The sequence below is a fragment of the Dreissena polymorpha genome, chromosome 16 (assembly GCF_020536995.1).
Source record: "Dreissena polymorpha isolate Duluth1 chromosome 16, UMN_Dpol_1.0, whole genome shotgun sequence".
In the NCBI taxonomy this organism is placed as follows: Eukaryota; Metazoa; Mollusca; class Bivalvia; order Myida; family Dreissenidae; genus Dreissena; species Dreissena polymorpha.
This window is the reverse complement of record NC_068370.1, coordinates 27,768,813-27,840,901: the sequence shown is the minus strand read 5'-3', so window position 1 is coordinate 27,840,901 and position 72,089 is coordinate 27,768,813. Positions and strand designations below refer to the sequence as shown.

The following is a 72,089-nucleotide window of genomic DNA, read 5'->3' as shown; positions in this document are numbered from 1 at the left end:
TGTTTGTGGTGGATGTAGGCCGAGATGTTGTAAGCATTAATACTTCACTGTACAGTAGTGAGGTGTTGATGCAGTGCCGCTCAGGAGATGACGGTGTGGCTTCTGAAGCACGGGGGCTGTAGACAGCATCGTACATATTGCGGCACACCTTCTCGGTGCCGTCAAAACTGAGGTGAAGCCCATCCCGGCTGAGGAGGCGTCAGTTTGGACCTGATAAAGAAAACAAAAATGTGCATTTCTTCCTTTTGTGCATGCATGTAAAAGCGGTACGATCATAATGACATCTTACAAAAACTTACTATTTTGTTTTATATTACCTTTGTCACAGAAAAGACATTGTATTTACACGAGTACACGTCTTGCGATGAACACATGAACAATTTAGACGATCGATTAAATTAAATAGTATCAAAGAAGAGGTACGCACAATCATTTGAGGCATTTGTTCAAGTAACTGTCTTGAATATAGAAGCGTACTTTTAGACGCCAACTTTGATCATGGCAAATAAACGCAAAATTTATAATCCAAGCACAAACAATCATTAACAAAAAGTATCATTTTAATTTATTGTTCGGCTGCTTACCAGTCAAATCATAAAATCGCGGATGTCGCACTGGCTGTAACCAGGAGCATGACAACGCTTCTATCTCCTGACTGACGGCCTCCGCATCTCTGTTCAAGCGACAGATGAAGTCTTGCGTGAGGGACCCGTCAAACCGATTCTCGCACCGAGGCAACACATGCGAAACAAAAACTGTGGCACTCGGTGACAGGTCCCGGACGTGACGGCACAATGAGCAAATAACACGACCTATGTCGCCGGGACTTTACCTGCGGATGTCATTTGCCCCAGTCATAATAATTACGCTCTGAAAATATATATATTAAAACTTTAATGAACTGGTGCGTAGCCTTAAACCACCACATGTGGAAGGCATTTGAACGATAGTATTAAAACTATAGAGCCTATTGATCCAAAAAAATACGTTCAATGAACATTTGCTTGCAAGTTAAGGATTCATTTTGATTGTATTGGAAAATATTTAAGCGAGTTATAAAGAGTCAGTGTTACAGTGCCTTTATCAGCCCACCTTTTAAAATTTAAGATGCGTGGTTGTGAACTTGTAGATCGGAAGCACTGGTAAATCTGCCGACTCAACAATAAGCTTTATTTTTTGTTAATTCAGCGGTTCATTGTCTCTCATGTTTATATTGCATGTGTAGAGTTCTGAAATTGATGCCATTCTTTGGTAACGAGGCTTTATAAACGATGTGATAATAGTTGATTCATTCAATGCGACGTGCCTTTTGTTATTAATTTGCATTGTTGTTTATTGAAATTTTAAAATTAAAAAGTGTTCACTAACAACATAAATATGAACAGTTTAGCTATTAATTTGCTGTGCTACGTATCTTGAACATAAAAAAGTGTTTACTAACAATATAGGTGTACTCGTGAACATGCTGACTCGAGTGTATCATGGACATAATTCTAGGCCTCTAGCGACCACCCCGTCATAACAACCAACTCGCAACGGCGACCACTGTTATTCAGTCCCGAGTATTTTCCTCTAAATTTCCGACCAAACCGCTTACGGAATAACGACCGCTTTCATAAGTACCGATCAAGAAATGTGCTATAAATTGACAACCGCCAAACGACCAGTAACTTTTACACCTTGCTTGATTGGGGGTTGTGGTTCGAATTAGTTTGAGACAACGAAATTTATATCGATTGCGAGGTTTTTAGTCTTTCTTTTTAACCCCTGATTCTTGATTGATACTTAGACTAGGATGATCGAGTCTTTGATGGGTAAATTAGTTTTCGTTTGGGACACAATTTAATGATTAAAGGCGGCGAATAATTTAACAGTCACAGTTAAATCGCACTGTCACTCCGATAGAAAGTCGCATTGTAAGTCAATCACTCACTCATTCCTACAGTATGTCAATCTCTCACATGTTATACTGTCAGTCCATCCATCACACTTGTCACTCACTCACAGCTTCTTTCGCATATTCAGTCCATCAATCCCATTCTTACAGTAAGTCAATCAGTGAGTTCCCTCCGGCTCAATATTTTCATTACCCGAATTTACGGTAGAACACATAAATTCTTTACATTCTATCAGTTTTATGGCGTTTTACAGTCAGTCACTCGCTTACATAAACAGTCGCGCAGTCAGTCGATCACACCTTCAAAAAGTAAATCGCATAGTTAGTCAATCACTCACTGTGAAACTCAAAGAGGAGGCAAAAATCTAAATATTCATACTTAAAGAGGATGCAAAAATCCTAAAGCGTGCTACAAATGTCCTTCTTCAGACAACATATCGCAAAATCATGAATTGGCAATAGTAATTGTATAAGTGTATATAGAATGTGATAATATTGTATATGTAGTATACATGTTCTTAAACAACAAAGAACTACTTATTTTTTTATAATATAAAATTATATCTGAAACCCCAAAATCATTTAGAAGTTACAGTACAGGCAACGTGTACTTTGACAAACGCCACTGGTCGCGGTGTTCATTTTACGGTGTTCACTTACCAAACGACCCCCAGCGATGGGTGTTCAGATCAAATATTCGCGGGGGCCGTTTTCCATAAGGTGGACACCGCGAATCACCGCGGACCCATAATATCTACCGCAGTGTTCATCGTGTTCGCTAGAAATAAAATAATTGAACATAAACATAGGTCGGTACCAATTTGCAGAAAAAATCTACCGTGCGTTTGAATGTTATAGGTGTCATTTGGTGTCTGAAAAATTAACAACGATTACAAACAATCACAATCGATTACCGCATACATGCAAAAATTCCCGTCTCTGTCCATTACCCGATAATCCCAAGATTTCCGATTTCATGCAAATTCTGGTCAATGTTGACAATAAAAGTGTGATAGAAATTCAAAAATCACAAACGTTCGCCACATCTATAAACTATCAAATGAATTTCGGTATATGTTTCTATTTAAAGATTTGATGAAATAAGCGCCCAATCAGAACAGGTGTATTCCAACATTTGTGAATCACCTGATGCCAAGTGTGCGCGTTGTGTAGAGTTCATGTTCTGTTAAAAATTGTAGCCACAAATAAATACATGTATATATGCCCATGATATTTTCATTTTCGTTGTTCAGAACCATAAAAAGCGCGCGAAAATTGGCGTGGGTGTATTTATTGTTTACACAAAATCTTGGTAGCGCAGACAACATTAGGATCTTTTTAATTTCGATTTAAAGTTTCGTAGTGAATTTCTTCTCAAGTACCGGGGAAGCTCGCGGATGATTTGGAATTGACATTTCATCTGAATAAAATAAAAATCAAACACGCTGTAACACGCCATATTTAGATTTCATGCAACATGTACAAGTCATTTTCTGGAAATCGGGAGAAATAAAACCCAATTTTGTGAAAACAAAAAGGGCAATTGCATTGATTAACACCATAAAAGTTAATCGAATTGATCATCTAAACGCTTAGTTTTAGTTTCCGACTTAACGTACTACCTGAGTTTAAGTACGCATAAATGTGCACATAATATTTACATGTACATGAAGTATATGATTTTATTTTGTACATGTACATGTACATTTAAAATGCGTGAATGACCCTCGCAAACAGGTGTTTACGGTGGCTGCGCAGCATCACGGTGATCACGGGTGTTCCCGTTAACAATAGCGTGCAATCGCGGCGATTTCGGGTGTTCGCCGAACACCGCGGTCAGTAGCGTGTCCGCCCCCGCGAAATGTCACCCATCGGGAAAATTGACCACCGCTGACACGCGGTTTTTGTCAAAGTACACGTTGCCTGTACTGTACCTTATAGTAAAATACACATGAATACCAGTTCGAAAGACCTATTTTGCAATCGTCAATAGCTCTGCAGTACATAGTTACAACAATAATGTACTTTATTGGGTTCACTATTGGCCCCGTTCATTGATATCCTGCTGTGGTCACAGAGCAGCGATAATTATCAGCGGTGATCAAAACTAACAGGTGCACAGGAAAAAAATGCATTAACCCAGTGGTAGGTCCATTGAGAGCTTATGAGGATTATACGCATAATGCGGATATGCTGGGGTCTGTCATTTATTGACGCTGTATTTTTAATAAATTGATACTTTATTAATTAACTCTTTTTGCTGATATATATATATATATATATTATATAGGCAAATAAAAGCATTTGTAAAGTATATCAACTGACAGGAATATGTTATACATCTTCATTCTGATTTAAATCACACAGCTTTACATAAATTTCTTTAATATTTTCATAAAATATTTGATGATATGTAAATCACTTAAGAATGCATTCAAGAATCGATATTACCATTCACTTGCGGCGTCTGATCTTCAAATGGTATTTTTGAAAACTGATTAACACGATAAGTTAATAAAGTATGTCCGTCTCTCTTATATTAAATACATTGTAAACAAGTGGTTTTATAACAACAACAACAACCACAACATCATAAGTGGATTATATAAATGGAGAATGAAATATCTTTACCAAATATACAATTATAATTACATTTCTATATTTCTTTATTTGCTCATTTTAAAATGAATAGTATAATGAGAATTTTATTCCGTGTATTTAAAAAATAGAATTTGGCATGTAAACGCTTATACAAAAATCTACCAATTTTATTTTAATAGTTTGCTGACTCCTTTATCAAATAATAAATACAATCAACTGAACCAGAGGTATATTTATAGAACAGAACAGAATATATTTTTAATTTGTTTCACAGGCCACATAAAACAGTACATAAATTGTAACAGCATTTAGTTCACAAAATGTTGTTTCTCAAAACAGAAGTTCGAATTAACAACAATTACAGAATTATTTAGGGAAGGCGATCAGTGAGTTTACTTTTTGATTTTTGTAGCAGTATCAATCAGTATTTTTTTTCCATTATGGAATATATCTAAAAACAGACATTTACTATTGTATGCTAGAAGCTTTATTGTAAGCTTTATTGCTGAAATAAATGTTGTTGTTGAATTTGATAGATCTCATGCTTATTTATCTGTCTTCTTTAAAAACGCTGTGTGTATTTTAAATACATTATCGGGTATTAAAATAGTATTAAAATAATACAAGACACTAGATACATATCATTTAAGGTTGTATCAAAATAAGGTACATGAAAATTACTTTTGCCACAATTACTGGTAATTTCTTTTACTATTACACACTACAACTTTATATACATATATCAAATGGTAACATTTATGTTTATAATAAGTTTAATACACATAAAGTATTACATTTGCAAATTAGACAGATAAAACATTATTTCTAGTGAACCCTAAAAAACATCAATTATCACTAATTTTACGAGGAGTATAAGGGGTTAACAAGTTATTGGTTCCCCAACGAACCCCAAACTTTATTTTGGTATTCCATGTTAAGTTTTCATCATTTTTGCTGAATACACGTAATTAACTAGCTGTATATTTTGCGATCATATTATCTAAATTTAATAATTGTAAGTGACGAAAGAGATTATACAGAGATTTGAAAGTTGAATTCATGTCATTTGTATATTAATAAATAATTCTTATTCAATTGAATAGTAAAAACAAGTTAACGACCTATCTCTCCTACTTTTTGTCTATGTAAGTGGAAATTAATAACATTGTTTGGCCTAAAGACCCATCAGAATTTCTACGAATTGTCGGAATAGTTCTATAATATAGATGTTTGTTTAATTTTATAAAACTTTTTCTATCATAAAGAGTTGTACACATTAGCGTTTAGCAATTTTTTGAACTGAAATCGATAAAAACGTATAATCGTACTATTTAATCGCGTAAGTTTCCCTACGGTTTCCTTCCCAAACTTTCGATGGGCGAGTACCCTATTTATAGTAGGGGGACCTACGTACGTTCAATCATGATACAATTTTGAAACGGATATTGCAATAGTTTTAAATCACTACACAAGTGCATGTGCATGTATGTATTATACATAGGAAATGCCATAGCGTGTAAAATAAACTGAATTTGTAGACTTATGACTTAGGCACCACGCCTAATGTTCAGTGTTATCGTACTATTTGCCCTTCCTAGCTGTATAATCATCACTTTCATTATCACCGTGATTGATATAATCATCATTATTAGTATTATCATTATCACTATCACTTTTATTATCATTGTTGTTGTTACTATATTTAGAAGTATTACTTGATTAATGTTGTTGTTGTCAATTATTAATCCTACTTTTGTATGGAGCGTATTCACATAAGTACTTAATTATTAATTACTTTTTAACTATTAATTGTTGTTGTTATTGTTACCTTACTTGAAGTATTGTTATAATTAATGATGTTGTTAATCATAAATCCCACCTTTATGTTAATGACCCTTTACTGGAGATTTTTCATGTAACAACACTTTTTCACATTATCTACTATGATTTATCGTATAGACTACTGTTTGTTTGATATTTGTGTCATTCTCTTATAAGTAAGCTCACATGTTATTACAAAATGTTATTGTTTTGTAAACTGTGAACACTAATAAGGTACTGTTCTATCAAGTTATTATTTAATTATCTCATTTTTACATAAAAGTTTACACCAAATGCTTTACGTTTTAAAGTAGATACATGAAGATATTTTTTACCATTTCAAGTATGCCCTTATTCAATTAGTTACCATGTTTTGCTTGCCGATATACTTTGAAAACTTTGAATTATATTTATTATTCCATATGAGCAACAGGAAAATGCACATTCGTAACATTTGAAATAAATATTAGAAAATACATAATGAGCCCCGCTCTGTGAAAAGGAGTTTAAATGCATGTGCGTACAGATTCGTCCCAGATTAGCCTGTGGAGTCCGCACAGTCTAATCAGGGAGGACACTTTCCGCTTTTATGACATTTTTTTTTCGTTTAACGAAAGTCATTTTTCGTTTAACGAAAGTCTCTTCTAAGCAAAAATCGAGTTTATGTGGAAAGTGTCGTCCCTAATTAGCCTGTGCGGACAGCACAAGCTGATCTGGGACGACACTTTACGCACATGTAGATTAAACCCCTTTTCACAGATCGAGTCTCTAGTATTTTATTAACCCGTGTATCATCATTCCAACGTTCTAATATAGATTTATTAAATAAATATATATCGACTGTCGTTTTAAACGTGCGGGGTAAGAACTATACTGCTAAAAATGTTATATTATATTATACATATATCTTATAACATAAAGCAAATTATGCTCTAACTGGAGTTTAAATTTGCGTAGCTGTTCTGCTGTATTATATTCCTAGGTGCTCAGATTCTTACCACATATCTTATTTATTAAACAAATATATCATATTGTACGGTCATTAAACACTACGAACAGACCGCACTTCTCTTTTTGTGTTAAGATTTTATTTTTAGTGGCTGTAAATCTAACCCCAATTATTTTGTTGACAGATAAATGTTATTGTGTGTGTATAAATAATGAGAAGATGTATAAGCAATGTACGTCTAACTTATTCCCGTCGGCGAGTTATATACAAAATTAATTTATGTTCTTATTTAAATAATAAATACAATGATTTACAGTTATATATAAATTTAAAATCTGTTCTTAGATACAAATCGAGTTGTAAAATAATGACAGCATTTGTAACACATTCTAGATAATCGTCACATCAAACTGATAAACGTTGCGGAAATTGATGGATATTAATTAGCATGGGGTCTCTTAACTGGAATACTACTACTAATTATTATATCTTGAATGTTTGTAGTAGGCCGATTGGCTTATATTTAAGTTAATATAGTTCAACAATATATGGGGAAAAAACACTCAATAGCAAAAAGTGCTCGGTTCTTAATACCATTTACAATCTCATAACATATTTGTTAATGGTTATTTAATAAAATTGGGCCGGTGAACTCTTTGTACTGTACACATTCCCGCGCCTTTTTTTTGTTAAATATTATAGCGCAGTAATTTACGTTGCTTAATCTCATTTATGTATTTCGAGGTTTCAATTCACAAATAAAAGCACATTTAGTCGCTAGGTGTGCGATAACTTTTCTATATTTTATTTTATTTTAAACGGAATTGTATATAGTATACATTCGCGATATATAATTACTGTGTATTTCCAATTATATGTAAATTACAAATGCCATATATATATATATATATATAATAACAGAGTTTTTAAGAAGATTCTGTATAAACTGTGACACTAATTCAGTTAAAAAAAATACTTACGGAAAAGAAGGGAAGCACCTCTTGGATGGCATCTTCTTTCACTAACTCATGAGTCTTGTATCCCGTATAGGCGAATACACTGAATTCACTCTTATTGAGATAGTCGGACAAATTCTTTGCCTGACTATGACCTATTACCAAAGGCATTCTTAAAGCACACAATGTATCAACAATATATTTACTAATAAAAACTCAAATAAATTTACAAAAAGGCAATATTGCTGACAATTGCAACGCAATTTTTGACGATGCTGGAACAGCAGCGTCCAAGGTTTGATAACCAGTAAAAAAATTCTTCACAATGGCGACCTATGTAAAAGACCGAGCCAGTCCGATTGAGATAACTTGATTTTTCAGTTACTTCCCTTGGCAATCGCCACTGCGTAGGAGATTGCTCGTTTATTTTCATTGATAACATTCTCCTAGCAGAGTAATGTCGTTCATGTTGATAAAGATAAATATTAATAGAACAGCATATCCTGGGGAAACAGATTCAATAAGTGTATCAGAACGTTAATTTCAAATTAGTAATTTTACATCCATTTTATTTTTATGGACCAGTGAAACAACTATATATTTTCTCTATTTTGTTTGATATTTGTTCTCGATTTAGTAAATAAATTGCTAATAAAAACATGTAAAATTAACTTTTTACGTGATCACAAAACTAAAGAATGCGAACGATTTCGAACCTGCAAATTGTAAATGCTGCACTGCTATGATATATATAGATAAAACAACATTTCTTTGCGTAATTGTCCGTCCCGCTAGCGCAGTGGTAAGGACGTCCGCTTTTTCACCTTTACGACACCGGTTCAATTACCGCTCCCGGCGCAATGTTATATTTTGTATGTTTTGTGGTCACCATTCCGGACAGGTGTTTTTTTCCGGATAATCTCACCCCCCCACAGCATTTGACCATATAAAAAATAAATAAAGTATTTCAGTACAAAACAAATAGCTTGAAATTGCAGCTATCATTCAAAATTCATCCCAACGGTCGTCAATCTAATCTTATTAGGTAGGAGTGCTGGACACACTCCCGGTCCCAACATTATGCAGCCTCAGCGCGGAGGTAACTCATTACCTTGGAAAAACACAAATACACACACTGAGTGCAGCCTAGGCGCGTATAGACTCAAACAAGGCAACAAACTCAAGTGCGGGCACAATCATTTAAAATTTACATATTGAATACGATATTCTAACGGAAATTACACAGCCACCTAAGTGTACATACCATGTTTGATATTTCGTTCGATTGTTAGATTTCAGCATATACATGTATAAGGTCATTTCGCTATTAGTTAACTTATCCATATGTTCGTGGGCGAACTTGGATAGTCAAGTGCTCATACGATTGAGCTCACATGGTCCGGCTATGTGCTCATACCTACTTTCGAGAATCATCATGAAGGTATTGCCATACTTAATGAACAAGAATGTGACCCGCCTCCCAGTTTCGCTTAATGGGTCAAGTTACCCACAGGTACTACTTCCCTGTACCCCTAAACTTTTTTTCGTACCAAAAATGTTTCGTACGCAAATTTTTTTCATACCAAATTTTTTTTCGTACCCAAATTTTTTATCGTACCCAAATGTTCGTATCAACATACACAATTGTGGTGATATAGATAAACTTAAATTGATGTTTTATATCCATCCTCTTCAAAAGCATCGTCACACCAGTACTGCCAGTACTTTGATTTAACAGTAGAGCTTTATGGGATGTTCTGAACACAATGTACAGAATGGTTGTAATTGTACAAGTTTTGAACTGTCATGGTGTCCACCTGCCAGCTCTGCTGACACTTAACTTGTGTATAAAGGGCAAAAAGTGGAACAATTTTTTTTTGCTATAAAAACACAAGTACTGCAGAGTAAGTATATTCTACACTTCTGCTATGGTGTCGCGCAGGGGGATTGTGGGTATTTTTCGAGACCAGTATAGGAAATGTTGACACCTGTTGAAGCCATATGACACGTGTGACTGGATATTAATCATTAACTTGATTAAGCTAGATGTTTTGTGTTGTTTTTCTTAGAACATGGATTGTGTGCGTTAATTCTTAAAAAACAGTGGAAATATATATTAAACTGATAATTTAACATATCCTATCCTTCGGTAAGACCACTGTTCAATTAATGATTAAATCCATGTTATTTAACCAGTATATTTAATAAAATATCAGATTTTTAAGTGTTGCGCATCTTAGTGACGTGTAAATAATGATTTAAATCCATTTTTTTAAAGCGATATCCCGTCTGCATTTTCCTTCTTTGTCCATATCGTATGCAGTTTTCAACGTTATCTATATTGTATGCAGTTTTCAACGTTATCTATATTGTATGCAGTTTTCAACGTTATCTATATTGTATGCATAATCCGTAAGCGTTTTAGTGACCGCGCTTGTTGGGTCGGGTCGTTGGGTCTTGGAATCAATATGGCGACTCGTGAGGGTGATGGTCGTTTTGTCCCACTACCAGTTCAAGCCACTGATATTTGTGTAGGGAGGGATTGGTCGTTTCGTCCCACTGATAAGATATGGCCAGGATGGTGTGAATAATAGCCAGGATTGTGTGAATACCGTATAGGTGTGAATCATAATGGGGTGTATATTGATGTAGCAAATTAAAATAGTGTTAACATTTATAATAATATTTTCTTGTTTATTTTACCGTTTTTGTGTAGTTTCAGTTATTTACATTCATCCGTGTATATGTATTTATGATTTTTTTTTGCCAAAAAGCATGTTTTGCCGATTATGTGATTATTATTATTATAATATGTTTGCATAGTGCATTGTTCAATAAATTAATAACATAAAACGCTGTCGTTGTTATTTTATGCGCCATGTGCATTACATGTATGTTCAATAAATTTAAAACAGAAAGTCTACATCTACACTGTGTTGTTGGGTGGGCACACTCATCCCGCGAATCCTGGCATGTCCAAGGGAGTCAAGGAGCGTGCAGAAGTTTGGGAACGTTTGAAGAAGGATGTGTTCGCACCTGCGGCACTCATTGTGGAGGACGTCCTCAAGGAAGTAATCACGGCAAACGACGTCAACCTGCCGAAACCGGCGAACCTGGTCAGGATTGCCAGCAGATGGTTCATCGACGGAACGTTCAAGCTAGTAAAATCTCCCTTTTACCAGCTGTTCAGCAACCACGCCTTGGTGAAAAAGGGCGACGACACCAAGCAAGTACCGTTGGTATACGTTTTAATGTCAAGGCGCTCGAAGGAAGACTATGTGACGGTGCTGTCAGCCATGCACCAATGCCTGGAGAATCCACTAGTCGATTGGGTCATGCTGGATTTTGAAGCAGGTAATTGAATTAATATTATATCAATTAAATAATTATTTGAACTGACATTATTAAGTGCTTAGATTTTAACACCCAGGTGATGTAATAACTATAACTATACTATTTGTGTTGTTGTTTTCAGCTGCATGGCAGGCGCTTCGCCAGCTGTACCCCACAGCGACACTGAAGGGCTGTGTGTTCCACTGGAACCAGCGCGTCTATCGGAAGGTGGTGAACGAAGGCCTCGCATAGGCATATGTGGCAAAGGGCGATAAGTTCCTCTTCTTGAGGAAACTGATGTCCTTGCCATATTTGCCGTGCGAACACATTGTTCCTGCCTTCGAACAGTTGAAGACCCAGGCTGAAGAGGTATATACATTTGTGTTTATTATTATTAATAATATTATCGTTTAAGTAATCCCCGATAACAATTCACAAAAAACTCATAATAATTAATTTTTATTATAAATTAAAATAAATTAATTAAATTAATTAAACATATTAAATAATAATAATAATAACAAAAATATATTACATGATGTGCGAATGTTGTTACTAGCTTATAACACTAAATAATTATTTTAGGTTGGCTGTCCTCTTCTAAATGTAGTCCTGTACCTGGAAAGAACGTGGGTCAGACGATCAATGTGGACTCCAGCAAATTGGAGTGTGTATCGTCAAACAGTGAGAACCAACAACGACGTCGAAGGTATCATTTTTTTTGAAATTATAATAACATAGCAATTTATAATAATTTAATTAAATAAATAAAAATATATACTTTATATAATATATATATATATATATTATTGTATCATAGTACAAAATATATTTCTTTCTTTCAGGGTGGCATCGCAGGATCAACACTCGGGCGTGCCGACCTAGGGTTCTACTTGCTCGTCCCCCTGTTACGCCGTGAGGCAGATACGGTGGATATGACGATCCGCCTAGTGTCTGAGCACGCCCTGACACGCGTGCATCGGAAGAAATACCAAGAAGTCCATTGGAAACTCTTCCTCATATGGGAGCAGTATGAGGACCACGAGACAACGACTACCCAGCTTCTGCGGGCATGCAGTTGCATTGCAGGTCTGGGACCTGATACATCCCATGACCAGGTTCATGACGAAGACGAGGTCTGAAGAAAAAGAACTGAAAAAAAAAACGTGTAGTGTATAAGAGGCTCTGTTTCATTGTTTGCATATATTTGTGCTATGTGTATAAAAGGCTGTTTTTATTGCTTGTTAATATGTATTTGTGTAATTTTTTTTATAAGAAATCTTGTGAAATCTGATTTAAAAAACAACGTGTAGTGTACTGTATTTGCTAAGAGTCTGTTTTATTGTGTGTATATATGTGTACAAAATGTGAAATATATCTTGTGGCGTGATGTTTTATTTTATTTATGTATTCCATATCAACATTGTTAATGTACTATATATAATATATATGACAACTTTAAAATAAATCTTTGACTGAAATACATTTAATTAAATTTTTTATATTTAAATTCAATCTTCAATTATGAAAAATCGCATGCAGAATACCTTTAACCTGAATAAATAATCTTGAAATTAAACAATGTTGTTTTTACATGGCACAGAGGTGACCATCACAGGTGCAAAAGTTTCCCGTTTTCATTCACACCTATATGGTATTATTCACACCTACCCGGCTATATATTATCAGTGGGACGAAATGCTACCCCTTTTCAACAGTAATATCAGTGGCTTGAACTGGTAGTGGGACGAAACGACCATAACTCACTCGTGATACACGTCTATGTTGATAAGACCCTTCGGCTCCTTTTAAAGCTTAAAAATGTGAACGGGACATGGCTCGGAAAAAACCAAGTCCTCATGACTGCTTTAGGGATCAGTTCTACCAAAGAGAACAATGAAACCTTTAGGATTGCAAGAGAAGATTTCCTGGAAGCTCTGACAGGTAATATAGAGCCAAGATTTGAAGATTCCGCCATCCTCGAGGCCCTTTCCACTCTGGACCTTTCAACACTTTCTGAGATTCCAGCCTTCTATGGGACACACGAAATGGAGCAGCTAGCATCTCAATATGGGATGGATTGTGAAGATCTACAGGTCCAGTAGCAGGATTTCACTGAACTAGCATCTTCATTTGCCTGTCATAAAAGATCGTTAGTTAACCTTGGGCGTCTATTTCATGGCAGGGCCCACATGGACAAAAGTTTTAATATTTTGCCTACTCGTTTATGTCCCGTCTTGTGAGCATTGCTCTGGTTCTACAGCTTAATACTGCAACTGTTGAGAGAGTCTTTTCCCAGCTGAAACTTATAACGACAGATCACAGGTGTTCACTGGGAGCAGACACAATTAACAAACTGCTTATGGTAAAATTCAATGGGAGCAAGGAGAAATTTGATTGCCTAAGATCTGTTGTGACTGCGGACATTTTATAAAATTAAAAATCAACGTCTTTCTAAGGCCATTTAGTAATGCTAAGCATTTTTATGCCCCCGAAGGAGGGCATATAGTGATCAGACTGTCCATCCATCTGTCTGTCCGTCCCACTTTGCGTTTAGGTTTCGAAAAATGCTCATAACTTCTATGTTGCTTCAGAAAACAATTTCATATTTGACATGCATGTGTATATGGACAAGGCCTTTCCATACGCACAAATGTGGACCCCTGTGACCTTGACCTTGAACTTAGGGTCCGCGTTTAGGTTTCAAAATCTGCATTCAGGTTTCGAAAAAAGTTCATAACTTCTATCAAGCATTTATAGGGGGCATAAGTCATCCTATGGTGACAGCTCTTGTTTTTCTGTTTTTTTAGCTGGGCTGTTTTGGGAGAATGCCCGAGGTATTGTCATAGCCAGCTCGTCGTCCCTCGTCCAGCGTCCACCGTGCTTAAACCTAAACATTGACTCTAATCTAAGTGCTTCCACCTACAACATTGAAACTTCAAATGTAGCTGCACCTTGATGAGTTCTACACGCCACACCCATTATTGGGTCACTAGGTCAAAAGTCAAGGTCACTGTTACCTCTAATATTCTTCTGACAAGCTTTCATTTATTCAAAACTGCACTCGCAGCCAAGTGTTGGCACCCGCTATGCGGTGCTCTTGTTTATTGCAGCTAGCATAGTTGTTATTGTCAAAGGTAAATTAAATAGTGATGCTTAAAAGATTTGACAGATGATAAAATGTTTACATTCGTTTCAGGTTGAAGCGCTTATATTTGTATTCTAATAAATTGTAATATAGTTAATCAAGAGATGTGTTTGTCAGAAACACAATGCCCCCTTTTGCGCCTCTTTGAAGCCATATATTTGACATTTGACCTTGAAGGATGACCTTGACCTTTCAACACTCAAAATGATCATCTTCTCGAGATACACATGCATGCCAAATATCAAGTTTGTGATCAGGTGAGTTAAACAGTGCATGCACAGTCTATGGAGATAAAGTAACTGAAAGGCAAGATTTGTGCACTGAAGAATCGAGTGTCTTCATTGAAGAGCACACAGTCTATACTGACAGGCTGCTGAGGACCGACGGAGATACAAGCTTTTTGACAGGATTGAAAACAAAAAGTATGTTAAATAAACTCCATGCTATAGTTGCACGATATGTGACAATGAAGTGGCGGGGATTTGTTTCAGTGCCAAAGATATTAAGAACATTAAAATCAGCCAAAAATGACTCAAAACTCAGTTCAAAAAGCCAACTTCTAATGACTCTGATGGAATTACAATTAGGACTTCTAAATAAGGACTTGGCAATTAGGTTTTACATTTCAAAAACTCTGTGTTCTTGAATATTTATACATGGTTGAGAACATTGAGACTTGTGTTGGAAAAAAAGGTGTACATTCCTAATGAAGAAACTTTAATTGCAACTAAACCCCTGCGCTTTAGGAAACTCTCTGCAGCCAATTGTATAAACAGTGGTTTAAATTAACTGTGGTAATTTGATTACCAAAGTTATTTACATGGTAAGGTTACCACCGTTTATTTTCCTTTGTATAAACGATGGTTACGACGCGTTACCTAACCATTGATATTTGTAAACTTACCACAGTAAAATTACCAACAATGCAATACTAAACAGGACATCATTTTCCTTCAAATTGTCAATTTGACAGACGACGTTTTACAAAATAGACAATTCCAAAAGAGCAAATTTGCTCTTAGCGAGCAAGAAATTGACATTATAACAGAATATATGAAATTAAATCTCCACAAACTTCGAGCGAACCATGGCTGGTCTTGGGCGGAAACCGTTTAACACAGTAAGTACATTATGTGACACTTTAAAACTCCATGCTTTAACTTTCAAGCACCGAAATATGACTGTCCACTTCGACATCCACAGACTGAATGACGTTGACTTTACACAGCGACTGTTTGGGTGAACTCAAGGTTTATGCTTTTGAAATGTGCATTGTGTAAATTACAAAATAGTTATTTCTTGGTTATAATTATATCAAAGATGCACAAATATTCGCCACTTATACGTTTGATGCACACATGTTTGTAACTGCAGTTTTGAGCAGTACCATGCTATTTAAATGAATAGGTGTATTTTATTCTTCACAAAATTTACCCGTGTTATTAATGAGCGATTCCATAAAGAGACCGTGTTGGTGCAATTTGTAGAGGTCCAATGAGGGGAAATTATTGCCTTTATTTTTTTTTATAGATAAAGATTTGTTTAATTTAATTTCCGGATACGTAGAACAAGAAATGTGTTTTGTCAGAAACACAATGCCCCCTACCGCGCGGCTTTGAAATGAAATTTCTATTTATCATTTGGCAGGTATAGAAATCATCTCCCTTTAAAGCTTATTACTCTCCTTGAGGGGGGGGGGGGGGGGGGGGGGGGGTCTGTAGACAGTCAAAAATTACCAAGTCAGACATCACTGACAACCAAGACCTGTGGTTTATCAAAGAGATCATAGCCAGAGTTCATCATGTATCTATGGACATAAGTCCACAGGTATGTAATGAACCCTACCATTCACAAATTAGTTCAGGAAAGAAATGATAATTATATCATTTAAAAAAACCTTTTACAAATCAATCATTTGAGTTATAAATAATCAAAATAAAAAATATGTACAGTAACTGTGAAAAGAACTTAAATTCTTGGTAAGGAAATATATAATCTGAGATTTATAATTAAATAAATTACTTCCCTTGAAAATAATTGTCTCTAACAAATCTCTATTTTTAGTAACAAATAATTAAAAGCCACTATTGGGACTGTAGATTCACCACTCAAAATGTGCAGCTCCATGAGATACACATGCATGCAAAATATCAAGTTGCTATGTTCAATATTGAATAATTATCTCCCTTTAAAGCTTATTACTTCCCTTGGATGTGTATTTTTGACCTTAGACCTTGAAGGATGACCTTGACCTTTTACCAATATGTGTTTGTCAGAAACACAATGCTGCCTACTGTGCCTCTTTGATTTATTTAACAAAAATATATAATTTGGCAGGTCAGATAATTATGTCCATTTAAAGCTTATTACTTCCCTTGGATTTGTTTTTTTGACCCTGTGACCTAGTTTTTGACCGGGCATGGCCCATATTTGATCTTGACCTCGATATTGTCAAGATACAACTTCTGACCAAGTTTTGTAAAGATCGGATGAAAACTATTTGAAATAGAGAGCAGACACGAAAAGTGTGACAGACAGACTGACAGACAGATGGACAGTTGGAAAACTATATACCCCCTTTTGTTCGAAAGGGGGCATAAAAACCTACTGGTAAGTTCTTTCATCAAAATTACTAAAAGTCTATAAAGTAATATGTACAATATAGTTATTTTTGTATTTGTAAATTTTAACTTTATTATTTATTGAAATGAATTGTATATACATCATAAAATGTAATGCTACTTTTACAAATACTTCTAGTAGTACCAATTACAGTACAAGTGCTACCACTACTACAACTATGCTACTACTACAACTACTTCTTGTGCTACTACTCCTACTACACTGTAACTCCAATATAGTGCGGTCCGTTATAACGCTGTGTCCAATATAACGCGGGGGGTCCTTGGATCCCGTTTTTTCTCCAACCTTCCATTTCTGATTCAAACCAATGTTATGCATCTTCATGTATTTTCAGAAAATTCAAAGATGGCGGCGATCACAGCCTGCTTGCTTTATCCGTCCGTTTAACCGATTTTAATCGATTTGAATCGATTAGAAGTTAAACGACACGAGAAAGCTAACTGGTGTTAATCTCTTGTGTAATGTCAATAAAGGTCAATAAAGGTGTGAAAACTTGCGAGTCAGTGTTTATTACATGTATTCTCTATCAGAGCGGCTCAGTGCGCTATTTTCAATAATGTAGTGTTGTGTGTAAATGAATAGTTGAATGTAACCTGTGGTGTTTTGTACGACTAGGAGTTTTGGTAATGAACGCTTTCTGAGTAGCATGGTCTTGTTGTTTTTAAACCCGTAATTGGCCATTTATAACGTGCTTGTACGAGCTACAACACTAAACTGGCGACGAGGATGGCCAACCTTCCTCCATTTCCTTCGTTCAACATCCATGACAGCGGCGACACGTCAAATTCTTCGTCAAATTCAGCCGGCGTACGGTGGCGTAAGTGGACGGAAAAATTAGACAATTTAATCTGTGCACTGGACATTGATATTGACAAGCGCAAAAAGGCTCTCCTTCTGCATTACTGTGGCGAAGAGTGTTTCGACATATATGACTCGTTCACTGATGAACAAAAAGGGGTAGGTTCTACTAAAACTGTACAGAATGAAAACGGTGATAACATAGAAACCCCTGACGAATATGGAAAATTGTGTTCCTCATTCAAAAACTATTTCACTCCGAAACAGAATCTTACCTACGAAATCTATAAGTTTAGGCAGTCGAAACAAGAATCTGGTGAGTCGATCGACACCTTTTACACAAGGCTAAGAACCCTTGCAGCGACATGTGAATTTCACAACAAGGACACTGAGATCCTTAACCAAGTTATACAAGGATGCACGTCTACACGCATCAGACGTCGAGCTCTGCGAGATAACTTTACTCTTGACAGACTTATTGAAGAGGCTCGCGCATTGGAGGTTTCCGAGGTTAGAGCGTCTGACATGGAGGGACGGCAAGCAGCTGACGCTAACGCTATCCACACTATCCTTGGTGGTTCGCGTGGTCGTGGTGTATCTTCGCGTGGTCGTGGTGTGTCTTCGCGTGGTCGTGGTGTGTCTTCGCGTGGTCGTGGTGTGTCTTCGAGTGGTCGTAGTGTATCTTCACGAGGTCGTGGTTCCTACAACAACCCATCCCAGGCATCAAGAACTGGCACTGACTGTCGTAACTGTGGTGGCAAACATGTAGACCGGAAGTGTCCGGCATTTGGGAAGAAGTGTCATCATTGTGGCAAATTAAATCATTTTCAAACAGTTTGCAGATCAAGATTACAACATGTGAACTATACAGAAGCCAGTACTTCAGAAGCTACACAAAATAGTTCTAGTGATGAATCTGTATTTAACCTTTGTTGTACAAATTCTAGCATACCCTCTGTTTGTGTTAATATTTTTAACAGTGATGTTAAATTTTTGATTGATACTGGTTCTAGTGTAAATATAATGAATGAAAATATTTACAATAACATGAGCAGCAAACCTTCTCTTCAACAGCCTGTACCATTGATTTTTGCATACGGTGCATCTCAACCTTTAGATGTTAAGGGTTATTTTAGAACAACCATCAATTATAAGGGTAAAACAGTTACTGCTGACATGTATGTTGTAGGTAACACTGACTCTAGGCAGTCCAGCTGTCTCCTTGGGGCCAAAACTGCTCAAGCTCTGGATATTGTTCAGTTTGCATTTTCTTCGTTTGCAGCTTCAAGTTCTATTCCAGATCAGTACCCTTCTCTGTTTGATGGCAAGATGGGCAAGATTCCCCCAGTGACACAGCGTCATAGGCGAATTCCATTCCATGTACGCAAAGATGTTGAGGCTGAACTCAAGCGTCTTGAAGACCTTGATGTTATTGAGCCTATTTCAGGTCCCACACCCTGGGTAAGCCCCGTTGTAGTTGTCCCCAAAAAGTCAAAAGGTGTTCGTGTTTGCATTGACATGCGTGAGGCTAACAAGGCTATCTCTAGGGAGAAACACCCTATGCCAACTGTGGAAGAACTTATGTCAGATTTGAATAGTTCTACAGTATTCAGCAAACTTGATCTGTCCAACGCATATCACCAACTTAAACTTGATGAGTCCAGCAGGTACATCACTACTTTTGTCACTCATGTTGGTTTACGGCGCTACAAACGTCTGTTGTTTGGTGTGAATGCTGCATCTGAAATTTTCCAGAAGACGGTTGCAGACCTCCTTGCTGACATCCCTGGTGCAAAGAACTTGGCAGACGACATCATTATTCATGGTAAATCTCAGTCAGATCATGATCGAGCACTTAGCCTTACATTGGAGCGACTGAACAGATGTGGTGCCAAACTCAACAGAGATAAATGTATCTTTTCTGTAAACAAAATCTCTTTCTTTGGCCATGTTTTCAGCGATACAGGTGTTTCGGCTGATCCAGAAAAAATTAAGGCTATTGTAGGTCACTCAGCTCCTCAAAACCCAGCTGAAGTAAGATCTTTCCTTGGCATGACGCAGTATGTTTCTCGATACATACCTCACTATGCAACCATGACTGAGCCACTCAGACGTCTCACTAGGCAAGATGTTCCTTGGGATTGGTCAAGTGATGCCCAAAATGCTTTTGATAGTTTGCGATCTGCTCTGTCTAGTACTAAGGTGATGGCTTACTTTGACCAGAACAAGTCAACTGAGGTTCTTGTTGATGCATCCCCTGTTGGAGTCGGAGCGATTCTCACTCAGGAAGGTAGAGTTATATGTTACGGAAGCCGTGCACTCACAGACGTGGAACAGCGATATTCACAAACAGATCGTGAGATGTTAGCTGTTGTTTATGGTGTTGAGCACTTCCATCTGTATCTCTTTGCTTCTGAATTCAAGGTGATCACAGATCACAAACCCCTTCTAGGTCTTGTGAACAGTCGTAAACCTGCTTCTGCGCGCATTGAGAGATGGCGTCTTCGGTTGATGCCGTATCAGTTCACACTCGAGTATCGTCCAGGTAAAGATGACCTGAATCCTGTTGACTATATGAGCAGGCACCCATTCACGAAGCCAAAACGTGATAATGCAGCTGAGGCTCATGTTGCTTTCATTGTCCAGAAGGCAGTACCGAAAGCTATGTCCTTACAGGAGATTCAAACCGCAACCAGAGAGGATGCTACACTGCAGAAAGTTATGACAGCCATTCAGTCCGGCAACTGGTCTCACTCCGATTGTACGTCCTTTGTCAGGTTTCGAGATGAGTTTTCGATAGTAGATGGTGTTATTTTGCGTGACCACCGCATTGTTGTTCCCACTTCCTTGCAGCAGCATGTTGTCGAAATTGCTCACCATACCCACCAAGGCATGGTTAAGACAAAGCAACTAGTTAGGGAGAAGGTGTGGTTCCCCGGCATTGATAAGATGGTTGAGGATGCGGTTAGATCTTGTATCCCATGTCAGGCTTCATATCCCGGTCCAAACAAACGAGAACCTATCTGTCCTACAAAGCTTCCTTCTAAGCCATGGGAAGAAGTTGCTGTTGACTTTGCAGGTCCTTTCCCATCTGGCCAATACTTGCTTGTTGTAATGGATGAACACAGCCGGTTCCCAGAAGTGGAGATTGTTTATTCGACAGCTGCCAGAGTTGTTGTACCTAGATTGAAGTCTATCTTTGCTCGACAAGGATTTCCCTCTGTCCTGAAGTCAGACAATGGTCCTCCATTTCAGGGACAGGAATTTGCAGAGTTTGCTTCTACCTGTGGGTTCAAACACCGAAGAATTACTCCTCTTTGGCCTGAGGCCAACGGAACTGTAGAAAGGTTTATGGCCACACTTAACAAGTTTGTTAGGGCTGCAGTTGCTGCGAACCGTGATTGGAGAGATGAATTTCATGATTTTCTCATGCACTATAGAGCAACTCCCCATGCATCCACTCAGATATCCCCCTTTGAAGCCCTTGTTGGGAGAAAGATGAGTATGGGACTACCTGAAATCTCAAAGCCTGTCTATCCTGTTTCTGTCTCTACTCGTTTGGCGATAAATGATGCAAACAGTAAGCAAAAGATGAAACAGTATGCAGACAGCAGACGTCACACAAGTCCGTGTACATTGATAGCAGGTGACCAGGTGCTGGTCAAACAGCGTAAGGTTGACAAACTTACACCTCCATATAACCCTGACCCTTACACAGTCAAAGAGAGACGTGGAAGCATGGTTATCGCTGATAGGAATGGTCATACCATTACTCGCAATTCCTCACATTTCAGACCTGTTAATGCTAGTATTCCTGATCCTGATCCTGAGGGTGAACCTGAAAGCATTGTTGAATGTCCAGTCCCTCAGTTACCTGACCTTGGTTCGAGTCAATCTGATTTGTCTCCTACAATGACTCCTGTTCCCTTGCGCAGAAATCCACCTAGAGCAGCGGGAATGCCTAAGAGACTCTGTGATTTTGAACTGACATAGGTTAGCAGTGTCTGTTTTATTCAAGATCATGGTATTTGAAAAATCACTGGAAGTTTTGATATAAGTTTAATTTTTGTTTAAATTGTTAACATTGTTAAATGATTGTTTTATCAATGTAAAATAATAATCATTTTACGCCATGATCATTTATAGGCAATGACAAGCTATTAAACTTAAGACATTAGGATTAAGTTAATAACATTATATTGTTGTATAATAATTAAACAAAGTATCAAAAGGATTTCCCATTAAGCATATGGCTGCTAATGTTTATTGTCTAGTCAAGTAATCTTTGATTATATGCCTGAACCATGAGTGTATGTTGAATGTGAGTTGTTTATTATTACCATTATGACTTACCTCCCACATAAATACTTATGCTTTGAACAATTGTGTGAAACTTTAGATTTCCTTGATATGTTTAAGTAAAGAAACTTTTATCAGAGTTATTATGAGAGTGGAGATTTGATTAATCTATAAGGACTGTGAAGTTTTGTGTTTTATTTACATGGACATTGAAACAAATTACTTTGATTACTTATTCTTTTAAAATGTTGCTCAGTAATTTGTTTAATTTAACTTTATGCAGTTTTTCTTTAAAGGTGGGGAGGAATGTAGTGTTGTGTGTAAATGAATAGTTGAATGTAACCTGTGGTGTTTTGTACGACTAGGAGTTTTGGTAATGAACGCTTTCTGAGTAGCATGGTCTTGTTGTTTTTAAACCCGTAATTGGCCATTTATAACGTGCTTGTACGAGCTACAACACTAAAAATAAGGTAAGTGCAAGTGGAATAATTATCAAATTAAAGTTATTCAAAACGATTAAAACATTTTTACTTTGATTTGATTGCAGTTTGTCCATATGCGCACAACTAGTATACTGCGCAGCCAGAGACTCGTGCAAGCAGAGAAAGATGACGGAATATTTCACATTTCATAGCGAATAGATGAATTACCTGTTAATGTTTTGTATGTATCGTGTAATATATAAACATTGACAGTGTTATCGTTTAGTATATGCTATACATGCTTGATAAATAAAAAGATCTTTGTTTATGTTTAATGTTTCTGTACGTGTACGAATAATAAATTAAATAATCCTAAGGATTTATTTACGTGCTAACGCAGTATACTTAACAGAGATTCACTTTAATTTTTGCCATTTATCAGAAAGTCCACGGAAAGCACGATTTTTACATGACGCGTATGACGCAATAAAACATTTCTTTGTACAAGTGTCGTATTGCATTCAATCTAAATTTAAAGTCGCTCGCCCAATTAAAGCTCTGTCCCATAATGCACTGTACTCTTTTTCTGAAAATTGGCGTCGGCATATGGATGTGCTTATGAATCTCATATTTCTCGTCATAAATGTTAAAGATTATTTTTTTCGTAATTGATGTTGTAATTATATTGGATTATCGGATGCATGTGCACATTAGAAAAGCGGTATGTATTACGTTATCGTTCGATTCGGTTTATGTGCAAGTATTTTCGGATGACAACAGAGCATGGCAATACACAGGACCTATATTATAGGCTATACTTTACCTGTTTTTATATCCCCCTGCAATAAATAAGCTCAAAACTTATAACGCTGTCCGTTTATAACGCGGTTGCGTGGCTTGGACCCCGTCATCCGCGTTATATTGGAGTTACAGTGTACCACTGCTTCTTCTAGTGCTTAGTACTTTTACGCATAATTATGTACCTACTACTATCACCACCGCCACCGCCACAACCACCAATTTTTTTTCTGTTTTCCTTTTTAATACTGTTAAATAACATAAAATTATCAAATATATTCAAATATTTGTTGTTCAATTCTAGCAATATCTGTTCCATCAACCTCAACAATAGAAAAGTCCAGTGAAAGTAGCAGAAAGAGGTATTAATGGGACATGTACACATGAGAACTATAACTATTGATAAATCATGAGTATTTATCTTGCTTGATTATTTTTTTATTGGAAAGTTCATCAAATTTATAACCTTAATATTATTATGTCTTTTTGTTAAACCTTCAATTTCATTAAAAATGTTGTACATTAAAATGTAAGATCATGTAAATGTACTTAGTGACATATTTTTGAACATTGATCTTTAAGGACTCTCAATGATGCCTTCGCTCTGGAAAGCCAGGCAGAGATGAGTAGGGCAGGGGCAGAATGCTTAAGAAAAGGGGCACAACTAGAAGACTTGCTTATAGCCAAACTAGAAAAACAATGATAACATTTATTTATTTATTTTTAATGTTATTTTACAGTTTAATCTTTTTGTTTGATCCTTTGATTTGTTAACAACAACAACAGTTAATACAATAATACCATTTTCACCATGTTAATTGCAATAAAAATTTATTTTGTACTTTTGAACAAACAGCTCATGGTATTGCAGTTTTTGTCAAAAATGAATTGACTGTGCGTCATATTGCTTTTAGGACAGTTTGTGACATAGAGTACTGTCTTGTGGACATTGGGCAGGGTCTTGTGATCGTTTTTGTGTACTGTCCTCCAAAGAAACATACACTTCAAAATGTTACGCAATTTCTCATGGCTGTCAACAATGAAATCACGGTCAATCAGTCAAAAATGGAGCTTGTACTGATGGGTGATTTCAACTTTGAAACTAATGTAAATAAAAATGTTACAGATGCTTTTAAGAGCCCTTCAAATTTGCAACAATTGCTGACTGGTGTTACGACTGATTACGGTTCATGCATTGATCATATCTATACAACAATATGTGCTTATGAAATAGCTGCATTTGGCACACTGGAGTCTTACTATTCTGATCATATTATTTTTAGCATGTGCAAAAAATAGAGAATTGTAAGAAAAAAATTATTGCATTTTTTTCTCATTATAATGTTATAATTGAATACAACCCATGGTGTTCATCATGATTCAATTATGTTCCTTCCAAGGATTTCAATGATATACATGCCCAAGCACCAAACCCCTTGTCGTGATCTATATAGCACCAAAATGTATATTCAAAGGAGTATGTCATTATTGAGTTTGTATAATGAGAAATAACATATTGTATTAATTCAAGTTATTGGTTTAAGTAATGATTTAATATAACAAATTTAAAAAGAACAGGTTCATGATAAATAGTTTACAAACCTGATTTTCATTCATGACAAATATTTACTAAATTTTAGTTCAGCATCGGAACTGCAGTAACAATGTTACACACAACAAAGCCAAAGCTAGGATCTGAAAAGGATTTGACAAAAGGGTTCATTCCTTTGAGCCTGTGTTTATATATAAATGTATATATTATATTGCGTCATATCACATGTATTTCTGTACGATTTTATTAATTGTATTTTATGTAAATATGCCTTTGATAACAATTATATATAATCCCAATATAACAATTGTACAGTGTTAATTTTGTGAAATACTTGTTTACTTGTCACAGCGTTACAAATATTATTTTATTTATGTTTGATTTTGATTGAGAAGGTAATAAATCATTTAAATATCTTTGTGTTACAGAGTTACAAATTAATGTTGACTGAATGGTCAAGATATAATTGCGTCAAAATAACTCAAGGAAGTCAATGCAAGGGAAAACCATATCAATTTTGTGTTGCTTGCGTAAAAATGCAGTAATTTTTATTTATTGAAATCTCCTGTTGAATTACTTGAAATGTAATATTGCTAAAATATCATTCATGTTTTATCATACCAGATGACAAGTATCGATGCCGCTTTCACTGAACGGGGCACTGGGCCATACAGTCTGGCTTTAGAGGTCAAGGTTGTTGCGGTGAAGCCTGCAGAAGTATACAGGAAGGATGGCGAAGAGAAGAGAGTAATGAACTTTGCCATGAGTGACGGCATAACCACTGCAAAAGGGATCTGCTACGACGCAGCAAAGTTTTGTAAATTGCAGGTAATTTGTACTGAAAATTTTAGTTTAACAATCTGTGTTGTAACCTAAATGTAATGTTTTGTAACTATGGATTGTAACAATTGCACGTTTCATAGATAAATGATATGTTATTGTGAAAGTTAAAAACATCGTAGTTTTATGCGACAAATAACAATAGACTCAAAGGTTTCATAGATGGTATTGAAATTAAAGTTTTTAAGACCAGCACCCTAATCAACACTGACATTAACTTTTAATTGGTCATAATTAACTTGCATCAAAATGCACCGTTTGTTGATTAAAATAACACGTGTACACCATTTATAGGTGGGCAACACTTTGATTGTGCGAAACAGCATTCGCCGAACAGAGGATGAGGTGAGAGTCCTCATCTTGACGAGCACATCGAAGGTGCAACATGTGCAGGAGGGCGAGAGGCTTCTGAATCCACCACCGGCGGAGATTGTTGAAATAAAGACAGCACTTACTTCACCTGCAAAGAAACGGGTCTCCATAAGTGGGAAAGTCACTCAGGTATCCATACAAAAATTTCATTTCAATTGATATATTTTAATGATTCTCTTTCATTTCTGTCTGACTAAAAGATTTGTTTATTATCGTAACAATTTGGTAGAAATAATAGCTGCATTTCCCACAAATCGCTTAAATCTTTATTATTGATGTCATTTGAATTGACAAATTATACATGCATATACATGTCTGTACACATAGTGGCTCAGTTTTGGGCACTTATAATTTTTTAACCTCCCTTGTTTTTTTACCTTTCATTTGCATTCAACATTGAGACATTGTTGCCCACAAAATCAAAAGCTGGTCATAACTAACTATATATAATGCTTGTACTGAAATCTTCCTTATTGGACACTTACTATTTATGCAGTATTTGATGTACTCAATAAATTCATATGAGCAGGAAGAGGACACAGAGAGGTGCAGGTCCAAGGTGGAATGGTCCCCATTAAGACCATCACTGTCCAGGATGACAGTTCCAAGACACAGGTCACTCTCTGGCGTGATGACGTTCAATCTGATGTAAGGCCTGGTGACCGTGTGACGATCACCGATGTGATCGTCAACAGTTATAAGAATGTCCTGTCATGGTCCACAACTACGAGGTCGAAAATCTAAGTGAGCATTTTTCTTAAGTTTTGGCATACATTCATTTGCAATAAGGAAACTTTCTGCATAAGTAAGCGGTATAATTTTTGGATCATCGTTGCATGTCGTCAAGCTCGGCGTTTGATTACATGACCTGAGTAAATTATGCTCTTACTGATGACTGAAGGTCATCTAGTTGGCTATTTTGGTGTCAATGCTTTTCACATAATGCATCTTTTTTGCCTATCACTATATTCTTAGTGTCTTTTTTTTAAATTTCTTTATTTAATTGATTTATTTAATTTCTTATGTGGCTCTGGATAGACGCGCTCTTTCAACCTATGTACTTTGGCCCTTATCAAGCATATGTGGCTTTTTCAAAAATTGCATAACAATAATCCAAATAACGCTATATCTCTTGATCTTTTTTGTAATGTTGAGATATAATGTACATTATTGTCTTCTATATTTGCTCTGTGCCTAATTTTGGAAATTCTTTCTTTGCCAAACTAAAGGGTCGCATTGTACACTAAGGTTTCTCTCTTGCTGGTGCAACAAAATGTTCAATTTGTATATATTTTGTCCATTGGGACATCCCACCTATTACATGTACATAAAACAATTTACTTTTTACTGGTTAAAATGTGTTTAGAATTTTCTTTGCCTGATGTTTAATACTTCTATTGAGTCATATTCCTTATGCAAAAAAGTTCTAGTATCTATTTTCCCAAATCAAGTCCAATATTCCAAATAATTGTTTAAATTGATAATGTTTTAAAAAAAGCACTGTAAAAGTGTTAAAAAAACTACTATTGGAACAAACAAATTGATGATTAGAATTTTCAAGAAATCAAAGTTTATCTGTAAACTCAAGAAATAACAATTTACAAAAAAAAGTTGTTTATATTTATTTCTTTTTATATAGAAAACGGATGCTCCCCTTGTACAGTCTATTGTCACTGTGGAGGCAATAGGTGTGAGCGACGGAGTTGCAGAATGTTTTTGTGAGAACGGAGAAATCGTAAACATGCCTGCCGAACTTCTCCAGCAGGCATTAGAGAAGGATGGACTTGTAATGCCTGACATCGAGATGGCCACTGCAACTGGACCAATTGACCTGCAGTTGGTCTCCAAGGGCTCCAAAGTCGTGAGCGTCATCAAATTGTAGTGGACATGAAAGTTCTTTACATGTACAAAGTGTAAATATCAGTCTGTTTTTTTTGCGTGTTCTTCATGTCCAAATACCTCATTTCAATTAAAATAAATGCTCATTAAATGTGCTACCTTTACATAATTGTGGATAACTTATGGAATCAAAATATGCTAATTATCTTAAAATAGAAAGTAAAAACATGTGCTCTTTATTTGCAATACCCAAGTTTGTATGAAACATATTCTTCTTCTAAAGTTAGTGTAGCATGTTTATGATGTTATCTTGTTGCTATGTAAATATTTCCTTCTAGTCTTATTGTTTCAAGAACTTTTTGCTATGTAAATATTTCCTTCTAGTCTTATTGTTTCTAGAACATTCACTATTTCGCCATTAAAATAATCTTATTTAATAATTACATTATATTGCTAGTCAGGTTTTTTTCTGCAGTGTAAAAAGTAGATGTCAATTTGTTTTATGTTTATGCCCCTCTTCAAAGAAGAGAGGGTATATTGTTTTGCGAATGTAAGTCGGTCTGTCTGTCGGTAAGTTTACCAGATGGTTTCCGGATGATAACTTAAGAATGCTTAGGCCTTCATAGGTACATTGATCATGACTGGCACATGGCCCTTATTGATATTCAGGTCACTAGGTCAAGGACAAGGTAACAGTGACTCGAATTAGTAAAATGGTTTCCGAATGATAACTTAGAATGATAAGGCCTAGGATTATGAACCTCTATAGGTACATTGATTATGACTGGCAGATGACCCCTATTGATTTTCAGGTCACTTGGTCAAAGGTCAAGGTCACAGTGACTCGAAACAGTAAAATGGTTTCTGGATGATAACTCAAGACTGCTTACGCCAAGGATCATAAAACTTCATAGGAACATTGATCATGACGGGCAGATGTCTCCTATTGATTTTCAGGTAAAAGGTCAAGGTCACAAAGACTCAAAACAGTAAAATGGTTTCCGGATGATAACTTAAGAATGCTTAAAATAGTATCATGAAACTTCATATTTACATTAATAATGAATGGCAGATGACCCCTTTCGATTTTCAGGTCACTAGGTCAAAGGTCAAGGTCACAGTGACTCGAAACAGTGAAATGGTTTCCTGATGAAAACTCAAGAATAATCAGGCCTAGCATCATGAAACTTCATAGGTACATTTATCATGACTGGCAGATGACCCGTATTGATTTTCAGGTCACTAGGTTAAAGGTCAAGGTCACAGTGACAAAAAACGTATTCACACAAAGACTGCCTTTACAACTGACAGCTCATATGGGGGGCATGCATGTTTTACAAACAGCCCTTGTTATTTTTTCAGATATACAAAATTTAATAAGCATACAGAAAGCTTTTGTATATTTCTGTTGTTAACATTAACATTTGGAACATTTCAAATATTTTTAAGATTAACATTGTATTTTGCTACAAGTCTTATATTCTGCCATGTGTCAATCCTTGTAAACCAATTGCAGGTCATTTGTTTATATGATATAAGTCACACATCTTTATTCCTTAATCTGTTCAGCCACACCTACTAATTGTTCTACAGCCAAAGCAATGAAGCATCGCATGTATATATTATTCTTATATGATCTTTTGTTTATGCCATTTAATGATGGAAATCGATTTTGCTTATTTGATTCTTATGGTGATACAGTACATGCACAGACTCTAAAGTTGTTTTATTCTGTTGAATTAGCCAATGCTGGACGTTTTTTGAATTTCCCGACTTCATTTCTTGTTTATTCAGTCCAAGCTCATTTATAGCTCAAATGGTGCGATGATGATAAAGTGAATATCCCATACTTCAAGTTATTTTCTTTTTACTTCAATGTTTTGTATGATATATGCTAACCAGTGATTGCAGACTTTTGTCTGTTTACAAAATTCCTTCACTTGAAGTATTGTTGCTGCAGCTTGTAAATAAATATGGTGATAATAAGCTTTGGAAAAAATCAGTATTTCTTGATAAGCCTAATATATATGTAAGGCATATTTACTGTTTTTTTTGTCAAATAGTCTTAATACTCACATAAATGCATACATATTGCAGCTTCATATTAAGGATATGAATTATTCATGCCCTGCTGTGTTGGTAATAAATATATACTAACATTTTCCTTGATAAACATGTATAACATATGTACAATAAATGTATTAACTTATGTAAATAGTACATTTCAATTACAATGTGCTTGCCAGTTTCCTTTTCCACTTACTAGTATATTTATTGATAGCCAGGGGACCGTTTCAATAAACATCGTAGCACACATTTACTTAACCATACATTTTTCGAAGGTGCATAATTGCTTTAGTCCATATGATATGAGTATAAATTGGAAGTATTTAAGTAATTACATTGGCATCATAAGCCCCGTATGTAGTGTTGTGTGTAAATGAATAGTTGAATGTAACCTGTGGTGTTTTGTACGACTAAGAGTTTTGGTAATGAACGCTTTCTGGGTAGCATGGTCTTGTTGTTTCTAAACCCGTAATTGGCCATTTATAATGTGCTTGTACGAGCTACAACACTAAACTGGCGACGAGGATGGCCAACCTTCCTACATTTCCTTCGTTCAACATCCATGACAGCGGCGACACGTCAAATTCTTCGTCAAATTCAGCCGGCGTACGGTGGCGTAAGTGGACGGAAAAATTAGACAATTTAATCTGTGCACTGGACATTGATATTGACAAGCGCAAAAAGGCTCTCCTTCTGCATTACTGTGGCGAAGAGTGTTTCGACATATATGACTCGTTCACTGATGAACAAAAAGGGGTAGGTTCTACTAAAACTGTACAGAATGAAAACGGTGATAACATAGAAACCCCTGACGAATATGGAAAATTGTGTTCCTCATTCAAAAACTATTTCACTCCGAAACAGAATCTTACCTACGAAATCTATAAGTTTAGGCAGTCGAAACAAGAATCTGGTGAGTCGATCGACACCTTTTACACAAGGCTAAGAACCCTTGCAGCGACATGTGAATTTCACAACAAGGACACTGAGATCCTTAACCAAGTTATACAAGGATGCACGTCTACACGCATCAGACGTCGAGCTCTGCGAGATAACTTTACTCTTGACAGACTAATTGAAGAGGCTCGCGCATTGGAGGTTTCCGAGGTTAGAGCGTCTGACATGGAGGGACGGCAAGCAGCTAACGCTAACGCTATCCACACTATCCCTGGTGGTTCGCGTGGTTGTGGTGTATCTTCGCGTGGTCGTGGTGTGTCTTCGCGTGGTCGTGGTGTGTCTTCGCGTGGTCGTGGTGTGTCTTCGAGTGGTCGTAGTGTATCTTCACGAGGTCGTGGTTCCTACAACAACCCATCCCAGGCATCAAGAACTGGCACTGACTGTCGTAACTGTGGTGGCAAACATGTAGACCGGAAGTGTCCGGCATTTGGGAAGAAGTGTCATCATTGTGGCAAATTAAATCATTTTCAAACAGTTTGCAGATCAAGATTACAACATGTGAACTATACAGAAGCCAGTACTTCAGAAGCTACACAAAATAGTTCTAGTGATGAATCTGTATTTAACCTTTGTTGTACAAATTCTAGCATACCCTCTGTTTGTGTTAATATTTTTAACAGTGATGTTAAATTTTTGATTGATACTGGTTCTAGTGTAAATATAATGAATGAAAATATTTACAATAACATGAGCAGCAAACCTTCTCTTCAACAGCCTGTACCATTGATTTTTGCATACGGTGCATCTCAACCTTTAGATGTTAAGGGTTATTTTAGAACAACCATCAATTATAAGGGTAAAACAGTTACTGCTGACATGTATGTTGTAGGTAACACTGACTCTGGGCAGTCCAGCTGTCTCCTTGGGGCCAAAACTGCTCAAGCTCTGGATATTGTTCAGTTTGCATTTTCTTCGTTTGCAGCTTCAAGTTCTATTCCAGATCAGTACCCTTCTCTGTTTGATGGCAAGATGGGCAAGATAGAGGGCATCTCTGTGAAACTGCACATTGATCATGATGTTCCCCCAGTGACACAGCGGCATAGGCGAATTCCATTCCATGTACGCAAAGATGTTGAGGCTGAACTCAAGCGTCTTGAAGACCTTGATGTTATTGAGCCTATTTCAGGTCCCACACCCTGGGTAAGCCCCGTTGTAGTTGTCCCCAAAAAGTCAAAAGGTGTTCGTGTTTGCATTGACATGCGTGAGGCTAACAAGGCTATCTCTAGGGAGAAACACCCTATGCCAACTGTGGAAGAACTTATGTCAGATTTGAATAGTTCTACAGTATTCAGCAAACTTGATCTGTCCAACGCATATCACCAACTTGAACTTGATGAGTCCAGCAGGTACATCACTACTTTTGTCACTCATGTTGGTTTACGGCGCTACAAACGTCTATTGTTTGGTGTGAATGCTGCATCTGAAATTTTCCAGAAGACGGTTGCAGACCTCCTTGCTGACATCCCTGGTGCAAAGAACTTGGCAGACGACATCATTATTCATGGTAAATCTCAGTCAGATCATGATCGAGCACTTAGCCTTACATTGGAGCGACTGAACAGATGTGGTGCCAAACTCAACAGAGATAAATGTATCTTTTCTGTAAACAAAATCTCTTTCTTTGGCCATGTTTTCAGCGATACAGGTGTTTCGGCTGATCCAGAAAAAATTAAGGCTATTGTAGGTCACTCAGCTCCTCAAAACCCAGCTGAAGTAAGATCTTTCCTTGGCATGACGCAGTATGTTTCTCGATACATACCTCACTATGCAACCATGACTGAGCCACTCAGACGTCTCACTAGGCAAGATGTTCCTTGGGATTGGTCAAGTGATGCCCAAAATGCTTTTGATAGTTTGCGATCTGCTCTGTCTAGTACTAAGGTGATGGCTTACTTTGACCAGAACAAGTCAACTGAGGTTCTTGTTGATGCATCCCCTGTTGGAGTCGGAGCGATTCTCACTCAGGAAGGTAGAGTTATATGTTACGGAAGCCGTGCACTCACAGACGTGGAACAGCGATATTCACAAACAGATCGTGAGATGTTAGCTGTTGTTTATGGTGTTGAGCACTTCCATCTGTATCTCTTTGCTTCTGAATTCAAGGTGATCACAGATCACAAACCCCTTCTAGGTCTTGTGAACAGTCGTAAACCTGCTTCTGCGCGCATTGAGAGATGGCGTCTTCGGTTGATGCCGTATCAGTTCACACTCGAGTATCGTCCAGGTAAAGATGACCTGAATCCTGCTGACTATATGAGCAGGCACCCATTCACGAAGCCAAAACGTGATAATGCAGCTGAGGCTCATGTTGCTTTCATTGTCCAGAAGGCAGTACCGAAAGCTATGTCCTTACAGGAGATTCAAACCGCAACCAGAGAGGATGCTACACTGCAGAAAGTTATGACAGCCATTCAGTCCGGCAACTGGTCTCACTCCGATTGTACGTCCTTTGTCAGGTTTCGAGATGAGTTTTCGATAGTAGATGGTGTTATTTTGCGTGACCACCGCATTGTTGTTCCCACTTCCTTGCAGCAGCATGTTGTCGAAATTGCTCACCATACCCACCAAGGCATGGTTAAGACAAAGCAACTAGTTAGGGAGAAGGTGTGGTTCCCCGGCATTGATAAGATGGTTGAGGATGCGGTTAGATCTTGTATCCCATGTCAGGCTTCATATCCCGGTCCAAACAAACGAGAACCTATCTGTCCTACAAAGCTTCCTTCTAAGCCATGGGAAGAAGTTGCTGTTGACTTTGCAGGTCCTTTCCCATCTGGCCAATACTTGCTTGTTGTAATGGATGAACACAGCCGGTTCCCAGAAGTGGAGATTGTTTATTCGACAGCTGCCAGAGTTGTTGTACCTAGATTGAAGTCTATCTTTGCTCGACAAGGATTTCCCTCTGTCCTGAAGTCAGACAATGGTCCTCCATTTCAGGGACAGGAATTTGCAGAGTTTGCTTCTACCTGTGGGTTCAAACACCGAAGAATTACTCCTCTTTGGCCTGAGGCCAACGGAACTGTAGAAAGGTTTATGGCCACACTTAACAAGTTTGTTAGGGCTGCAGTTGCTGCGAACCGTGATTGGAGAGATGAACTTCATGATTTTCTCATGCACTATAGAGCAACTCCCCATGCATCCACTCAGATATCCCCCTTTGAAGCCCTTGTTGGGAGAAAGATGAGTATGGGACTACCTGAAATCTCAAAGCCTGTCTATCCTGTTTCTGTCTCTACTCGTTTGGCGATAAATGATGCAAACAGTAAGCAAAAGATGAAACAGTATGCAGACAGCAGACGTCACACAAGTCCGTGTACATTGATAGCAGGTGATCAGGTGCTGGTCAAACAGCGTAAGGTTGACAAACTTACACCTCCATATAACCCTGACCCTTACACAGTCAAAGAGAGACGTGGAAGCATGGTTATCGCTGATAGGAATGGTCATACCATTACTCGCAATTCCTCACATTTCAGACCTGTTAATGCTAGTATTCCTGATCCTGAGGGTGAACCTGAAAGCATTGTTGAATGTCCAGTCCCTCAGTTACCTGACCTTGGTTCGAGTCAATCTGATTTGTCTCCTACAATGACTCCTGTTCCCTTGCGCAGAAATCCACCTAGAGCAGCGGGAATGCCTAAGAGACTCTGTGATTTTGAACTGACATAGGTTAGCAGTGTCTGTTTTATTCAAGATCATGGTATTTGAAAAATCATTGGAAGTTTTGATATAAGTTTAATTTTTGTTTAAATTGTTAACATTGTTAAATGATTGTTTTATCAATGTAAAATAATAATCATTTTACGCCATGATCATTTATAGGCAATGACAAGCTATTAAACTTAAGACATTAGGATTAAGTTAATAACATTATATTGTTGTATAATAATTAAACAAAGTATCAAAAGGATTTCCCATTAAGCATATGGCTGCTAATGTTTATTGTCTAGTCAAGTAATCTTTGATTATATGCCTGAACCATGAGTGTATGTTGAATGTGAGTTGTTTATTATTACCATTATGACTTACCTCCCACATAAATACTTATGCTTTGAACAATTGTGTGAAACTTTAGATTTCCTTGATATGTTTAAGTAAAGAAACTTTTATCAGAGTTATTATGAGAGTGGAGATTTGATTAATCTATAAGGACTGTGAAGTTTTGTGTTTTATTTACATGGACATTGAAACAAATTACTTTGATTACTTATTCTTTTAAAATGTTGCTCAGTAATTTGTTTAATTTAACTTTATGCAGTTTTTCTTTAAAGGTGGGGAGGAATGTAGTGTTGTGTGTAAATGAATAGTTGAATGTAACCTGTGGTGTTTTGTACGACTAAGAGTTTTGGTAATGAACGCTTTCTGGGTAGCATGGTCTTGTTGTTTCTAAACCCGTAATTGGCCATTTATAATGTGCTTGTACGAGCTACAACACTAAACCGTATATATTTGACGAGCATGGCGAGCTAGTTCGTCTACATATTAAGAGTACAAAATTCTCCCATAAGTTTAAATTGTCGTACAATTGTTTGTGAAACGGTCTCCGGCATTCTATCAGGAACATTTCAGTGATTTTGGAAGTAAAAGTTAAGAATTAAATTTAATAAATAAATGTCAGTACAGTCATTCAAATGTGAACATTTCATTTTCTTGTGTAAATTTCATTAAATCGACAAATAATATTTGGTGAATATGATATTCTATTTATTAAGAAAGAGACATTTGTTCTTGTTTAAGTGAATTGATATTTACAATTTTGGCATTGTTCTTCTGTTATACATGCATGTTGAAATCTTTTACAATAAATAGGTAAATTTGAGTGTTCTTTTCTTTTTTGTTTTCCCTTATGACAACGTATTTGCCAACTGATTCAAAACAGGACTGTAATGTCCTCCATTCAGATTCTTCCCTTTTTGTTGCAGTATAGATATAAATGAATACTCTTTAAAAACCTAACCCTTACCTTGATAATTACAAGTGGAGTGTTTGTGAATCCTATATACAATTATGAGAGATGGTGTACACTAAGTGAAATCACATTTATGTGTTTGTATTCTTCGTGGCCATACCATTGGCCTAACTTGGATGGTTTCACTTTTATCCTGTGACTGTGATATTGAATACATTTCTAAGAGCGAACATCTGCAGTGCCTTCAGGGCTTTGATTTCACAAAGTGAGGGGCCAGGGCCGCTTCACAAAGTCAGGAAAAAAGCCCTGGAATGATTTAAGTGCTATGGAAAAATTATGCAACTAATGAAAAGAATCTACGTGCAAAGAGGGAAACAATGGTGACAAACCCTTGGGATTGACTATTGTTAATTGGGATATTGAAGAATGCAGTTTAAAATCATGTCATTTTTGTTATGCTAGTAAAAGACTGTGAAATCAGTGTTGTACTTGTATCCTTGTTTGGCAGAAATCTTTATTTTGCGAAATTTACGGTATCACAAAGGCGAGAATCTTAATCGCAAAGTGGCTGACTTCATCGAAAAAGAGTTGGGACTGAAAGACATAAATATTTCACGTGTAAAGAGGAAGGAGTCGCGTGATGGGAAAACTGGTGTTGTCGTTGTACTGTGTGGCGACAAAAATGAAAAAGAGCAAGCGTTAAAAGCAAGCTTTAAGATAGTGTTAGATTTAATGATCTCTATATATGTGCAGATAAATCTAAAAGTGAAAGAGATTTGGAAACAAGTATGAGAACCATTGTTAGTGCAATAAAAAATGGGTGAAACGATATTCGAGTTAATGGTTCAAGGGTGTTCAAGCGCAGCATGAAACTGCACAAAATGAGAGTTCACATCAAGAATCATCAGGAAATTCTCAGTCGCATAGTGATAGAAATGCCAATCCTCGGAACAACCACGAGGATGCATGGTCATCTTGAAGGAGACGGCACCTGCAGCACAAACTGGGATCGTCGACTACTTAGACACCACCTACGTGAGCGGCGGATTTTGGTCCGTGAGAACAGCTGACGGCATTATGCGATTCAGAAGAACAACGCCCCGTTTTCAGCGCGACACCCGGAACGTGCACACTGCAACAGTCCATGGAGAAGCAAGTTTATAGTTAACTGTTTATGGTAAAAAGGTGTGATGAAGATTCCCGACGCTTCATGGTACTGGAAGCTGACACAAGGGGGCACTTATCCGCCCCTAAAATTATTGTGAGGGGGCAGATATCCACCTACTTAATTCTGACAGGGGGGCACTTATCCGCCCCTCCAGATTAAAAGGGGGCATCTCTCCTTAATACATGTATGTGAATTTGTAGATTAATATGTGATCACATCTATTGATAAATACTCACATTAGGTGTTAATATGACTGTTAATTGACATTATGATCAGTGACAATATCCGATTGTCATGGAACAGTGAGGAACAGTGAGGTTTTAAATAGAAATAATAGGTTTATTATACAAAATTGAAATTTGATATTAAAAGGTGATTGTAACATTTTATCCAATATTAGATTATCACCATTAACCAGTTCACTCATGGTCTGACCATGGCCGATAAAGGCTCTTTTAGGACATTTATTATATATTACGCGCTAGTGCCACAATATACAAATTTCAGTGTGTTTTTTTCATTGGAAATCTAATGGCATTTTTTAGATAAGGTTACGGGTGGTAATCTAACTTTGAAAATGTAAAAAAAGTTTTGTAAAGTAAAATGTCTCTTATAATTTATAAATTGAATGACCAATATTATGATTATGTTTTTAATTTACAATGAACATTGTGAAAATTGTATTATATTGGGCACCTTTTTTTAGGTCGGTCAAAAGCTATACATAGCTTATGTTATATACATGTTATTTCATACCAACAATAAAAAAATTTGGATTTTATTTGATTTGAGAGACTTTAATAAAGAATAAATATCCTAGAGAGGACTAGACAAAACAACAAATTTTAATAACTATAAAGGACTGTGCGAAAGAGACTTAGAAATAGAAAGCAACCTGATTTTGTTCAAGGCACAATCATGGACAGTGGGAACAACTCAATTTTAGTGTTGACGTGGTTTAGAGGAGTGATAAGAATCAGAACTCCCACAGTTTGCGAACTTTGTCAACTTGGCCAGATAACCTTGTATAAACACCATTTGTATAAAACATTTTGTCAGAACTTATCATACCACAATCTAAACAAGCAAATTCGTTGAATTGATATCCCCCGCCAATATGCTTCTGGACACAAAATTGTTATATTTGACACTCAAAAAAGCATTTTTTCAAGATACAAAGGGCCATAACTCGGTTATTAACAGATGGTGTACAATGCCATTTGACGTGAATCATCCTCTGATCCATATATATACTCATACCAAGTTTCAATGAAATCCGCCAAAGCACTTTCAAGATATGGCTCCGGACACACAAAAAAAGCATTTTTTCAAGATACAAAGGGCCATAACTCTGTTATTAACAGATGGTGTACAATGTCATTTGGCCTGCATCATCCTTTTATCCATATATATATACTCATACCAAGTTTCAATGAAATTCGCCAAAGCACTTCCAAGATATGGCTCCGGACGGACAGAAAGACGGACGGACGCACCAACAATGCCAAAACAATATCCCTCCGCCTATAGCCACAAAGTTATTGACAAAATTTTAATTTGTCAATTAATCCTCAACATGGTGTGTGTAGAACACGTTGAAGACATAATACCTAGAAAAGACTTATTTACAAAAGATAAACTGGTTTGTGTGAATGAGGAAATAGTCTTAAGTGGTAAAGCAATCTCCAAAATGTGCAGATTTACATTGTCAATAACTATAATGTTGCCCTTGACAGTCAGACAATAAGGTCAAAACTTCAAAGCATATCAACTTTGGTTCAATCCTTTCCCTATTTTATACTTGTTTCTACAAAACTACATCTTTTATGCACACATGGACAAACCTCCATTATTCCATGCACACACTCACATTTATTAAAACAAGCAAGACACACATGGACAAATCCACATTAGTCCACATATGACCACTTGGATTAATTGTGCTTTATTTCAATGCATTTATCAAAATGACAAGAAATTTTATTTCATTTCCTAAACTAACACAAGGGCAACATTCTCTAGCATGAATATCTCTGCATCTACCCTTGCTAGGTTTTTATTCAATGTTATTACATTCTTACATTAAACATGAGTCAGAAACAGAACTATTATATTTGTAAAAATTTGAAATTCACTCACACATGTATAATTTTGACTTGGCAGAAAAAATATTTTGAGCAAAGCAATGTTGTTTGTTTTGTTAAAATATGTTAAAAGCATACCTAAGCTACTTCAAATAAAAAAGAAGATTTTTAATTCGGGAATTATTTCTACATGATTAAAGGAAGCGACAGGGAAGTATGTGACACAATCATTATTATTCTTACCTGCTTATTTGAGCTTCATACAATCTTTCTAAAATTAATATCTTTTTTTCTTTCCCATGAATTGTCAACAATTATGAGAGTATAAGTGTAATTGAATTTAATAAATAAAAGAATATGCAACAAAACATGTGCTGTTGAATTGCGAGTGTTTATGTTTTTTAAAATAGACATTTGTTACCCATTGCGACAAAGCTATATTTTGGATAAAAGTAATATGGGGACAGTAATTTAATAATGAGCATAAGCAAATGAAATGGAAGTACATTTTTCCACAAATTGTTGTCCAGCTTTGAGATCATGAGAAAAGCGTCTCGGTATTTTATAGACCAGTTCATTATTATTGTTTACTTTCGGGATTGTCCGAGCATGTAGGCAAAAAGAACCAACAATGGCTGCAAATAGTACAGGAAATGAGTGATGGTCAAAGTATTTTCAATCTCTAGATACAACTGCACAAGTTAGGTACAAAGAAAAGTTGAATTTCAAAGGGATGCCTTTACCGGATCTATATTCGAACAGGCTGAATGGGTGAAGTGATGATATTAAGAGTTTGCCAGCCACTGAATATCTACCAATATCTCATTAACACACCGGATCAGTATACTCGAGACAAAATGAAGGCAATGAAGTCATTTGATGGGTTTAACTACTTTATATCAGAACATTTGCAGCTGTGTTCTGTACTAACTGTAGGCGAGGACAATCCCATCTGCTTTTTGAAAGCCAAGGTTATTAATTGTTCCATGCTAGAAAGCCAATGACAAGCCCCATGAACTCTGGTTAAGTGTTGACAAGGAAAAAGGAGGAGTGGTAGCTGCACACTGTACATGTAAAGCTGGGTAAATATCAAATTTTTTTAAATGTAGAAACAACTTTTTTTGCACAATTGACTGTAATTTCTATACAATAATATTTATAGTGCACACTAATAGAATAAACTGTTTAGGATTAATATTTTGTTGAGCACTATTATAGAATGTCAATCACTAATTTGCTGCTGTATGCAAAACACAGCACAACACATAAAATCTACATGTATCCTTAACTTTTGTTTTGCAGATTGGGTGAAGCCTGCAGCCATATTGTAGCACTGCTCTTTACATTTGAGGCGATTGGTAGACTTCAACAAAGCAGTAAATCCTAGACCAGTAAGGCCTGTACATGGAACCTGTCTTATTGGAAGAAGGTAATTTGAAATGACTTGCCATGGTGCATGCACTTACAATCAAAGCATTGCCTGTGTTGTATTATGACTTATTATTCTTGTTATAAATAAAATAAATATACATTGGAGGAAAGATAAATTTTTTTTTTTAATTGCAGGTAACACCAAAGCGAATTATTGACATTGACTTCACAAAGCCCAAACATGGAAAATCTGCCAAGCTTAAGGTCAACAAAGCAAGGCCTCATCAGAAATGTGGAGTTGATGATGATGAGCTGCACAGATTTCTGCAGGAGATGCGGAGAATTTCCTCTAGTGCGGGGTGCCTGACAAAAAAGGACTCTGATACCGACAGCGCTTCAGAGGACGAAGATCTGCCACCGGTAAGTAAAATGCAGCCTGTTTTTCTGTAATACTTTGCTGAAATATTCAGAGCTTAAATAAGTAACATGGTAAATTAAGACTCACCAAATTATTTTCCTTGCATCTTTTGATGCAAATGTTACCATTAAAAGAACAAAGAAAAATAGTTTTTTATGCTACATTATTTTATTTTTTTTTTGCAACTGATATACCAAAATGTAAGCAAAGCAACACAAAATATCTAGACTTCATTACTTTGACCACTGAAAATTTTATTTAACCCATGGCAATTACAAGCATGGGGTCATTTCTCTTGGTTTATTACAAAGAAGCTTTTAAGGAAATGTCTTCATTAAATATTCATTTTCTCGACTGATTTCAATATCTATGAGATATGTGTGTTTTTTTTGGCAGCTTCTGAACATGCCCCTTCAGCAGGGATGTACACAGTGACTGGGAAATGACGCTGACCTGTGATACATTTGTGAAAGACCTTTTGGCCACTCCCCATCAGTGCCAAACCTTAGAGACTAAATAATGACACGTGCACAGAGCAACAGTTCACTGTGGAAACGGCACCGTGAAAGGCGTGTGACAGCCATAGTTGCACACGACATTCTGGACAGCCATAGTTGCACACGACATTCTGACACTTAAAGCACAGACTGCATGTCATGCCATTATCAACAAGGTTCTGAAGAGGAAGTAGTGTGATTTGTCACATGTCAAGAGTGCTGCATTTGGCTTAAGATACGAGGAAAAAGCAAAGGAGCAGTACAAATCAGAAATAGAGTGCATACATGAATAATTTCAATTGAGGGATTGAGGGCTTTATGTTGACTCTAGGTTCCCCGTTTGCCTGCACTCCTGATGGTGTCAGGTCATGTGCATGCCACGGTGAAGGTCATGTGGAAGTTAAGTGCTCATTTAAACACAGAGACCTTCAGATAAAAGACATACCCGAGATTGACCCTTCGTTTTATTTGAAAAAGGGAACACTGACACTAACATCTAATCACAGATACTACACTCAAGTTCAATTCCAGATGTATGTGGAAACCAAGAACTATTGTGACTTTGTGGTGTACACAAATCAAGGTATCAATGTGCAGACTGTGCTGTTTGATAAAGAATTTGTTGACAAACTGGTTGTCAAGTGCACAGCATTTATATTGTGCCAGAAGTAATTGAGCAGAAGTTTGGTTGATAGTGTAAACACCACTCAGCACTGGACAAATTTCAAAAAGATCCACATAACGGGTGCCACGCTCGGCTGCGAAAGCTTGTCAGAATTTATTTTTTTAGAGGTCCCAGTGACCTTGACCTTTGACCTAGTGACCCAAAATGGGTGTGGCGTGTAGAACTCATCAAGGTGCATCTACATATGAAGTTTCAAAGTTGTAGGTGGAAGCACTTTGATTTTAGAGCCAATGTTAAGGTTTTAGCACGACGCTGGCGGACGGCGAGCAGGCTATGACAATACCTCGGGTTTTCTCTGAAAACAGCCACGCTAAAAATGTCCTGTCGCTTTATGTACGTGTTGAAAATACACTATTTGACATCCAACCTGATGTATGCATAGACTTAAATATTTCAGGAACACTGCCTACAGCCACATGAGAAAACATTGACTCCAGTCCAGTAAACGGATGTTTGCCATGCCAGAAGACCAAGTAAGAGAGGTCATCAGAAATTGAATCACCAATCACCCAAATGCAGGTTTTGAAGAGACCAGGGCGTACCTAACAGAAAGAACACCACCCATTCATATACCAACAGACAAGGTTTGAGCCATTATGTCGGAAATCGATCCTGAAGGTGCAGCTGTGCGATGGCGAAATGTCGTACAAAGGTGTCAGTATGCTGTAGAGGGGCCAAATTCATTATGGCACATTGATGGTCACCATAAGCTGGTGCGGTAAGTGATGTGAATTTCGCTGATTTCTATCGAAAGTGGTCATAGAATTTTCAACAACTGCACTTAATGTATGTTAAAATTGTAAGTACCTCCCTTTAACATAATAAAATGCAAATGGCCTACTTCTATTGACACGAAGAGCTCTGTCAAGCATTATATAAAAGATATTTACCTTTTATAACCAAAAACTTAGTTTGTGTTAAGCACTTGTAGTCGAGAGTCCAGCGGTCATTACCAGTGGTCTTGTTACATTTGCATTTTACATGTGGGTTAACACATATCTTAACAAAACAAACAAATAAGTAACCACTAAGCTGTATAACTTCAAAGTTCATTTTATATGCCAGCCTAATGAACTTACAAGTTTAAACTTTCAGTTACGAAAATGTCGAAAACTAATGACATTAACAAAATGCTATTAGTTACCTTTATATTATAGTTAGACCATTGGTATGGTATTATTCAATGACTTGAGACAAACATTCTATTCCAAGTTGCTGCTTCAATCCCTTCATATATTTATGTTTAATTTTATTTTTAGTTACAAGATCTACATCCATGGTGGGACTGATGGCTACCTACTCCTGTCTTATCGTGTATTTACGCGTATCCTGCTACAAAACAGCTGAAGCAGCCTTTGGGAGTTTTATCACTGGTGTGCAGAGGTACTGCATTCCTTCCCAGGTTACGGTGGATGACAGTGTGGAGAACGGCTTGGTGACCAGCTTTATGAATGTGGCCAACAGAGAAGGACGAGGTAGTGCAATTCAGGGGAAGTCTGTATATAACCAACCTATAGAAAGACTATGGACGGATGTGAGGACGAAAGTTAAAGACATCTACATCAAGATTTTGTGGGCTTTAGAACAGTCAGGTGCCTTGGATATTGAGAACCAAGTTCATGTATATGCAATTCAGTTTGTGATCCAGCCATCACTGAATAGGGTCCTTGAAGAGTGGAGCAACCCCAACAACAACCACAAGGTGAGGACAATAAGGCATAGAACTCCCCAGCAGCAATGGTTGTCTGGGCTGGTTGCCCAACATGACAGAGCATCCACGGCAATGTCCAATATTGCGGAACCTACAGACATCAAGGGTGTATGTAGCCAAGTTGTACCAAATTTTGATATAAGGGATGTCAATGACAAGAACCAGTACAAGTGCAGGCCTTGTGCAGATCAAAGTCTCTTAACCCTATAGTTAAGAAACAACCAATTAGATAACCGCATTTACCTTCTAATTGTGGTTTAAGCTCTGCTGATTGGTTGTCTCTTAACTATGTAGATAAGAATTTCAAAGTCTCTTAACCCTAAAATTTAGAGATGACCAATGAAGTCACGGCATTACCTTTTAATTGTGGTTTAAGCTCCGCTGATTGATTTTCTCAGATAACAGATTTGTTTCTATTTTAAGACTTACTTTGAACCGTGGTTCAAAGTCTGTTGAACCCAGGTTTAAGGAATTAATGTGCAAACGGCACTTTGAACCCGGGTTCAAAGTCTCTTAACAATATAGTTAACTGTTAAACCGTGGTTGAAGACATTAATGTGCACTTCCCTTGCCAGAAAAAACTTTTTCGAACCCAGCTGAGAAAACATCAAGACAAAATGTTATGACCAAGTTTCATGAAGATTGGACAATAAATGTGACTTCTAGAGTGTTAACAAACGTTTTTTTTAATTTGACCTAATCTGACCTATTTTTTACCTCACATGATCCAGTTTCAACTCAACCAAGATATTATTGGGACAAATCTTTGGACCAAGTTTCATGAAGATCAGACAAAAAATGTGGCCTCTAGAGTTTTAACAAGGCAAAATGTTGACGACGCATGAGGGACGATGCACAAAAAGTGATCCCAAAAGCTCACCATGAGCACAACCCATGAGCACGTTGTGCTCAGGTGAGCTAAAAAGCAGACAGGTTACATTATACCAGTACTTATCTAATACTTATATAACGGCTTTTGTCAAAATATTGTTAGATTTTCTATCATATACATTACAATGTCATTGTTTATACTGTAATGAATAGGGCTGTAAAGATACATTTGAATATTCAAATTACTCAAATACGGCTGTGGACGAATCGTATTCGTTATTCGCCACCTCCCGAACCGAATATTTGATGAATAGAAACAACCTTGTTCGAGTTTGAAAGTTTAATCATCTTACCTTACAAATGAAGGTTCATACAATTAACCCCTATATTTAAATGTTCTTCTCCTTATTCCGGCGTTTTTTATCATGTTTACCCCACCCACTATGTTACACAGTAATAATATCAACAAAAATGACTGGCACCAGCTAAATATTTACGACATTGAATTGAAAAATCTTTCGATGGTTGTTTAATGTTTATTTAGGTAAATACGACTCGATGTCGAGTGCTTTGATGCTTAAACATACACACAAAGAATTAGCAGCTGGAATTTCTTTTTTGTTTATCTTTACGACAATGATTGTGCAACTTATCAACAAACATGGAGCCTTGCGAAGGGAATGCTATTGGAAGGGTCAATCTGGGTAAAATCTGACAGGGGTAAAAAATCAGACACTTCATAAAATATCTTATTATGGAACATAAAGTTCATCAACACCAGTTATTTTTGGATTTTATGAATAAGACAGTTATTCTTAGAACTGATATTAAAAAAGAATACTACGTCATCTGGAATTCCTCTTGTATTTAAATGAGTTCTGGGATATTCTGCGAACTTCCTTTCAAAACCAAAACAACGCCATCCAAACATTCAAAGTCCGTTCAAGAAAAAACTTTACTTCCTATAGGTAATATAACACTTTAAAATCAAATTTTGTATTAGAAGTGATCCTTATTCAATAGAGAGCATAAATGTTATAAATATTCATGGATAACTTGAATGTAATTAACATTAAATGAGAAATCCAAGTTTTCCCTGTTGAAAAATTGCTCAGGAAATTGTCGGACAGTCAATTTTTCCCGCTTAATAAAGTTTGTTGCCTTGCACAATCTCTTTTCTAGAAGAGTCTTAAGGCTGCAGAAAACTATACTTGGTGTTCTCATTCATATGCGAGTTGTTTCCCTTTTCATATCTCTACTTTGCCATTATACCTTTAGCTAGATCTACAATAAGTTAATTTTCATCGATATTTTTCATTGCAAATTAGAGTGCATATGTTAAAGCCAATATTTGTTATGATAGGATTATTACTTTTTATAAAATGAAGAAGGTAATCGTGTATGGGGTATACGTTTTCGGTATTAGGGGTATTCCACTACGACCCAATTGCCCACGATTTGTCCTGATTTCCAAGATTTTGAGGACCGGGACAATCGTTGCTCTATCGGCGAAGGTCCTTGCACATTTGTTGCTAGTCATGGGCCGGTCGTAAGTGATTTCTGCAACTAGTGAGCTCCCGAAAAATCGTGGCCAGACGTGTTTAAAATTTGGCCAAGACCTCCAAGATTAAATTTAATCGCATTTGACTCGTAATAGCGTCGAAGTGCGTTCTTGGGTGTTGTAATGGAATCGTGACTCAAACGGGAAATCGGTGATCACGTGATCTGTCTACGAATCAGCTACGACTTTTTCAAGACTAATGAGTTCAACCCGAATGAGTTGCGAGCCCGCTAAGATTCTCGCGATTAAGATCAATATCAATAGATATTCGTGCCTAATTCATGGATGCGTTCGTTGAGGTCCTAGCTTAGTCATGACCGATCTGCGTCGTTCGAAGTACAATAGCAGTAGATTCTTACACATCGTAGTGAAGTCGCGACCCTATTTGCAAGATTTCAACCGAACCCCACGATTCGTCATAACTAAATCGTACCAATGTCGTAACTGAATAGTAGACCGTCACGAGTTTTCCCGATTCAATAAATTTGATAAATTGTAGTGAATCGTGGGCTTGTTTCATTGTGGAATATGGCCATATGCACCGCTGGGCTTCTCGTGAGTTTAAAATCTGAACACCGTTCTTTTGTTGCCGGGAGCCTCAAAACTCTGTTGACAAAAATGTCAAAGAAGTCTAAATCGATGCAGCATTTCACAGACAACTGTGCTATGCCAAAAAAGAAGATGCAATTAAGCTTGGGAAGCCTTAAGGTTTGTAGACGGCACCTTTTGTTTAAAGGCGAAAGACCGCCCGTCTTAGTTCGGTCGTAAGGGTCCGATGCAACGATGCAGTGTGGGTTTAAATGTGAAAGACTGTTATGTGAACAGTGTACAAGAAGACTTGTTGCATTGCTTTGCAATTTAAATATTTTAAATTGTGAACAAAATATTGAAGTTATAAAAGTTTTTATAATGGTTGAAGTTTGCAGGAATATGTAAAGTTTTACTTGACGAACATTATAATTGCATTGACAAACATACATGTACATAATACATATGTATATGATGTACATAATGTATATATGTATAGAATAGGGATATACAATGATTAATTTATAATATGCACATTTCAACTATTATTATAAATGTATGATCATTTTTATTTCTCAGAGTTATACATTTATCAAAGATCTACTTACAAAACAATATAATTGGTAACATGTTCAATGCACAAAATATTACTATAATAACTTATACAAACAATATAATTGGTAACATGTTCACTGCACAAAATATTACTATAATAACTTATACAACCACAATGATCAATTTTCTAGAGAAAGCAAATCATGTGGAATTAATGAAAAGCGATCCTTGTTTAATTATCTCTCCGTTGAATGTGGTTGTTGTGTGATAATAAATCTTTGGTATAACACTATTTCGATTCCTATCTTGAATCGGAGTCTATATTTTAGACTTAAAACGTTGATGAATACGGGCCCAATGGTCTAATATAATTATCTAAATCCGTCCCGTGGCCATCAAGAAATAACACAGGACAACACCGATAATAGTTTTCAAAGTTAAATTTAAAACAAGTTATACGTTTGTTTTTGTCTGATTCTAAAGTTAACAACAACCTGGAAATGTTGTGTACAAATCAAATAAAATAAAGATTTCAAAACAGTAAACTGGTTGCATTACCAAATTTATACATTGCAACTAAATAAATGAAAACAAAATCCACTTAGTTGTGGCATTTTACTACCCAGAATTTGCTTAATAGCGTAGATATTTTTGTTGGGCTAGTAAGATATTAGATCTAGTAAAACTTACCACCACGAAGAATGTTTTGTTGGATTATCGTTTTGAGTATCTGCTAGAGACAATAACTTCAGTATATGTATCCATTAGCTTCCTGTACACCACCTTATACAATAAGTGATTACTTGAGATAGCCTATATTATAATTTTTTTAAATCATACATGTGTTCGACTTTTCCCAACGTGTCCAAAACGTGTTCAGACATGTTCAGGTAATAATTCCATATTTTATTAGTACCACTTAATATGGATAATTTCGGTGTTTATTAAAATGAAATAATTTCCGGTTGTTTGCTTCTAATGTCACATTTTCGAATTATTCATTAATGTCTAGTTGTGTTGACTTTTTTATTTTATTAAATTACATAGCCTAGGGCTGACTACCGAGTACATGAGCAAGACCGGCACTTATGCCTTCATTCGACAGATGCTCTGCCTGCCGCTACTACCAGCGGAACACATTCATCCGACATTCAACGTGATGAGCGGACTGAACACGGCGCCGCACATCACCCCTTTGTTAGAGTACATGTCCAACACATGGATAAACTCAACGGTGTGGCCAGTCGAGTCCTGGTCCGTATATGGACAGACGGTGCGAACCAACAATGACGTGGAAGGTAATTTTTTTCTTTATTTTACATATTAAAATTATTATTATTATTATTACGTACGGACACATTATGCTCATACTCTCATTAACTGTTATATATTTTTAGGTCGGCACAGACGCCTGAATTGTCGAACTGGCTGCGCTCCACCACTCTATTCCCTCATCTGAACCATCCACGAACAGGTGATGGAAGTAGAGAACATGATTGCGCTTGTCAATGAGCAGCAGCTGCAGAGGATCCAGCGGAAAGCCAGTCGGTCGATTCAGGCCAAGTTGTTGTCTGCTTGGGAAGAGTAAGTGGAAGATATCAAAATAAAATTTTATTGATGCATTATTTTTTATAAAAGTTTGGTACACATAACAGTATTTCTTTTAGCGTAATTTCGTTCTTTAAAAAGAATTCTTATATCTTTGTAACTAATTCTTTCAAGTATGGTTTAACGAATTTTGTTATTTCAGATACAGGGCCGGGACGCTGTCCACGAGTGACCTCTTGAAGAGGTGCAGTACGTTCTACAGACCAGTGGTACCCAAGATACCAGAGGAAGTTGAAATGAATGAGTGATGAACTTATTAATGACTGAAATCAATCAAGATATTGATTTAGCTGGGCGTTTGTGCGTTTGATTTACATTGTTGCTAGTGTGAAACACTGAAACATTTTCGTTATTTCTTGTTAATTATTATGTTCGACAACTATTAGAATGTAATTGATACAAATAGAACATTTATTTCACAGAAATCATACTTATATATCTCTTTTTTTTCTTCCTTGTCAATTATAATGTTTGACAACTATTAGAAACTATTTGATAATTATTATGTTTTACTATAAAAAAAACCCTCATATTCTTACTCATAAATATCTTTCTTGTCAATTGTTATGTTAGAATGTACTTGATACAAATAGAATTAACTCATTTTTTCAAATAAATCTTACTTATATATCTCATTTTTCATTCTTTCATTCTTTCTTGACAATTATTATAAACTATTTCATACTTATTATGTTTAACAACAATTGTTATGTTTGATTATTCAACATGCATATCTTCAAATAAATACAATATTGAACAAAGTTCTTTGTTACACAATGGGGCCGTTTTGACCAAAGTTTTGACTATTTTTGACAAGGGGCCGTTTTGACTGGGGCCGTTTTGACTAGTTACGTCCGAGTTAACCCGGTTCGCGGTTACGACATTTGCTTAAAATTTACAATAAATCCGCATATGATTCGTCTGCACATAACGATAAAATCCGAAGAGTACCGTTTGATGCTTTCGGTAGCCTTTAATAGTCCGAAATAAACCGTTGTTTTGGTCATCTGAAAACATGGATATTGATGACAGCTGAAAAGTGTCCGAGTTTACCCGGATTGACCCTATCGTTGACATGCCTGCCAAATACACGTTTTTTGTCTGGCGCTATTTGGTTTTCCCAAAAAAGACGATGAGACGAAGACAATTTGCAGTGTTTTGTTATTTCAAAGCGTTATATTTCATATTGTCAGTATGCAATGATACTCGATAAAATTGATAAATACACATATTTTCATACTATATAATGTCATGTCAAGTTGTCAGTATTACTTTTGTTCATTGAAATTCATATTCACGAATAAATATTCGAATTCGCTACCCTGTATTCGTGATACGTATCGTATTCGTCACCTAGTGTATTCATTACAGCCTTAGTAATAAACATTTCACGTATTACATGTAAATATCATCCGAATTCATTCCTCATCCGAATATCTGTGCACATTATTTTTGTTGTTCGCATTTTGTCTATACAGAGCACTGCATTTAGCAAGATAATGTTCACTTAGATCTAGTATATTTATATAATTGTATTTACCTTGTGTTTAGTCCATTATATGTTGTTTGTTGTGAGAATAATCCAACATAACTGAAATTCCTGCACTGTCAAAATCGGTGCAGCAATGTATATTGATGACGACATAGGCAGAACTATGGTGGAGTGTTATTGCATGCATTTGACTTTCGAATAGGCTGTAAAATTCTAATATTCACTACTCTATTTGTATAACAAGATTTTTTTAATAATAACTTGCAAACTGTTCATTCATATTGATTGTTAAAACATAATAGTTTGCAGGGAACTATTTGAGACGCTGACTGCGTAAGAATTACTAAAGTTTTCATGCTGCAGCATTTAATATTGTATTTTATACATGCATATTTATTTAAACCTATTTATTGTTTTAATTCATCAAACTTATTGCCTTCTGTGATTAAGAAGCGATATTTATGATGATTGTCGATTTATTATAACTAGAAGTATAATCTTGTTTACATGTAACCACATTACTTCCATATATGCTGCAGGATTGTGATTGGCTGCAGCCAAATCTGCAGCATCCGAAGGGTATATAAGGAGGTTCTCCACATAGTTTTGGCAACAGTTGCTAACAATAAATGAAATTTTATGCACACATAAAAGGTTTTATGAATCGAACTTGGTTCTAAGTTATGTAAAGACGCGGGGCGGATTGTGCCAATAGGTTACCTAATGTTGCATAACGCTCAGCCAATCGGGCGCCGGGGTCCGAGTCACTTGACCACGCGCTTAGCGTCCTTTCCGAACAAAGCAAAGCGCCCTTCTCTCAGTCTTAGAGAACGCTGTTAGCAGAAAGTTGCTAGAAAAATTATCGTACCTCCATTCCGCCTCCGCTAAATACATTTATATATATATAAAAAAAAAAAAAAAAAAAAAAAAAAAAATAAAAATAAAATTGTGAGTGTGTGGAAATACTCGAGGTATATCGTTTATGATATCGTTTGTTTAATAACAACGCTTCACTTGCTTGCGTTGGTTTATGATCGGTGGCAGCCTGACTTTGGGTGCATTTTAGTGTTTCGTGCGAATTCCTTTGTTCAGAATCTCAAGATGGCGGCGCCCATAAAGGCGCAATTGTTTGGACATTTGTTTGTTTCATGTTTGAAAGATTTCATTCGGTCTAAAGATGAACTTAATTACCTTTTGGGCCTACAACTCGGGACAATGGTGCAGTTCAACGGTTTTCCAGGAGCTCGAGCTAGGTCATTAATCGGGAAAATGGAATTCATTTCGGATTATTCTCCAGCGATTTTGGTCCTGCTTGTGGGTACTAACGATTTGTATGAGGACGTTTCGGTGGAATCCATTGAAGAACAAATTTGTGACATTGTGTATGAAGCAATATCAAACATGAAAGTAGCAAAGGTCATTGTTTGCCAAGTACTTCATCGTTGCGAACCTACAATCAGGACTAGGTTCCCAGAGAATTTGAATTGGTTCAATGCCAGAGTGGACAAGTTAAATTCATCATTGAACACAACACTTAAGTCCCGCTTTCCTAACAAGGCTTTTCTATGGAGGATGAAGGGATTCTGGTCTCCGGAAACGAAGAACAAGAATTTTGCGTCAGATGGCTGCCACCTTTCTGATGACGGGCAATTCAAGCTACTGTCGAATATCCGGGCAGCCACTGTGAAACCATTATTATTCGTCAGACAATAATTTTCGTCTTTTTCGTCCTTCAACCGATAGACGAATTCAAGATCTTAACGAACAATCATGTCCCATATTTGAAACAAATAAGACTGAATTACCGTAGGCATGAGGCATTTAAATCCAGCGCAATCCACGCATATCCACAGGGCTCGAAATTAACACTCGCACACTCGCAAAATGCGAGAAAAAAACATTGCAAGGTAAGTTATAAGCCACTAGTATTTTTTGCAAGTAAAGAAATAGTGAAAAAAAAAAACGAGTTATATTGCTAAATGCGTTCGACGGCGTGAACACTAAACTGTTGGTCAATTTTTTTAACGTCCGAATACCCATATGCGGAAGCGCGCACCTTGTTTGTAGACTGGTGGTATTGATACAAAGAACATGAAACAGTCGACTATTCACACTCAAGTTAAATCCGGTTTTGACACAAAGGGTTGTACATTATACAGTGTACTGACAACTGACATTTCCTGTAAAACGCGAATGCAATAAGGCTGTATCGAATGCGTCGACTTTGTTTAGGTATAATAGTGTTGATTAGCGCTTATTGTTAACAACTTTATTACCCATTGTGTGTATTGTGTTTTTCAGGGGTATTGCAGATTATACAGCCAACACGTGGCGAATCCGGATTAAAGACAATACTATTAAACGCAATTAAAATATGACGATGTGTGATCAACACCTGACTGAAATATATTTAGCGCTTTTATTACAAATTAATAAAGAACATATTGATTTGTGTTTGGTTGTCCGTGATTGTAATGGAAAAAGACTAATTGGCAATTGGCTTCGTTGTTTAAAACACTCGTTAACGGTTATTCAGTCCCACTTATCAGCTAATCATAACAAAGAATGTGTCAATGACATAAAATAATAAGGGACAGTTACTATCACCTGAAATAACAGACTTGTTAATTGGCATATGCCAAACAAGGCCCACCTCCTGCAAGTGACTACCAAGTGTCACCCCTCTTTCCCCAGCACGATTTTTTCGCAACAGCGTATTACATGTATTACAAACATTACAAACAAATCGGACGCTTTTTTTTCAAAACCAGAAATGGACGAATTTAAGTGCTGACAAAATAGTCATTTTCTTAAAAATGACGAAATTTCGAGCTGGCGAAAATAAATGGTTTCACAGTATTATAGCTGCTCACCGTCAATCTCTCAAATAGAAGCTATGTATTTTTTGCCTGTCGTTTTAAGGTGACGGATTGACCCTTGTTTATCATCTTTGTTTGCCACTGCTTATTAATTTGGTCGTCCTTGTCTATTAAATTGATTTAAGGGCATAGGGGCAGATATTCCCTTTTGTTTGCAAGTGGCTTTTATTTCTGGGAACTATGGTTTAGTAATCCCAACTTGTTTGCTTATGGCTATCATTGTCGGGACCTGCGGTGCAGATATTCCGATTTGTTTGCCGATGGCTATTATTTATAGGACCTGCGGTGCAGTTACCGCAATTTGTTTGCTTATGGCTATCATTTACGGGAACTGCGGTGCAGATATTCCGATTTGTTTGCCAGTGGCTATTATTTATGGGAGCTGCGGTGCAGATACCCCAATTTGTTTGCCTATGGCTATCATTTAGGGGACCTGCGGTGCAGTTATCCCCATTTGTTTGCCGGTGGCTATTATTTATGGGACCTGCAATGCAGTTACCCCTATTGTTTGCTAGCGGCTATCAGTTAAGGGAGCTGCCATGCAGTTATCCCCATTTGTTTGCCGGTGGCTATTATTTATGGGACCTGCGTTGCAGTTACCCAAATGTGTTTGCTTGCGGTTATCATTTAGGGGATCTGCGGTGCAGATCATATCCCCATTTGTTTGCCAGTGGCTATTATTTATGGATCCTGCGGTGCAGAATCCCAATTTGTTTGCCAATGGCTATTATTTATGGGACCTGCGGTGCAGTTATCCCAATTTGTTTGCAATGGTATTTAGGATAGCTATGGTGCAGATTTCCCCTTTTTGTATGTCAGTATCTTAGTTAGGGGAGCTGCCATGCAGTAACACCCTATCATAGACAGTAAGGCCTTCAGTGTCTTGCAGTGCACACCACAGGCATGCCTTACTTGGTATCACGTCAGTTTATTAATGCAATTTCAAATAACTTCCAGATGCCTCGGAACAAACGGAAGCCGGCAACAGCTTCAAGCTGCTCTTGCTGCGAGGTATCCCCTTCTCCAGCTAAACAAGCGAAACCATCACCAACGCAGGTTTCTCCCGCCTTACAGTTGGCGCACCAAGACATCCAGTCTACAGAGACAGCTGTCCTGGCGTCGTCCGCAGTTAATCCTGGAGTGAGAGCTAGTTCCTCTGGAATCAACAGACTGCATAGACACACAGTGTCAACAGGGAATGTTGTGTCCTTTGTTCACGAGAGTTCGGGTGATGAATCTGACGATGCCACAACCGTTTCAGAAAGAAGCTCATTGTTAGTGCGTTCCAAGGTGACGACGGTCAACATTCCCTCTACTCAGTCACCAAGGCCACTCTTGGTCGATGATTCCGATTTTGACACAGAGCCCGAGTCGATGGATCCAGACATTACCCACACTAACTTGATTACAGGTATTGGCACACCATATGTCGAACCGATAAGCACTTCCATTTTAGAACAAATTAAGGCCCCTTTGAAAAAATCAATGTGGGCAAATAAGTTTGTTGACATGTCCTTACTACTTCCTTCCCCATTTGCTTCTGATTCGGACTCCTTCTCTCTGCAAGTATCAAAGGACTCACACATCTCTATCCAACATTCGGTTAAAACTAAGAAAATCCTTTCAATTGAAATGTGGTCATCGGCTTTCATTTGGTTTACGGCGGTGTACACTCATAAATCCCCTCTGCAAGCCCCTCAGCTGATGAAATACATGGAAATTGTACGGGACATCGCTCATCGCAAGCCAGGCCTCTCTTTTGCTTTTTACGATAATCAATTTCGAAAGGCTCGTGAAACATCCCCCTTGCCCTGGGATAGACTACATACGGAGTTCTGGTTGATGGCAGTTACATTTCCATCAAGCCATGTATCTAACCCAGCCCTTTCTTTCCTCACGCACAGGAAATGATAAAAAAGCAACCGGAACAAAGAGGTTCCTTGAGAACACCTGTTGGCATTTGAACAAGCTTTCGGGATGTAGATCTCACAAATGCTCCCTGCCACATATCTGTGGGTACTGTCGTGGACCACACACAGCCTTTAACTGTGGCCCGTCAGTCAAAGACTCTCCTTCAAGAACCACCCTAACCACACCCCTAAACCCAACAGTCAAACAAAATCCGGTAACACCAGTTAAAATTGATAAGTTAGCCCCGTATCTTCAAGGTTACCCACTGGCACAATACATAATACAAGGGAAAAAAGTTCCACTGTGATTAAGCAGGGGTCTCACTTTTGTCCCAACAGGAGTGCCCTATGCTGTTTATGTTCATGTCCCTGTTGGACGAAAGCCCCACTGTGATTAAGCAGGGGTCTACTTTTGTTCCAACAGGAGTTTCATATGCTGTTTATGTTCATGTCTTTGTTGGACAAAATCCTCACTGTGATTAATCAGGGGTCTACTTTTGTTCCTGCAAGAATTTCATAAATGCTGTTCATGTTCAAGCCCTTGTTGGACAAAAGTCCCACTGTGATTAAGCAGGGGTCTACTTTTGTTCCAATGGGAGTTTCATATACAGTTTATGTTCATGTGCCTGTTGGACAAAAGCCCCACTGTGATTAAGCAGGGGTCTACTTTTGTTCCAACAGGAGTTTCATATGCTGTTTATGTTCATGTCTTTGTTGGACAAAATCCTCACTGTGATTAATCAGGGGTCTTCTTTTGTTCCAACAAGAAATTAATTTTCTTTCCTAAACACAGGGTTTTGCACATTGTTGTTAAAGTTGTATAACAGCATTTTAATTATGTTCTGTTCACTGAAATCGGCGGTTACTTGCAGCGATTTCAATATTATATTGTTATCTGCCGGCTATGTCGACTCTGTAGCCTCACTGTGTCTGAGCAGAAGTCTGCGACGATATAGTTGTAATAGCCATGTAAATATCCTTGAAATGTTAATTCCACTGTTGTTTTAGTTTTTCATTGTAAGTCATTTCTTATCAGGTAAAAAAGGAACATAAACAATTACGTTATTCTGATAGCCTTTTAGCCATGTATATTTTGTATATATTTATTCATTCTCTTTAAGCACTGTAGTCAATTGGTTCTATCAGAGTTTCGATCTGTTCTATCATGCTCTTAAGCTGAATACTTAATGCCACCGGGGGTTCCAGCTGGGCGGGCGTGAAACATCGTTTCACGTTTGGCGGGTTTCTTGCTTGCCCAGCAGGGTAGAAGGGAACTTAAATCTATTTGATTAATTTAGATGTTTTGTTTAAGTTTATGACATTTTGCAATAAATGTCCTTTTCACTCAGACTGGTTTTCTGTACTTTCTTCGTTACTCCGTCCTTATCCCTTGGTGGTGATAAGTCGCTATTTAAGTGGAAAGGCGATTCATAAATAAACCTGTTCGTCAATTCAAAAAGCCTTCAAGCAGTAAGAAACAAACAGTATTACTTCATAGAACTAACACTTTCACTTCACAAATTAAAAAGTATTAAACAGCATTTTTGTTACATGAACTACTAACTTTACTGGTATTGTAAGTAAAAAGAATGTTCGAGCATTTCATAGAATATAAGCACTTTTTTATGATATCAACAATTTAAAAGCAGGGCAACTGTTCGCCAAACGTCTGTCAATTACAAGTCAATATCTGAGCAGATTGGATCTAGAGCTATTATTATACAAAAGAATATTGTATGCTTGTAAGAAAAAAGAGGCAATATTTAAAACTTTAAAACAATCTCAGTCATCCTAAGAGTTTTTTGCTTGAATCAACTTGAGAATAATCAAATTGACTGTTTTATTTACTAAGAATCACAATGTCTAAACAAGATTAAGACACGGATCTACATTTGAGAGCATAGAGATGAACTCATTTTCAGCAATTTGTATCTTCCCTATAAGGTAGCTAATACAATACTTTTTAGGGATGCTGAAGAGCAACAAATAGAAACCAATGACTTTGTGGAAGATTCATGTGATGATGATGATGATGCTGATTACGTCTCATCATAAGAATGTGACAGTGATTGTGAAAGCACAGTATATCCAGAACAATACACTGTGATCATGTTAATTGAAAAGAAAAAAAAATGGTGATGAATTTGCCAAGCATTTCCTATTTCAAATAATTGAATGTCAACCTATTAATTTGTTTTAAAACATTAAAATATGTTAAAATGATTATTTAAGACTTACCTTATTTTCCCCCAAAATCAGGCGTTTCTCGCACCATTCCCTCCCCCCAATCAGGCGTTTCTCGCGTTTTTTTTTCACCCTCAAAAAAGGCCAGGCCCTTTCACCAAAATCAGAAAAGAATACATACAAATTTAAAGAAACTTGAAACAAGAGATATGTTTGTCAGAAACACAATGCCCACTATTACACCGCTTTGAAGCCATATATTTGACCTTTTACCTTGAAGGATGACCTTGACCTTTAACCACGCAAAATGTGCAGCTCCATGAGGTACACATGCATGCCAAATATCAAGTTGCTATCTTCAATATTGCAAAAGTTATGACCAAGGTTAAAGTTTTGGGACACACACATACACTGAATGAATAAATGACAAACAGACAGGCCAAAAACAATATACCCCCGATCATTCGCTCCGGGGGCATAAAATGTATCAACAATCTCTTTAGCAAACACTGTTAGACAGGCTTATGTGATTGAAATGAAGAAGGTATTTCAATGATTAGTGTAATGTTTATGTTTAACCTTTGTTTTACATAATGAATAATATGGTACAAACTTTGTATTATTTTCTTTTACTGAAACTTATTGGAGTTATTATGAACCTACCTGAATATTATTAGTAATCAAATAACAACTTCAAAGGAAAAATGGTGTTACATTTTCAGTGACAGGTCTCTCTAAGAAGAAAATAACACCTAAGGCGTAACAAAAAAAGTTGTTTGTTTCCGGTGGCCCGACCCTACCTAATTTTTTGCCGCCGGTCCTAATCTTTTTTGAGCCCAAAATTCGAAAAAAATCGGACCGCGTATTTTTCGGCGCGCTCAATAAGCGTTCAACGTTATCGGCGCCGTACATTAAACTTTCAACATAAACAAGATGGCGGCGCCCAGCGCCATTACCGGATCATTACGCATAGCGGATCACTTTGATGTTCAAGACTGCGTTTTGCGATAAATAGTTGAAATTGTTAGATGATATTTTGCACATAGCATCTTCAAGGCCTATTATTTAAACGCATTGATTGAGTCGTAATTGGAGCGTCTCTTTGTCAAACATTTCGGTATGTTTTGCTGACATGTATATACGACTTTGTTGACTTCTGTCTCGTTTCCAAATCGAGGTTGAACATTTTTTGTGGCCACTTGCTATAACTCTGTTGGAAAGTAAGAAGTTTACCCATTATTTTAAAGGCCATTTAGTAGTCTTTCGGCATGCAAAAGTCCATTTCAGTTTTGATTGATGTTTAAGATTTTGTCTGCGTGTAAAAATAAGACAATGTGCTGAATCAGTTAGCAACGGTAATTTTTAATCAAACTGGTGTTAAAGAAGTCTCAAACCGTTCATTGTTTTTCACCAGCACAACTTAATTACGCTACTGATCCGGTAATGGTAACTTGGCTGTACTGTTGAAGGAAAAAGTAATACCAGTTTGTGTCTTTGCCAAAGTTTTGACAATTTTAAGTCATTCAAATGGTCTGCAACTGACTGTTTTAATAGCTTGCTGGATGGTTTTGTAATTGGCAATTCAAGATAGCAATTTTTTTTCCACAATGGAATACAAAGTTTAAAGATTTCATGTTTTAAAATCCTCTTTAACGACTGGGTGCATCTCTACTAAACTGTTACATTGGATCTCCAAGAAATGAATATTGCCTAGAATTATTTCTGGCAGGATTATGGTCCTTTGTCTTTTTTTTCACTTTTGAATTTATTATTACAAAATTGTGTGTGTTCAACTCCTCTGCTTGACAAATTTTGCTTCAACTTTCACAGCTGAATGTAAAGATGATCATTATGGTAGGACTTCTGACTGCAAACAGTTAAGCCATTTTTCATTTTGTCTACTGTATATATAGTGTATTTGTCTCTGTCCAAGCATAATTGTCCATGTCAAAATTCTAGTTATATTTAATAAGTAAAAATGTTATCATTTTCAGGGCAAGCACAGTCATAGTGCTATAGTGGGGGACATATTGTTTTTGCCCTGAATGTTGGTTTATTTGTTTGTTTGTTTGTTTGCCCCAACTTTAACATTTGCAATTACTTTTGCAAGATTGAAGATAGCAACTTCATTCTTGGCATGCATGTGTATCTCATGGACCTGCACATTTTGAGTGGTGAAAGGTCAAGGTCATCCTTCAAGGTCAAAGATTTAGCTTCAAAGCGGCGCAGTAGGGGACATGGTGTTTCTAACAAACACATTTCTTGTTTAAATTTATAAGTATAGTTTGATACAAGAAGCATTAAATGTCTGCTTTTCTGTGCTTGGTGTGATTTGATTTTGTGCTTGTTTATTGATTTGTGTGTGTGTAATTGTATATAATACAAGTCGTAATAAATTTTCTGTTCTGTTCCTGAAATTCATGGGTAGATAGACCCCACGCCACCAGTACATAATAAAATCTGAAAATGTGGTCCTTTGGGAACATTAACTGCATCCAAGAAATATAAAAGCACATCCGGTTTGATTGGGTCTTTCCATGGTGATAATGTTAAATGCAACACCACTGGCGTTCCCGTAGCACTGCTTTTGAGGTATTTAATATATTATAAATAATAAATAATATAGAATACACTGCATGAACCCAAAGGACCAGAAAGTATAACAACACTGAATCCCTATAGACACTGAGGGTCAAGCTCTCTGTGACTTGTTATAGTTATGCCTTTTATTGGTCATAAAATGGTATATTTAAGCCGTTGCCAGAAGTCAACATTAAACTCGGAATTAAGGAAAGCAACACATTCAATATTAATGAACAGCAAGTTTTTATTTCATAAAAGCATTTAAATATAGTCATATAGCATTACAGACATCATCAAATTTATTGTACATACAGTTATACACAAAACATGAGAAGAAAATGCACCATGTACGACAATTTCTAAAAAAAAATTATTTTTAAAAATAAAATTATTTGCCTACCTACCTACCCTAATTTTTTTGGCCATGTCAGTGGAAACAAACGATTTTTTTTTTTAGGCCTAACAGATTATGGAAGATGTTGACACTTATTTCTTACCTTGCAGAATTTTTAAAAACCCGACAAAGAACAAGATGTGTTTGTGAAACACAATGTCCCCCTATATGATGTTTGACCTTGAAGGATGACCTTGACCTTTCACAACTCAAAATGTGCAGCTCCATGAGATACACATGCATTTCAAATATAAAATTGCTAGCTTCAATATTGCAGAAGTGACATTACATGAGCAATTTGACCCATATATTTGACCTGGAAGGATGACCTTGACCTTTCACAACTCAAAATATGCAGCTCCATGAGATACACATGCATGCCAAATATCAAGTTGCTATCTTCAATATTGCAAAAGTATTCATAAAATAAGCGATTTGGGCCACATATATTTGACCTATGACCTTGAAGGATGACCTTGACCTTTCACCACTCAAAATGTGCAGCTCCATGAGATACACATGCATGCCAAATATCAAGTTGTTATCTTCAATATTGCAAAAGTATTCATAAAATAAGCGATTTTGGCCACATATATTTGACCTCTGACCTTGAAGGATGACCTTGACCTTTCACCACTCAAAATGTGCAGCTCCATGAGATACACATGCATGCCAAATATCAAGTTACTATCTTTAATATTGCAAAAGTATTCATAAAATGAGTGATTTTGGCCACATATATTTGACCTCTGACCTTGAAGGATGACCTTGACCTTTCACCACTCAAAATGTGCAGCTTCATGAGATACACATGCATGCCAAATATGAAGTTGCTATCTTCAATATAGCAAAAGTTATTGCAAAATGTTAAAGTTGGCGCAAACCAACCAACAGACCAACCAACAGACCAACCAACCAACAGACAGGGCAAAAACAATATGTCCCCCACTACTATAGTGGGGGACATAAAAATCATGAACTATTTTGTAAAGGATATGTCTCATGGTTTTTTATCTCTGCATCAAGGACGCAAAATGTTGCAAGGGGCACAAAGTTTCTGTTATGCTTTCACAAACTGCATCTGTTTTGAAAGTAGCATGTCATGTTTTGCCATTTCAAAACATTTTGCAAACAAATAATGTTTGAATGGTTGCATATTTACCATTATATAATTCTTTTTATTACTGTTATGATCACCTGGGCTCTCTGAAACACTTAATCAAGCGTATAATTATTTGTACGCATAAATTTTAACAAGAGCACCGCCTTGCGGGTGCAGACCGCTCATCTATTTTCTTTGTAAAGGTGAAGGGACTCTCAATTTCAATCACAAAGGAGGGAGGGGTGGAGTGAAGAGGGGTGTATAGTGTGGGGTGTGGACATTTATTACATTATCTTCCAAAAATGCAAAAAAAAATGCAAAAAAAAAAGTAAAAAATTTCGGGGGGTGGGGGGGGGATGGGTGGGGGGGGGGGGTGATTCTTGGGTGTGATGGTTGGACGGTATTTCAAAAATAAAATAATAAAAAAAAATATTTGTGTTTTTTAACGGTTAAAAAAAAATTGGGGGTGGGGGGGGTGGGGGTATAGTGTGAGTGTGTGGTGTACATTTGTGAATGAATTAAAAAAAAAAATTAGGGGGGGGAAAGGGGGGGCACGGGGGATGGTTTAGGTGGAGTCTATTGTGGTATGTCAGGTAAGAGTAGTTTGTCAAAGTATCAATCAAATCTAATCATAAATAAAGAAGTAAAATTTTGGGGGTTGGGGGTGGGTGGGGGGGGGGTATAGTGTGAGGGTGTGGTGGTCATTTGTGAGATGATCTTAAAAAAAAAAATTAGGGGGGGGGGGGGTGGGGGAGGGCACGGGGGATGGTTTGGGTGGAGTCTATTGTGGTATGTCAGGTAAGAGTAGTTTTGTCAAAGTATCGATCAAATCTAATCATTAATAAAGAAGTTATGGCAATTTTAGCAAAATTTAATAATTTGACATTGAGAGTCAAGGTCATTCAAAGGTCAATGTAAAATTCAACTTGCCAGGTACAGTAACCTCATGATAGCATGAAAGTATTTGAAGTTTGAAAGCAATAGCCTTGATACTTAAGAGTAAAGTGGATCGAAACACAAAATTTAACCATATATTCAAAGTTACTAAGTCAAAAAAGGGCCATAATTCCGTAAAAATGACAACCAGAGTTATGCAACTTGTCCTTTTACTGAACCTTTATGATAGTTTGCGAGTGTTCCAAGTATGAAAGCAATATATATGATACTTTAAGGGTAAAGTGGACCAAAACACAAAACTTAACCAAATTTTCAATTTTCTTAGTATAAAGGGCCCATAATTCCATCCAAATGCCAGTCCGAGTTACATAACTTTGCCTGCACAGTCCCCTTATGATAGTTAATAAGTGTTGCAAGTATGAAAGCAATAGCTTTGATACTGTAGGAATAAAGTGGACCAAAACACAAAACTTAACCAAATTTTCAATTTTCTAAGTATAAAAAGGGCACATAATTCTGTCAAAATGCCAGTCAGAGTTACATAACTTTGCCTGCACAGTCCCCTTATGATAGTTAGTAAGTGTTGCAAGAATGAAAGCAATAGCTTTGATACTTAAGGAATAAAATGGACCTAAACACAAAACTTAACCTAAATTTTCAATTATCTAAGTATAAAAAGGGCACATAATTTTGTAAAAATGCACGCCAGAGTTATCAAACTTTGCCTGCCCAGTCCCCTCATGATAGTTAGTAAGTGTACCAAGTTTGAATGCAATAGCATTGATACTTTCTGAGAAAAGTGGACCTAAACGCAAAACTTAACCGGACGACAACGCCGACGCCAAGGTGATGACAAAAGCTCATAATTTAAAAAACAAAAATAGATGAGCTAAAAATGAAGCATATTGGAAACCAATTGAGAGTACCCAGGACACACCTTTTTGCATAACTGGGCTTTTCAAGTCAACCAATTAACAAACAAAACCTGTAAAGCAACATCCTATTTAAACTCAAGCCAACACAATTTATTTTGTCACACCTGTTTAAAATCCAATTAATCAAATGCAGTAATGTTTCAAAATTGTCCAAAAGTTTTCTCACATCCCATCCTCTATGGAGCTAATCATTATTGCTTTATCTGACAGTATGAGCATGCTTCCAGTAAATTAAATAAATGTAGTATTGATCAATGCCGTTTGAAATGGCCACTTGATGATGTGTTAGTGTTACAAATTTACAGTTTCAACTTCCTAGAAACTTGCCCCAACTTGGTATTCACATCAAAAACATGTGATGTCTGCCGCCACTATTCACAACTTGCAGTTTTTTTAGGAAAAGGTTTAATTGATGTCATCCGCGATCACAGTTGTGATTGTAAAAGACTTTTGTATTTAACTGGTTTTATTGTTGTTTCAAATGGAAATATGATTGCAAGATAATGATAATTTTTTTTACAAAACAGTTAATGTATATAAGTGGGGTGTGTATGTAAATATATTTAGCACTAATTTGTGTGACAACATACCCTTTAGAGCTAGTGTCAATGGATTACCTTACACTCTAACCATCTAGAAACATTCTTGTAATTACCGATCACTTCACCAAATATGCACTGGGGATACCAACAAAGAACCAAACAGCGAAAAACCACAGCAGAATCTTTTTATAACCACTTCATTGTTAACTACTGCATTCCAACCAAACTTCACACAGACTAAGAGGCAAATTTCGAATCGGACTTGATAAAAGAACTATGTAACATCACAGGCATGAAAAAGACCAGAACAGCACCGTATCAGGCAATGGGCATCGGCTGCACAGAGCGCTGGAACAGAGCACTTCTAGACATGTTAGTTAGGTACACTAGAGCCATCGAAAAAGCCAGATCGGAAGAACTACATACCGTCATTAGTATATGCATTCAGCTGCACCCAACATGAAAATACCAAAACAAAACCATTCCAGTTAATGTTTGGAAGAAAACCCAAGTTACCTATTGACGCAGTATTTGAAACAACAGATCAACCAAGCAGTAAAACAACAAAAGAGTACAAAAAATATGCAGCAGCAACAACACCATCAGCAACAAATACAGCAACAACAACAGCAGCTCCTGATGTCAAACCTAGTAAAGACTTAGGAGCAATACCAAAGACAGGAAGTCACCATTACCCTAAGTACCCAACTTTTTATGGAGAAGACAACAAGGCCAACATTTAAATTTAAATTTGAGCTACTGTCACTATTAGAGGAGTTGTTCAGCAAGGAACAGATACTGCTAGGACTAAGAAGAGCTGTAAAAGGTAATGCTAGCAACATTCTCAGAAGATTAGGCACTGGAATAGACATTCATGATCCCATGATAAAGTTAGAATGGACATTTGACAATGTAGAAACCCAGGAAAGCATAATGGAGAAGTTTTACTCCAGTCCCCAGAAACTTAATGAGTCAGTAACAACTTATGCATCTAGAATAGAAGAGCTTTTTACACAGGCTGTAGAACTTGGTGGACTTTACTGTTTTATCTCAAGTTGATTATGGCGGAATACGGACAAAACCCCTCCCGGATAAAAACCCTCCCGTCATTTTCATAGGGGGGCGGACGAAAACCCTCCCATGAATAAACATGGGCGGACAAAAACCCTCCCATGAAAAAAACGGGGGAGGACAGAAACCCTTCCATGAAAAAACGGAGGCGGAATAAAACCCTCCCGTTAAAGAAATTTAACACTTAGTGTTGCATTCGTTAATCCGACAAAATTACCCATTGTGTGTATTGTGTTTTCAGGGGTGTGAAATCGAAAGAACATGTGTATTCATTAACTGTAAACATACCGCTTTCTAATGTACATATATATCCGATAATCCAATATAATAACAACATCAATTAAAACATAAAACCATAAAATGAGGCCATTTATAGACAAGTGAATTTAAATTAAGATTGAATACGATACAGTGCAACGTTTAATCGCGTCATACGCTCATTCATGCAAAAAACGTGCTTTCCGGGAAGTTTCTAAAAACTTTGCGAAAATGAAAGTAAAATTCTGTTAACAACTAACAATTCGTTAGCATGTAACTAATTTCTCTTAATTACTTATTTAATTTATCTTTGACTGTAACATTTTTAATTGCATTTTTGCAGACAATATATAAAGCATACTGTATTGTCAAATATGTCAATGATTCGGTTATTTAGGCCCACTGATCAGCTAATCATAACAATTAACTAGTTAATGGCATACAATAATATATATCAAAATAGCAAACTGTGAATCTGCAACTGCGGACAAAAATCCTCCCGTGAAAGCAATTAAACACCAACAAATGTAATTGCTTCACACATTGTTGCATTCATTAATCCGCAAAATTTACTCAAAATAGCAAACTGTGAATCTGCAACTACTTTTAGTTTTTAATTAGTTTAATCACAGAATCAATTAAAAGCAATTAAACGCCGACAAATGTTTTTGCTTCACACAATGTTGCATTCATTAATCCGAAAAAATCACTCAATGCTGACAACATTTGCTCAAAATATCATACTGTGAACCTGCAACATATAAAAAGCAATTTGTTTGTGTAAAGGCACACATCCAAAATGGAAATCATCACCACTTCAGCTGGAAAGAAAAGACTCGCGCACAATGGCTTCGTCTACACTAAGAAGAAAACGTCAAAATCAACTATACACTGGGAATGTTCTCAACCCTCGGCAAAGTCTTGTAAGGGCGCTGTAGTCACAGACATAAATATGACGACAATAAACTCAACCACAAGTCACAACCATGAGGGAGATCAGTTTCACGTCGAAGCAATGAAGCTGCGTGAAGACATTCTGTCGACCGCCACCGCCAACAGAGGGCAACCGGTGCAGATAATCGCCGACAAACTTATCACTCGTCCGGTTGAGGTCCGGGCCGCTATTGGCAAGACGGAGAGTCTGAAGCGGGCCATCCTGAGGAAGAAACGTGGCGTGGTACCAGTAGAGCCAGCTGGTTCTGTCGGCATCCCTCATCCATTGCCGCCGCAGTACACCACAACGCAGCCAGAAGGGGACAAGTCATTCCTCATCTATGACAATGCATCTACCGATGCACGGTTGCTGGTCTTCGCGAGCGACACCAGTCTGCGGCTGCTAGGAATGGCAGAGACTTGGTTGTGCGATGGAACTCATTCAACAGCACCGAAACAATTCGCACAACTATTCTGCATTCGCGTGCCAGTGGGTGATGGTAACGTCAGCGCAGCCTATGCCTTCCTCACAGGCAAGCAGCAAAAGTTGTACGAGGAAGTATTCACGGCGGTGCTTGACGCCTGCCTACAGAGAGACATCCGACCGAACGTACAGGTGGTGGTATGCGACTACGAGCAAGCTATACACAATGCAGTGCGGACATCGCTTAGCTCCCACACACGTATACAGGGATGTTTTTATCACCTGACTCAGGCAACGTGGCGTCGCGTCCAGAGCGAGGGTCTGCAGACTCGATACAGAGACGAAGACGAGGTGCGGCACTTCTGCGGGATGTTGGATGGTCTGGCGTTTCTCCCAGTGCATCTGGTGGCTGACGACATGAGCGTTCTCCGGGAATTGGCACCAGATGGCATCGACAGCATACTAGATTACTTTGATGCCAACTACGTCAACATGGCGTTCAGAAGCATCATGATGGATGGTCGCCTCCGCTTCAGACGCACCCCGCCGCGCTTCCGGCCTGATGTATGGAACGTACATGAGGCAACAAAACTTGTTGAAGCGCGGACGAATAACAGGTGCGCAAGTTGGAACAACGGGTTCAAGCATCTCGACGGCCACGCAAATCCGTCATTGTGGAACGTCATCACATGTCTGCAGAAGGACAACGCCATGGCCGAAGCAGAGGTGTACCGGTACGAACACAGGGAGCCGGTAGCAAAGCGAGTCCGGAAGTGGACCCTTCTTCACCAGAAGAAGATGCAATGCCTATGTGAGGAGGTAGCGTCGGGAAACAAGACGGCACAGGACTTCTTGGCTGCAGTTGGGCACTGCATTCGTATTCACGTTTAGGAGTGAATGTGAACTGTGTAAGATTAATGCAATTGTGTTTGTTTGTATTCTCAAGTGTCTACAATGTTGTTTTTTGATTATCAATTGATTATGCTTATTAATCAATGTACGTAACATTATACTGTCTAGACTTCATAATACAAATTTTTCTAGTAAAATTCATTTTAGTTAGTAATTACTTACCTGCTATCATATGCTACTCACCCCGAAGGATCGTAAATAATCCGGAATCTTTCTGTCCAAAGAATCCCACACTTTTCATAAACCCGTCGGTCAGGTCAAAACGGTCACATAGTGCCGTGTAGCCGCATAACCAAAACGGGACATCACCCAGAATCACTCTTATTCCGGATGCGATATACAAAGGCCGACATTTTTGTTATTGACTTAATTGTTGCTTCTGTTTACAGAGTTACAGAGGTGACCCTGGGTCTTTTAGCGCCCGGTGTATAGCACCTAGTACACTGCACCTCGGTTTAACATCTCATGCGAAAGACGAGTTAGTAGGTTAGGTGCAATACACAATAAACAACCTGTCCGATTTGAATTATTGTATGCGTTTAAATCTGATTTGAATGTAGCTTTTGTGGGCAATTTTGATAATAGAATGTCGGACACTGTCAAAATAATGCAGATCTACAGGGATGGACTCGATCCAAGTGATTAAGTGCGATATGAAAATAAACTCGCTATCTTTGGTAGAATAGATCCATACGACTGCAATGAACAATGGTCTCAAGATGTTGGTATTTTACCATCTGTTACCTATCCAGACATTGTGAATTATTTGATTTTCACCCCTAGTCGCTTCAAGAGTGACGATTTGAAAGCTTGGAAATCTCTGGAAGCTGTTAACCAGTTGTGCTCTGGGTGGGTTCGAGACAGGGTAGTTATCAGCATGTGATAGTTAAAACTAAGGTTAATTCTTGTTGGACTGCATAATGGGCTGAATAAAAATATATGTGTTATTTCTAAAGTAAACCGTGGAGGAAAAAACACACCGTGCAGGGTTTGAACCCACCACAACTGCTGTAGCATGGTGCTTTGACATTTAAGTGCACCGTCACGGTTTCAGTACCCATTTATGCAGCACGATCGCCACTAAAGGACAAACAGACTGATCAAAGTGAAAAATTATACTGCATATGCAACCAAGTGGAGTTTGGCCTAATGATTGGCTGTGACAATAGCACGTGTGACATTGAATGGTTTCACTATGGGTGTGTTAACATTGAATCTGCCCCCAAAGGAAAGTGGTACTGCCCTGCTTGTCGGCAGTTACCAATATTTAAGAGGCGTCGCATCATGAAGGATTAGTTGTGTGTTGTTAAGTCCATTCATGTACACCAATGTAACAACTAGTACAGGAATTAATTTATAAATTTATTAAACTTTCATTTCTGAAAATTTCAAATGTAAAAGTTTCATATCTTTATGCTTGGCTAGTCTTTTTCATGAATTGTGCCTTGTTCTGAGAAAACTGGGCTTACTGCATGTGAGTAAAGTGTCATCCCAGATGAGCCTGTGCAGTCTGTACAGGCTAATCAGGGACGACACTTTTCATCTAAACTTGATTTTCGGTAAGGGGAGACTTCCTTAAAACTAAAAATAGCATAAAAGCGGAAAGTGTCATCCCTGATTAGCCTGTGTGTACTGCACAGGCTTATCTGGGAAGACACTTTATGCACATGCATTAAGTCCAATTTTCTCAGAACAAGACAAAATTGTTCTATTGATACATTTTAAATTGCATTTAAGTTCTGCAACTAATTGAATGAAGATTTTTATTCATTTAAATGTTAGATTGTGTAACAGTTGTTGTTGTTACAGATTATGTCAGGTAAATAAAATAAAATGCATTCAATTGAAGTTTATTGTTTAGGATTTTTGAGTATTGACTGAATGAACAAACTTTTAGTGTTCTTTAATCAGGCTTTATTGCTTGTCATCAATTAACACACACACAAAAAAACAAAGTTATTAAAAAAAGAACAAACACATACATAGCAAATACATAGCCTTGATTTGGCTACAAAACCAAATCAAGTTCTTCAGTTTAAATCAACGATGGATTCATTCAAATTCACCAAAGTACAACAAACGTATGCAATTTTGTCAATCATAGTGAAATTGTTCTCATCTTTGAATATTAAAAATCGAATAGGTACTGTGCCGTTTAAAAACGTGTACTTTTGACGGACAGTTCCATCACTCTCTCAACATGAATCCTCACATTTGCCAACTTCCGTGTGGATTCGAGGTCAGCAGCTGTCAGCTGATTTCTTCCTTTAGTGAATGCTGGTATGTTAACGCTCGCTGCAAGTGAGCCAACACTAGCGCTTATGTCAAAACCTCTGTCGGCTAGAATGAGGTCACCGGGGAGAATATTGTTTAGGTAGCCGCAGTGTTCTGTAATGAACTTGTCACTTGTTCTTCCACCCCAAGCTTTAGAAATAAAGGACACTGTTCCCTGTGGTGTTATTCCTATTAAGAATTTGACGGTATGGTGATGTTTATATGCACTAAAACATTTGGCAGCAGCCTCCAAGTTAGATGGTCTTTCTATAAAAACCTCAAAACAGTCAATAATCGAGACAACTTTACGTCCAAAATTCTTCTGGAATTGAATTGGCATTGTCTTTTGCAACGTTTCAGGTTGTGGCCAGTGTACCATCGGATTACATTTGTAATACATTAAGTCTATCACACTTGAAAAAATGCGGAAAACTGTTGATTATGCTAATAAGTTTGTGTAAGTATTAATTTTCCAATCATGTCTGTTTATTTAGTTTTCAATCGAGTTGTTTTATTTATTTCCCTATGTACCATAATCGAGTAAGATATATATAATATATATATATATATATATATATATATATTAGCTTAAATGCAGAAATTAAAATGTCAAAACGGAAAGTATTAACGTTAAATGAGAAAATTTGAGTATTGGAAGTGTCGAAGAGTAAAAGTGCATGTAAATTTATCGTGAATGAGTTTGGAGTCGGAAAAAACCATTCTCTGCAGTGCAAACCATTTACATTGTATTTAGAATTAGAGAGAACAAATTAAACTAATTTTAAGTTAAACTTTCTTTTATTCATTTTATTTATATTTAGATTCATTTGATTACACAAGCTGACATCATTGTGTCAAAAGGAGATAATCCTGTATCTGGATTTAAAATAAATGGTCCTTATTTATCCCAAATGGCCTTTTTAATTTAAAGACCATTTTATTAAGAGACCGCTTTTGGTAACTCACTTTAGTGGTCTCTAAATACAAGATTGACTGTATTATAAAATGAGATTACAACATAATAATTCTATTTATCACATATCTGACTCGAAGGAGTGGAATAAAGTCATTACATATATTTCATATTATATGTTTGGTGGAATAATTTCACAAGGGCTCAGACAAAAAAAAATGTATGTGTGTAAATGTATGCAAAACTTAAAATGAAAAATAAATTAATACGCCATCGACAAAAAGTTTGGCAAAGCTATATCATTCACGGAGTATATCTCACTGCTAAAACCGGGTATTTCATCGGTAAGCATTTAATAAATATTTTTCTCTTCATTACAGCGCACAAGCACAAGAAAGGTGGTTCTACACAACCAAAAGCCTTTACATCTATCAATGAAGATGTCAAGGTCTTCAATGAGGCATACAGCAACAGTTTAAACAACATTATAACAAAACCCATGCACAACATCTTTGGGGAATCAGCTAAGGCTAAAGTTGCTAAGTGTTGCAGAAATAATGTGAATCTTGACAGTGAATTCAGTGCATTCATTCAGGACACTTTCCAACACACCAGTGCAGCCACCAGTAAAGAAAGAGAAACAAGAAATATCTTTAAAAAAGATATACGGCGTAAATAGTTTAATGAATGAGATCAAGGATAGCGAATGTCTTTTTCTGTGCAGTTCTTAGCTGCATCACACGCAGTACGGGATGTTACGGGGAGTTTTCGCGGCTTATTTTACATTATAACATATTGCTGGTCATAAACCTATAGATACAAAACAGAAAACCAAAAGAAGAATGGAAGTGAAATTTAAACATATGAGTCAACCGGCCACACGAGAAGTATCCGTATTCATAGGCGCGTTCTTCGAACAAACCTGTTTTAGTGGTTTGTCGGGCATTGCTATTTGATTCGATTATTAACAGTATCAATTATCATCGTGCTAATGCTTAAAGTGATATTATGGGCATTTTGCACTGTTGAATTGAGCTGAAAAGAATTAACAGGTCAAAATAGTTAGTTAAAATGTGGTTACTGATTAATTATCTGCAACTCACCTTGCTACCAGTTGTTTATAAAAATATATTTTATATTCGATATTCTTACGTGACCCACCCAGTCCTGT

The 72,089-nt window shown here is 37.0% G+C and overlaps 1 protein-coding gene across 1 annotated transcript; it reads left to right on the top strand.

Annotated features, from left to right (window-relative positions):
* The first annotated feature begins 17,966 nt into the window (after window positions 1-17,966).
* LOC127862661 (uncharacterized protein K02A2.6-like) lies at window positions 17,967-35,407 on the top strand. The gene is made up of 2 exons (XM_052401867.1): window positions 17,967-18,656; window positions 31,443-35,407. Exons 1-2 carry the CDS (start codon window positions 18,075-18,077, stop codon window positions 34,956-34,958), a joined length of 4,098 nt encoding a protein of 1,365 aa, XP_052257827.1. The 5' UTR covers window positions 17,967-18,074; the 3' UTR covers window positions 34,959-35,407.
* Window positions 35,408-72,089: the final 36,682 nt, after the last annotated feature.

Bases quoted from the DNA above. Each gene is read 5' to 3' on its own strand.
- LOC127862661 (XM_052401867.1), top strand. From the start codon at position 18,075: ATGGCCAACCTTCCTCCATTTCCTTCGTTCAACATCCATGACAGCGGC. The intron at 18,657-31,442 runs GTTAGAGCGTCT...GAGGTTTCCGAG, and splicing joins GCGCATTGGAGGTTTCCGAG to GTTAGAGCGTCTGACATGGA.